This window comes from Cryptomeria japonica, chromosome 9 (genome assembly GCF_030272615.1).
Source record: "Cryptomeria japonica chromosome 9, Sugi_1.0, whole genome shotgun sequence".
In the NCBI taxonomy this organism is placed as follows: domain Eukaryota; kingdom Viridiplantae; phylum Streptophyta; class Pinopsida; order Cupressales; family Cupressaceae; genus Cryptomeria; species Cryptomeria japonica.
The window spans coordinates 546,311,511-546,383,599 of NC_081413.1; the positions used below are offsets into that span (position 1 = coordinate 546,311,511).

Here is a 72,089-nt window from a genome sequence, read left to right on the forward strand (position 1 = left end):
ATAAAACAAATTCAATTACATTTGTATTAGATATCACTCCATCCTAAACAAATTGTATGATTTCTTATTATCCTCAATATTTTTTCTTAAATCCATAAAGATCTTCCATCCAAAGTGTTTGACCTAGGACAACATAAACTTTGTGGTCTAAAAAATTCTTCATAAATTGTTATAAACACTACATATCATTATATCAACTTAAATAATCAAGGCGAGTGTATAAAATCAAGTCAAAATTCGTTTAGATTAGATCTTGCACACTAGATAAGTCCACATGCATAGAGGTTAGACCTATATGTGCAAAAGTGAATTGAAATAAAAAAAATTAATTGTTACAATATGATATATTTGTTATATATAGAGCCCTATAAATATGGAACCATCATATCATTTCTCCATTATCGATTATTGAAATAAAGTATTGCATTCAACTATTTTAATCTCTAAATTTAATTTACATGAAGTCAATTATATTATATGAGAAATGTAGGGTGATTATTATGTTACAAAGATTAATTATGACAAGACAAATACATGTATAAACACATTTTTAGAAATTAATTAATATGATTAAATTTTTAAAAAATTTAAAATACAAGTAAAATAAATCTGTATAAAAACTTCATAAATAATTAGTTTGTAGTGTCTAATATTTTTATCGTTTCTTTATTATGATTAATAGAATATGATGATTCTTTTTAAATGTGTTTTATTGTAAGGGTCCGAAATTTGGACAAATGATTGTGTTGTTCAATCTAATTATGTAATAATGATCTATGATTTAAATGTTTGAAGATTCTTTTCTTTTATATAATACTTTAATAATCAAATTTGAATATCTTACATAGAATTTGGGCATCAACTAATTATAATTTTACATACATGGTTCGGGTCTCATCCCAATTTAATCTAATCAAAATGAAATTGAATAGTAAAAAAATAAAAAAATTGAATTGTGGTTCCCGCCTGCTTCCCTGTTGCTCCTAGCCTGTGATGGATGTTGTAGAGGGGGCCCCTTAGTGGGCTTCTCCATCTCATGGGACCCGTGACCATGTGGTTTCTATTATTCTTTCCATGTTATCAGACCCTTAGGTTGAGGATTATGCCCAACGTCCCTCCTCACCCTAGTACCATCTTATTCCTTTATTGTTGATGAGGAACCTACTAGATTTGTGGAAAAAATTATTTGCAAGAGCCTCACTAAGATGGGTAAATCACCTGATTGTGCATCTCCCTAGGTGAAATGTGTGGTCAAAGAACATCAAGTGGAGATTCTAGATGTGCTATTTAATATGACAATTGTTGAGTTCAGCCTTTCGCTCGTGCGCAAGTTTCTGGCCTTCTGTCCTATTGTTGCTTAGGTTAGGAAAAGGACTATGGTTAAATGGAAATTGAAAGGCAGTGTGACCATTAATTCCATGGTAAATGGTTTGTTTCTCTTCAACTTTGTCAACCAAGAGGACTTGGTTAATACTCTAACTATGGGCCTTGGTCTTATGGTAGTAATAATTTCATGTCTTTGTGCAAATGGAAGCCTAGTCTGGACCCTTGGAAGGATTTAGGAGCAGTTGCTCCCACTTGGATTCGACTCCTTGGCTTACCCTTGGAATTTTGGAATATGGGAGTTTTTAAGGGGATTGTGAACTCCTTTGGAAAATTCTTAGCTATTGGCCGTATTACACAACATAAGTCTAGACTACTCTTTGCAAGTATTTGTGTTAGTGTGGCCATAAACACAGTATTGTCAACTAAAGTGACACTCCTATCAAGGCTAGGAGCTTGGGTCCAACCCATTGAGTATGAAAATGCTAAAGCCTTATGTCAAAATTGTAGAAAATATGGGCATCTTAGCTCAACTTGTAAGAAATAGCTAGGAAAAAATCAACAACCTCCCATTACTCCTACTATCCCACTTGAGGAGAATCAAACAACTCACTTTGATTGTTAGGTTGCCAACCCTCCCTCTAATCCTATCATGTCTGCCTTGGAGATTGAGAACAAATTAGCTAGGGACAAGAAAAATCAAGTTGATGATCTGATGGCCTTGTCCTCTAATGGTACTCAGATACTAGATGTGAATCACTTATCTCATCCGTGAAAAAAAATGGGTTGCAAGGAAGGCAATGATTCTTTGGGTGTGGATATGGTAGTTGACCTGGGGCAAAACCTTGTTCAAATTGGGGGTTCGGCTTTGGTTGGTGATGCTAAGATAACTTCTAGTAAGGACTCGAGTAGCTTCATCCCAAATAAATAAAACGTCAACACGGAGAATATGACTCTGACCCTGAAGGAGAAAAGGGGTGCAGGCTTTGTGAATCTAAAGGAGAATTTGCAGATTTTGGGGTTTTTGTCCATAACCCTACCCTATAAGTCAAGGAATTTTTTATTTATGAGGAAAGTGAGGATTTAAACTGGACTCAAGTGACTACCAAGAACAAAAAGAAGAATAAAACGGATGTTGGTGGGGACAATAAAGTTGGAAGACCTCCACAAAAGGATTCAAGGATCAAGAAAGCAAAATGTGAAAATGCTAATGGAAGACAAAGGACCTTAGATTGCCTCTCTGAGAATAAGAAAAAGAAGATTTAATTCCATCCCGTTCTTTGGGATGTTCATTCTACTCAAGGTTGAGTAGACCCTTTTCTTTATTTTTGATGAAGATTCTCTCCTGGAATGTGAGGGGCAAGAATACCCTGTGAAGCAACACATGTTAAAATGCACTCTGATGGAACAAAAACTTGATATCCTCCTGATACAAGAAACGAAAATGAAGTTTGATATTTTACTCAAGGCTGCAAATTATTTCTGACCATCTGCTACCTTCTTGACTTGTGATGCAGCTCGGGCGTCTAGAGGTATTGCTACTCTTTGGAACCTAACCTCCTTTGATGGAACCCTAATCCATTTGAATTGGAGGGAATAGACATGGGTATGGATTATTGGGAGGAATTGCTTCTTTCTGCTGAAACTAACGAATCCTTGAGCTTGTTAAATCCGCTAATGTCTATTCCACTAGGATGCATTAATGCATAAGTTACCTTCTAATATTTTGGAAAATGGATAACCATTTCCATTAAATTTCTATATTAGAGATGGATTATTGTAAACCTTTATAGATATATGAAAACTAATTTCAAAATAATTCATTTTGTGTTGATTAAAATTAACTTGATGTTAGTAGTCTTTTTTATTATAACAAAAGAGAAGAGAAAGCTAGTGGTTAACACATTTATCATATTTTTCGCTTACCTTTGTCAATGGATTAGGTTTGTTATTATCAAAACAATCAATTTAGCATCTTAGCATCTTCATTCACCTAAATACATTATAATATCATATCACATATTACCATATTCATACACCTAAATACATTATAATATCATATTCCTATGTACATAGCATTACATCCCTCCTTGACATGGTTTTTCCTTGAAACATGAGAAGAAGAAAAATAGTATGATTGTCACTAGTTATTACAAATATGATTCCATGACCAATTATCCAACCATCCATAGTTGATCATTGCCATGGATTTTACTTGATGGTGCTTGGGCCCCATACTTGAACCATATTTTGTTGCACTCTTTTTATTACATCCCTTATCATAGTATCTATTATTTCAATGATACCACTAATTATTATAATTATTCATTTAATTCAATGTAGGTCTATAATGATTGGCTATTTGATTCTCTATACTATCAATCTATCATGATGATTTCATCTATGATTCTTACCTCTTATAATGATACCAATGGCTACCTATATATTTCACCCTTTGTTATCATTCAAAACTTCTCTCATTCTTCATTTTTTGCCATGTATTTTACCAACTCTTGAATAGAATTGCTTGTCTCCTCTTTTTTTGTTAATATCTTGCTCCTCTTTTTTTTTCTCTAATTCACCATTACAATCTTCATGAGATTCCTAATCTTTCTCTTCCTTGACTTTCATATGGACTTCATTTTGTGTAGCATCCTATAATATAATTATTTCACTTGTATAACAAATATTCATGAACTTCTTTTGCATATTAATGTTTATTACTATAATAGAATCTACCAAAGGATAACCAAGAACAATATTGAACCCATCCATATCCAATGGATGAATGTTTAAATGCAGAACATATTTATCTGTAGAGATATTTAAATCTATAAAAAGAAATTACTTGATACTTTATACTTGATACTTTATATTTCTTGATGTTGTTTACCTATAAATGTATCTTCTTGGCTAATTTCACACTAATGAAATTATACTTGTTGCAAGAATTTATATAGATAATAAAAATTTACTTTTGAATACATCCATTAAATTGAAGGGTTGAATCTTCCTTTCTTAGAGATATTATGCTTGTATATATGTTATGGCCTCCTTAGTATTCTTCTCTTCCTTCTTCTCCTCATCCTCCTCCTCCTCCTAAGTGTCTCCTCCTCCTTTTAAGTCCTCACCTTTTCCATCTTTTTTTTCTTCTTCCTCCACCTTCTCCACTTCTTTTTTTTTTGTTCTTCCTACCGCTCTTCTTTATTTTCTTCTTCATCTTTTTTATCCCATTTTCCTAAGAAAGCTTGTTCTAATTCATCCACTAGAGAAATATCCTCAAACATTGATGTAATCCATCACTTAGCTTTACCACTAAATGAAAATGAAAAATATATCTCCCTATAAGATATTCTATATTTATGCTACCATTCCTACTCCTCTCCTTTTCATAAAAAATATGAACCTCTATTGAAACCAGGGTATAAAAAAAATACTTTTAATAGATTACTATTCTATAAAAAATAGTTGACCCAACTTTGATCTAGCTGATTCATGATTTAGTTGACCTCAAATTAGATAATAAAATTAAGATATTTCTTTAAAAAAAATATCAGATTTCTATAAATGTAAGAATATAAAAAAAAAATCCTTCATTTACATCTTACAAATAAAATTTATCAAAATATTAAAATTAAAATAACTCAAACATTGATGATTAAGACCCATGATTTAACTATGGATTCCTTATCTGACTCTCCAACTTCATAAAAACTATGACAAGAAAAATTCAGGAATTTGGTTCTATTTGTAAAATTAGATAGGAAGTCAATAATTTATTAAAAATAAAAAAGAAAACTTAAATAAATATTAAAAATTTCAATTAAAATTTAAATAAATTTTAAAGAAGCTAAAAATTAGGCTGAATTTTTTTGGGCTAAAAATATTAAGAGGTATACTAGTTTATTTTTTTGGATTCGATTGTGTGTATTTTTTGTATATTAAGAGGTGTTCATTTATAAAAAGGGACACAATACTCATTCATCTCTTATGATGTCTGGACCTTACATTCAACAAGACTTGAACTTTAAGCCCTAGTGGACTTATCGAGAATACATAATAGACAAAAACCGTTGACTTAATATTTTAAAAAATAAAAAATAAAACATATTTTTATAAAAATAACTGAACCAATTGTCTCATAAATTATACTATTTTTTTCCAACCCCATAAAAACAATTTTAACCGAGCCAACTGTCTCATGAATTATCTTCTCACCTTCAAGAGTTCAAAACATTATTTTTTATTGTTGTATTCTTACATTAAAATAATTAATGGTCATTTGATAATGCTGATATATGCTCGCTCTGCGGGATTTGTGATCTATATATTTATATTGCACATCAAATACATGGCCCTCCAACTGGAATTTTTATGTTAGGTTATGCTCCATACTTTCTACCAAAGCAACCGCCAAATAATCTTTTTTAACTAACTCATCAAAATAGGTAAGAGGAGTGAAGCGCAGATCATTTGCTGTCACATAACAGAAAACTTTTTTCATTTAATAGAGACAAAAATCCAATGCCAGGGTGCGGCTATGTTATAAATTGAATAAATGGAGTCAAGCTCAGATCGTCTGATGTCATTTAACAGAAAACAACCGAGCGCATTGAAGAATCTTGTCATAATTGTATGTAGACAACAAGAGTCCTTTAATGATACATATATATTTTATATTGACTTAACTCTTGTATTTCTAATATAAAATCTTCCATGGCACTATATGAATGACCAGATAATTCCGAGTTTTCAAGTAGAAATGAAGGTGAGCAAACTGTGGAAGTGTTTTCGTTGGGTTATCTCTTGTGCATTAGTTAATCATTGCCAACTATCGCCCACCATTAGAGACCTTTTTAATTTATCAAAGGTTGGTTAGGTCAACTGGTTAACTTAGTGTGAGTTCTTTAATAGAATTGAACACCGTGATTCAGGTGACCTAACTGATAAGAATCCCACAATTTAAACGAATTTTTTTATTACTTTTAAAAAAATTCCAAGTTAAAAAGTTCTTATTTTTATTGTTGTAATCGTAATTCTAATCGATTGTTTGTTTGCTCTTCTTAAACTCTCAAAACGGGAGTAGCAAGTGTTATTCTTGATCTAATTTACTATAGTTCACTATAGAATTGATCTTTTGTATTTTTTATCATATTATTAGGCTTCACATTGACTTAGAGTTAAGTGAAATCCCTTTCTTTGTAATGGAGTCATATTCTTCCTTCTTTCAAATAAAAGAACTTGGTTCCTCTTCTAAAAACACTCCTCCACATGGATTGAACATAGTAGCCATGGAATTACGCTTTACTTAGACAATTCCAATGAGAATCAAAGGAAGACCATTGATAGACAATTTGATCTTCAAACGGACAATAGAAGCAAGGATTTTGAATGTCATGTTCATTATGAGATCTTACACATCATTGTGGAATACAAACAAAGAACACATTTTTTTTATAAATGAGCTAATCTAAACTGGTAAAATAAAGGATGAAGAATTGCATTTATTAAGGGATTGGGTAAATATCATATTTCATTTAAGTTTAAGTATCTAAAACATGTAGAAGTGGCATTCGGTAAATATTATATCTCATGCACGTTTAAGTATCTAAAACATGCTTTAGTCATCCTCCAATATGAAAATTGAGAATTTGTTAGATAAGGATGTTATTTTTAGGCCTAAATCTTTGAGTTTCACCATAGAGATTATTTTCACTCAATATACTCAATGTGGAAGTAGAATATCCCTTCCTCAAACTTGTATTCCATCCATTTATTAGGAAAAATGAAAGATAACTAAAAAATTATTATACAGTACAAACGCAATGAAAAAAATCATTACTCTAAGGTTTCAACCTCATGCATGCATTAAGCTAAAGCTCACCCAAGAACATTCTAATAACTTGGGGATCATTACTCTAAGGTTTCAACCTCATGCATGTATTAAGCTAAATCTCACAAAAGAACATTCTAATAAAGGGGATAACCCATACCCTGATCCTAAGATCTCCTTGATTCTTTCTCTCTTATTATATTCTTTTATGTCTCCTTGTAGTAGACTTGAGGTGTTTTTTTAAATAAAACTTTAAATTTATATAAAAATAAATAAAATGAACCTAAGTTTTCTTATATATATTAGAATATAATATCTTTGTTACATAGAGAGCCCTGCAAATATGGAACTCGGAAAATTACCAACATTTCTTATATCATTTCTCCTTCATCGATTATCAAACCATCCCAATTTTCCACCACCCCAGATAATCTTATCATCACCCTCCTCAAGTCTGATAGGCTGATTCGCCAAAATTTGAGATAATTTGTCCTTGATGTCTCTTGGTGTTGCCACATCATCCAATGATCTTTATCTGCATACCATATGGCCTCCAATGTTGGCTTGTTTCACATGTACCCTAACCTTGTTGCCCAATTTGTCTATCAACTCCTATTTGAGCACCCCCGAGTCCTCTAATCTGTGAATTACTTCAAAGCCATCCCACAAGTCCAACCAAAAACCAACCATGCATCAGTTTTCTAGGTTCTAAGTAAGATTCCTTATGATGATCTCCCTACATGAGACACTAAAATTCCAAATGGTTGAGCCCCTAGGGGATCCAATGGTTAGTTTTAAATGTGTTTCAATGGTTCCTAAAGGTTAGGAATTTGGACAAATTATTGCGTTGTTCAATCTTATTGTGTAATAATAATCTATAATATAAATGGCTTAAGATTTTTTCCTTTTATACAAATACTTTAATAATCAAATGTGAATATTTTACATATAAATTGGGGAACAACTAAATAGAATATAGTCAACTTAAACTCATAATAAAATTTAAATTTAAATTTTGAAGCTTGATGAATAGTTATATTGTCTCCTAATAATGTTGAATGGTTATGAATAAATTCACTAAAGATCAAATCTTATTGAATGGAAGACCTAATGAAGGACTTCAATATTTTATAAAATAAGCCTTCGTTAATATTTAGAATATACTACCCTAATAAACTTAATAAAAATCTAAGACCATCCCAACTCTAATCTAAAATTAAATCATGAAAAATAAATACTCAAATATAATTTAAAACATACAAAATGTCAACTCTATTCCTAATTTAAATGAACCAAAATATTACCTACAAAGAATAGATACCGAAAACTCCAACAGAAAAAATCACGTTTTCTTCCTCGGGGTCGAAATCTTTCTTGTTTCCACGAATTTATATAAAACCACTTCACGTGTAACGCACCATATTAATGAGGTATCTGCAGAGCTTCATTATTGAGAAAAAAGTTAGCTTGTTGTCAGCAATGAATTATTTGAACCTTTGAAGTTATAAAGTGGTTTCCTTTTGCAATGGAAAGTAATAAATCAAATCTTGATAACATGCCCACACAAAATTATGAAGTTCAAATTTCAATTTTTAATGTTCAAGTTTATCAAAAGGTTTCAGTTTTATTGGTTGAATACAATTGATGGTGATAACATGAGAATTGATTATCATTAAGATTCAAACTTCTGAATTTATAAGAATGAAATTAAAATTGTCTTTATAACTTTGATCTCAATCAAAAATATCAATATAAGTCTCATGTTATCATTAAGATTCAAACTTCTGAATTTATAAGAATGAAATTAAAATTGTCTTTATAACTTTGATCTCAATCAAAAATATCAATATAAGTTTATGTATCGAAATTGAATGACACAACAAATTCATAGATGCTATAAAATCTTTCCTCAAAAAAAATAAGAGGTATGTTCCTTGATTATATGAATCATTATAATCATAGCTAAATCATTATGATAATATCTTAGTATGCAAAAAAATAATAATAATAATAATAATTAATTAAACATAAAATATATGCCGAGGATAGGAGGGGTAGATTGTGGGGGAGAGGACCCAATAGCTGAGTGTGTTCTAATGGCTACCAAGGATTTTTGTATCACTTTTTTGGGTTTTGAACAATTTGAAACATCCTTTATTAAAGTTCCATCTAAATTTTTTATCCTTATAGATTTGTTTGCAAATTTCTCTAATTTTGAATGGTCCTAGCCAAATGACTTTAAACTTACACATTTTAATTTTGTTACAACCATTCAATATTAATACAAATTGCTTGGGATTGAAATTCAAGTGAAGGAGTCATCCTTTAAGACTTTCATTACTGGTCAATCTATTTTCTATAGTGATCCTTAAATTGGGAACCATATATACCATAAGTACCATGCCTCTTGATTGTATGTTAGTAGTAAAGGGGTATATCCATTAGTTACCCTAAATGTTGTTTGATAGGATCATAATATTGTAGGTAGCCTTTCTTCCCAATTTATACTTTTTATTCCACAAGATTTATGGATAATTTATAAGTAATTTATTTTTTTACTCCACTTGGGTTTCTGATCTTGAGTATTATGGGGTAGAGAGGGTATGGACAATATGAAATTCACTTATCATTAGTCAAATTCACATTCATTAGTCTAAAGACCAAAATTAAAACTTGATAAATATGTCAAATAACCTAATAGAGATGGTTGCATATGAAATATGAAATTAAAAAATAATCATATTGTTGAAGAAAAATTTGTACTTCCCTCTTTATTGCTACACAAGTGATACGACACTTGAGATTTATAATCTTATACAAATATGGATACAAAGAAAAATAAATAAGTATAATTAAAATTATATGTAATTAAAACAATATTGTGAAATGTAAGACTTGAATTACCTTCCTTCAAATGTGATCAAACCATTAAAATTTTTGCATAAAATTAAACACTAATGTCTTCACTTATGGAGGAACATTCTCTTCCCTAAATAATTATACATATAATCAATATATCTTTAGCACATAACAATCCTCAAGTAGATACACTTTATAATGATGAATCTTTAGTAGATTATATAGATTTGTATATTAGTATTACATTATCTTATCATGATGAAGGATTATTATTTGCATTAAATATATTTTCTTACTCTAAGGGAACTATTCCTACACTTCATGAATATAAACATATGCAAGATATCTAAGATTTTTATAATAATGAGAGTATTTATTGATGATAAGGGTACTCTTTTAGTTGGTGAATTTTTTTACATTTCAAAGTATTAAATGACAAAGATATATTTTACAATTGTTATATTTTTAATCCTGACAAAATTTCAAAATTCAAATTAAAGCCTCACATGAACTTAGTAATTTATCTGGATGCTTATATAAGAACATGCTTGGTATTTATTTTGATAAATTCCAAGTTGTGGTCATGTGAAGAAATTCTTAGTATTTATCATGTAATATTATTTTTAGACCCTATGGGCAAACATAATCACGAGGACTTCACTTAGTGAACCTGGGTTCTATTATGTGCATTCATGACATACTAAAGAATCCCCCTATTTTAAAAAAATATTGCCCTAAACATCTTTTTTGTCACCCCTTCCCAATACACAACCTCAATTAAGAATTCCCCTATATTCACCAAACATTGTATTTTTTCATAGCCTGAATTAAAAACCCCCTATTTTCACCAGATAGGCAATATATTGTTTTCAATTTTTGGGATATTAAACCCCCCAATTGAACGAACATGATATAATCTCTAGATATATTATATGTAGTTAATCTTGTCAAGCTAAATGACTTTATAAGATTTGGCATAGAATTTTGGCTTGAACAAAGAAACACCATATGATTGACTTTTTTCACAAACTAAAGTTCTTATCATACCTAAAACCAACACAAGGCAATTTTAATGCCCTATATTGTTAAGAATCTTAGAGCCACTTATCAAAGTGTGGTAAACTTATGCATGACATTAGAAGCCTATTTTGATGAAAATTTTGAGAAATATAAAATTAGAGTGGATCATGCTAGAAATTACTAATGAGGACCTAGTTTCACTTATGTGTGAATCTTTTATTTGAGAATTCAATGAATGTGTGGAGTTAAGTGGGATACAAAGATTAAGTAAAATTTGAAGATCAACATTATGCACTTTAGTATTAAGATATACTTAAGTTTGATCTATTTTAATTTGAGGTGCATGAAGATATTTTTTTTGTTTTCCAAGTTTAAAATATAGTTAGGTATTTTTTTTTAATTCTTGTGAATTTGAGGCTTTTATTTTTAGTCTTATATCACTTGATAGATAAGACAAAATTAAAAAATTAAAAAATTAAAAATTAAAGAAGAAAGGCATCACTTTATGACCAAAAAGTGGTTTAAACTTATTACATTAATCTATATATTTATGTATGTCAAAATAATTTGAAATGATTTGTATTGAATTGATATAAACATATATGAAAATGAATGTATAACTATCCCCAAAATGACTTAAATATATTTGTGCTACATATCCATAAAAATTGGAATATATGTAAATATTCATGTGAATATTATATACTTTATTTCGATAGTGTAAGTGATGTTTAAATATGTTTTTATTACATCAGTGTATCCATGTCAAAACACTTGAGAAATATCCATTCAAATAGTTATAATATGAAAAAAAGGTTGAAAGATATATATCTAAAATGTTTGGATATTTTATTAATTTAAAATATTATAAAAAAGATTATGGGAGGTATTTCACAATTAAAGATTTGAAAATCATAAAAAAGTTAAAATCATAGATTCAAGTTAAAATTGTAGATGTGAACATCAAAACCACTAACGTAGATTTGATCCAAATTCATATACAATTATAAAATTTCTACAACATAATTATTATACTTAATTTGTCTCAAATATTTTTTCAAATATTCAATAAAGATAATTTATTATATATTTTCTTTCAATATTCTCTTATTCATTTCCAAAATATATATTTACTTTTAATTTTTTATTACTATATCAAATACATTTTCAAATTTAATTTATATATTTAGACTAAATAAATTATTAACATGAAATATTTATATAACAAATTTTATATAATAAACTTTTAGTTGGAATAAAAACTTACCCCTCCCAGATTCAAGTTTGAAATTAAAACTTTACCCCGCGTTTTATTAATAATTTTTGGAAATGATAAAGCTCATCCCATATCTCCAGCGCGGGACATTGATTTAAATTTGATATTGTTTATGTAACCGTGCTACTAACTCCAACTAACCGCTGACTCTAACGGCAAATGTTTACCGAAACGGATGTTGATGGGAACGGAACAGGTTCAGCGGGCCCCACGTGCACTGCAGTGATTTAAGGGTGGCCGAAAGTTCAGGATGTGACAATGAGATCACAAAATAATTTTTTTACAGAAATTTTGACTTGACATTCAATCGTGGTTATCCAGACCTGAAAGCATCGATGACCAAGGAACAGGAAATTTGGCTCTTCCTTCCTTCATTCTCCACATTTTATTAAACGTGTTCCCAGTTCGAAGTGACGAATTCTATCGTAATCCCGCAATAATAAATTAGGATTTCTACAAACGTCAACCATCATATTTATTGAGAGTTACTTGCTCTGCAACCAACGAATTTCCTTCCATTACCTATCTCCTCATCTCCATAAAATACCTGCACTTGCTCGTCAATTGTGTCTTCAGCGCTTTCCTCATCTCATAGAAGAAATACCAATTCAAAAACAGTTCAAGATCAGTGTTTTAGGGTTTGAAACAAAGAAGAAATACCTACTCAAGATCGGTGTTTTAGGGTTTGGAACAAAGTAGACAGCTTAGCAGAAAACGATGGATGGCGTTGGATTTGGAGGCATGCAATCAGCTACTTGCGAAGCCGAAGAAAAAGACGGGCTTCTGGAGAACATATGGATTCGATTTCTTGCCGGAGGCTCTGAAAGATCCTGTATTACCTCAAATGGGCTAACTCCGGCTTCAGGCCTTGCAAAGGAGGAGGGAGTAATCATCAGCTCTTTTAAAAATAATCAAATCTCTGTGGAAAGAAACAGGGGAGATCAATTTGAGTTGCCATTACAGCAGCAATCGGAATTCAATTATGGTGGATTGTCATCAGTAGAAGATTTCGGAAGCCTCCTATACCTTGAAGAACTTACAAGATTGCCATCAGTTGGAAATCTGGAACAATTGATGCCTACTCATATGGCGGCAAAGGTAAGGAATTCAAAAATTGAAGAATCCGCGCATTTAAATGTAAGTTCCGCCATTCCTGATAAGAAAGCTGCAATTTTGCCGAAGCAGGGTGGAATAGAAAAGCATTACAGAGGGGTGCGGAGGCGTCCATGGGGGAAATTTGCAGCGGAAATAAGGGATTCGACGAGGCAAGGGACGAGGCTTTGGCTGGGCACATTCTCGACTGCAGAAGCGGTAGCCATGGCGTACGACAAAGCTGCTTTCAAAATGAGGGGGCCTCGCACATTCCTCAACTTTCCAGTTGAAATTGTGTCCAGGGCACTGGCGCATGACCTCAATAAGGGAACCACCGTCTCTCACGTCAGTTCTGTAACATTCCATGATATTTTGTGTAGAAAAAGAGCATCTTTGGAAGAGGAGCAGCAGCCACAGATGAAAATATTCAAAACCCAACCACAAATTTGGACTTGTGATGGCGTTGGTGATGATATTTTGGGCTCATTCGAATTGGAGGGAACAGATTTGGGTACGGATTATTGGGAAGAATTGCTTCTTTCTGCTCAGGCTAACGAATCCCTGAGCTTGTTAAATCCGCTAATGGCTATTCCGCTAGGATGTATCAATGTATAAGCTGGCTTCACACTTCATAAATATATCAATATGTAAGCTATCTTCAGACACTATACTTTTTTAGATTGGTGCAGTCTGGAGACTGAATGGCCATTTTCAAATAATCTTCGTGTTAGAGATGGATTATTGTAAATCTTTATAAATATATCAAAATTAATTTCAAAACTACTCATTTCATATTGATAATAGAGTCTTTTTTATCATGTCTTTGTCAATGGATAAAATAATCTACCTAAATACATTATAAATTATAATATTATATATGTATTATAATAGCATATACCTAGATACATAGCATAACATCCCTCCTTAACATGTTTTTCCCTTGAAAAATGAGAAGAAGAAAGATAGCATGATTGTCACCAGTTATTACAGAATGAATTTTACTTGATGGTGCTTAGATCCCATCTTTGAGCCATATTTTGTTGCACTCCTTTTATTGCATCCATTATCATAATAAACCCTCCTTTGCTTCCATTAGTATCCATTAGTATCTAGAAGCAAAGTATCTATTACTTTTATGATACCACTAATTATTGTAATTATTTATTTGTTTCAAGTTCTATAGTGATTGGCTATTTGATTCTCTATACTATCAGTCCTCCATGATGATTTCTTTTATGATTCTTACCTCTTAAAAGATGACAATGCCCACCTATATATTTCTTATTCTTCGTTTTTGCCACTTGTTTTATCAACTCTTGAATAGAATTACATGTCTCCTATTTTTTCTTAATATCTTGTTGTTCTTTCTTTTTCTTTAATTCATTAATGCAACCTTCATGAGATTCCTTATCTTTCTTTTCCTTGACTTTCCTTTGGACTTCTTTATGTGTTATATCCTTCGATATAATTGTTTCCCTTCCATGCCAAAGATTCATGAACTTCTTTTGCATATTAATTTTTGTTGTTCTAATAGATTCTACCCAAAGATAACTAAAACAATATCTAATTCATCCATATCCAAAGCTTGAAAGTTTAAATGCAAAGCATATTTATCTATAGAAATAATTAAATCTATAAAAAGAATTGTACTTAATATTTGATGTTTCTTGATGTTGTTTACTTGTGTATTTTCTTGGCTAAGTTCACATTGAAGAACTTATGCTTGTAAGTTTTTATAGACAAAAAAAAATTACTTTAAATGTGTCCATTAAATTGAAGGATTGTTCCTTAGAGGGAACTACATGTACCTATTTCATCACCTCCTCCTCCTCCTCCTCCTCCTAGCTCCTCTCCTTTTCCATTTTATTTTTCTTCCTCCTCCTTTTTCTTCATTTTTCATCTTCTTCCTATTCTTCTTCATTTTCTTCTTCTTCTTTATCTCATTTTCTTAAGAAAGCTTGTCCTAGTTCATTCAATGAAGAAATGCTCTCAAACATTGGTATAATCCATAGCTAGCTTCACCACAAGTAAAGACAACAAAAACCATATTTTACTATGAGATATTTTATATTTATTCTACCATTCCACTACATCTTTATTTCCATCAAAACTAAGAACCCCTATTGAAACTAGGGAATAATAAAAATATTTTAAAAAATATTACCATTCTATCAAAAATACTTGACCCAAATTTGATCTTACCTATTCACAATATAATTGACCTTAAATTTAAAAATAAAATTAAGTTATCTCTAATAAATTTTGACCTTAATATAAAAAAATTCCTTCATTTACATCTTAAAAAGAAAATTTAGAAAATCCTCAAAATTAAAATAACTCATTTAATATTGATGATTAAAACTTTTTTTAAACTATAGATTCCTTATCCAATCTTCTAACTTCATAAAAAATATTTCAAAAAACTTCTAATTATTTGATAATATTGATACAATTAGATAGGAAGTTAATAATTTATTAAAATTTTAACAAAATGCCTTAAATACAAGATATTTCCACTTGACTTTTAAATATGATATCTATATTAGTTAGACTTTACAAATATTTATTTTATTTTATTTATATTAAAAACAAAGTAAATAATATAAATTAAAAATTAGTAAATATGTTTTTTTATGTGTTTATCTAAAAAATGTGGAGTTATTTACTTAAGGGTTCTTTTATTTTAGCTTATAAATATTTATTTCATTTTATCTATATTCTAAATAATATTTTTGCAAATAAAAACAAAATGAACATAGAAAAATAAATAAAACTTGTATAAATATCTTAAATATATCTATATAAAATATCAATTTCAAACTATTTTATTTAATTAAAAATTAAATTTGTTTCTATTATGACAATATGTATATTGTGAGAGAGAGAGAGAGGGGGAGATTTATTTTATTTTTTACGTAGAGTTTGATGCCTCTAGACAATTATATTTTATTAAAGCTAAAAAATGTATTTTTAAATTTAAGCAATTTTTTGTATTTAATAAAATTATTTTTATAAATAGATATAATTTTTGTTTTTTTAATAAAAAATGAATTAAAATTAAAAAAAAATAATTAAAATAAACTAAAAATTATGTTGAAATTTTTTAGGTTAAAAGTAAAGTACTAAGAGGTGTTCATTTTATTAAAAAGGAGACAATATTTTATTAAAAACCCATTGATTTAATATTTTGAAAAACAAACAAAAAAAACAATTTAATAAAAATAACTCAATCAATTATCTCATAAATTATTATAATATTTTTTTTCCTACTCCATAAAATCAAAAACTACTGAACCGTCTCCCTCTCATGAATTATATTGTTAACTTCAAAAGATCAAAACATTATTTTGATATTGTTGTATTCTTATATTTAATGTTTGATAATTCTTATCTTTGTTTGCTCTTCTTTAATGATACATATATTTACCATTGACTTCACTCCTGTATTTCTAATATAAAACCTTCTATTGCTATATTTATACGAATGACCTTCCGTAAGCACAGAAATGGAGGTGAGAAAACGTTGGAAGGGTTATCCTTGGGTTATCTTTCTTTAATCGATTACGCCATCGTTTATCTCTTGTGTATTTTTGGTATTACTTTATCATTGCCAACTATTGCCTACCATTAGAGAAATTTTTTATTTTTTAATTGATCAAGGTTGGTGAGGTTGACTTAGTGTGAGTTCTTTAATAGAATTCAACACCGTAATTTAGCTCACCAAACTGATAAGAACCCCCCTAGCAATTTGAAAAAAAAAAAATTATTATTTTTTAAAAAATTCTTAGTTAAAAAGTTCTTATGTTACTGCTTTAGTCTTAATCAACTGTTTGTTGGTTCTTCATAAACTTTCAAAATAGGAGAACTAATTGTTATTCTTTTGTTTTTTCTTCTTTATATTAGGGGAAGAACACCAATAGATAATATAGTTCTAATAACCGTCACCTTATTGTCATGTTGACCCCCCAATAGCCGTCATAGTGAAAACACCATTAATAAATGTGTTTTGTACCAATAGCGGATCATTTTTTTAAATTAATTGGCTCATGCACAAGTATTGGAACATTTGTCCCATTTGTGTACCACTATTGGAACATTTGTGCACCACTATTGGGACATTTGTCAAAGAGTACTAGCGATTTTGAGTTGACGGTTAGTGGAACATCTTTAGTTAAGTATCAGGCGACACTTTGAAATGTGTACTTTTTGACCTTTGTGTGCATAATTGATTCCATGGTGTGCATCGTTACTACCTAGAAGCCAGATTAATAGCTATAAGCAAAATCCGATGTACTGTTTAGGATCTGTGGGTGCGTGGAGTTAGCTATGATGGCTACTGGTGCTCTTCCCCTATGTTTTAGTAATGTATATTGAATATGAATAAACATTGCATAAGTGATATCTTTGCACTTATTTAGTTATATTGGTCTAGAAAAGAACAAATAGAAAATAAAGAATGTTAGGGTTTTAATATTGATTATTTTTATCTAATATACAAACTCTGATTGCCTTAATTTAATTTCTTATATTTCACTACAAATCACTCATTTGTACTTTTGACCACATTATTGGGGTTCCCATTGACTTAAGGCTAAGTGAAACCCCTTTCTTTGTAATGGAGTCATTTTCTTCCTTCCTTCAAATAAAAGACCTTAGCTCCTCTTCTAAAAACACTCCACATGGATTGAACATAGTAGTCACAGAATTAGGCTCTACTTAGACAATTCCCATGTGAATCAAAGGAAGACCATTCCATTTTTTATAAATGAACTAATCTAAACTACTAAAATAAAGGATGGAGAATAGCATTTATTAAGGGATTGGGTAAATACAATATTTCATGTAAGTTTAAGTATCTAAAACATGCAGAAATAGTCTTGGGTAAATATTATATCTCATAATAAAATTTAAACTTAAAATTTGAAACTTAATGAATAGATATATGATCTGTTAGTAATGTTGAATGGTTATAAATAAGTTAACTAAAGATCAAGTTTTATTGAATGCAAGGCCTCAACATCTTAAATAATGAAAGACCCCAATCTTTTATAAATTGAGACTTCATTAAATTTAGAATATACTGCGCTAATAACCTTAATAAAAATCCAAGACCATCCCAATTTTAATCTAAAATTAAATCGTGAAAAATAAGTACTCAAATCTAATTAAAAACAAACAAAATGTCAACTCTATTCCTAATATTAAAATGAACCAAAATATTATCTATAAAGAATAGATATCGAAAACTCCGACAGATAAAATCACGTTTTGATCCTCGTGGTCGAAATCTTTCGTGTTTCCACAAATTCTAAGTAAAACTACTTCACGTGTAACGTACCACATTAATGAGGTATCTGCAAATCTTCATTATTGAGAAAAAAGTTACCTTATTGTCGTGGTAATATTGAACTTTTATAGAAAAGCTAACTATAAGTTGCATTCCCATTATTTAGTTAGATAATATCAGCAATTCAGTTTTTTGAATATTTGAAGGAAAAATGTGTTTTTCTTTTACAATGGTAAGTAACGCCATTTCTACGTGATAAATCAAATCTTCATAACATATGCAGGCAAAATTATGAAGTTTAAATTTCAATCCATTTTTATTTTAAGGGGTAATTTTAATTTTAATTTTAATGTTCAGGTTTATCAATAAGTTTTATTTTTATTAGTTGAATATAATTGATGTTGGGAGTGCATAGAATACCAACATCTTTTTCACTTCTGCATGTTCTTTATTCTCATCCTATGATGGATCACTGAGTGTGATCCAAAATGTTGATACAAAAAATTCACACACAATCTCATCCTAAAACAGTTGATTATTATCTCATGATTTGTGGAAACTTGATGTCCGTTAATAATACTAACTGATATAATATATGTTCAATAAAAATTTCAAATTTTAATGTTTGATTTATCAAAAAAAATTTTAATTAATCAATTAATATAAAAAAAAGCTAAAATCGTGTCTTAGCAACTTATGTCTCAGCAAAAGAAGTATCAACTGATATGCCCAAATATTAACATAGATCATATACCTATATAAGATGGCAAAACAAGTTCATAAATGATATAGTCTTCCATTAAAAAAAATATCATATAAGTAGAGGTTTTAGAGGTTTTAGGATGCACAAACCGTAAAATATGAGATCTGGAACGTTAAAAACCCTAAAAATAAATAGCCTGAACTTTGTTTGTTACTTTGAATGCCAAACAACGTGTTGGTTGTTCCATATTAACCATCTGGAAAGTTAACGATGTGAAAATGAGATCACAAACATTCAATCGTGGTTATTCAGACCTGAAAGCACCGATATCTAAGGAACAGGAAAGTTGACTCTTCCTTCATTCTCCACATTTTAGATAACGTGTTCACTGTTCGAAGTAACGAATTCTATCGTAATCTCAAACTAATAAATTAGGGTTTCTACAAACGTCAACGATCATATTTAATCACAATAAATTCTTACAAGCGCTCGGTTGGAATTCATCCGCGTCAAGCAACGAATTTCCTTCCATTACTTATCTCCTCATCTCCTTAAAATACCTGAACTCATATGCCAACTTCTCGTCAATTGTGTTGTCAGCGCTTTCCTGGTCTGATAGAAGAAATACCTACTCTAAAATAGCTCAAGATCGGTGTTTTTAGGGTTTGAAACAAAGTGGAAAGCTACTCAAAAACAGCTCAAGATCGCTATTTTAGGGTTTGGAAGAAAGGAGAAAGCGTAGCAGATAACGATGGGTGGCGGTGGCTTTGGAGGGATGCAATCAGCTTCTTGCGAAGCTGAAGACAAAGATGGGCTTCTGGAGAACATATGGATTCGATTTCTTGCGGGGGTCTCTGAAAGATCCTGCATAACCTCAGATGGGCAAACTCGGGCTACAGACCTTGCAGAGGAGGAAGGAGTAATCATCAGCTCTTTTAAAGAAAATCAAATCTCTGTGAAAGGAAACAGGGGAAATCAGATTGAGTTGCCATTACAGCAGCAATCAGAATTTAATTATGGTGGATTGTCATCAGTAGAAGATTTCGAAACCCTCCCTTACCTTGAAGAACAGAGTAGATTGCCATCAGTTGGAAACATGCCTATTCCCATGGCGGCTAAGGTAAGAACCTGTTCTCCAATTGAAGAATCTGAGCATTTAAATGTGAGTGCCGCCATTCCTGATAAGAAAGCTGGGATTTTGCCGAAACAGGGGGGAATAGAAAAGCGTTACAGAGGGGTTCGGAGGCGTCCATGGGGGAAATTTGCAGCGGAAATAAGGGATTCGACGAGGCGAGGCACGAGGCTTTGGCTGGGCACATTCTCAACTGCAGAAGCGGCAGCCATGGCGTACGACAAAGCTGCTTTCAAAATGAGGGGGCCTCGCACATTCCTCAACTTTCCAGTTGAAGTTGTGTGTAGGGCATTGGCGCATGACCTCAATTCGGGAACAACCGTCTCTCACCCCAGTTCTGATATTTTGTGCAGAAAAAGAGGATCTTTGGAAGAGGAGCAGCAGCCACAGATGAAACGATTCAAAAGCCAGCCGCAAATTTGGACTTGTGATGGCGTTGCTGATGATATTTTCGGCTCATTCGAATTGGAGACAGACATGAGTACGGATTATTGGGAGGAATTGCTTCTTTCTGCTGAAACTAACGAACCCCAGGCCTTGTTAAATCCACTAATGACTATCCCACTAGGATGTATCAATGCATAACCTATTTTCATACATCATAATTTTTGTATTAAATTATTGTAAATCTTTATAGATATATGAAAATTAATTTCAAGATAATTGGTTTGTTTTGATTAAAATTAACCAAATAATAGTAGAATCTTTTTTATCATAAAAAAAAGAAGAGAAAGCTAGTCGTTAATTCATTTATCATAGTTTTTGTTTACCTTTGTCAATAATTTGGATTTGTTACTATCCAAATAATTATTTTAGCATATTGACATCTTCATCCACCTAAATACATTACAATATCATCACATATTAGCATTGACTTTAATACATTATAATATCATATCCCTTGATACATAATATAACATGTTTTTTCCTTGAAACATGAGAAGAAGAAAAAATGTATGATTGTCACCAATTACTACAAATATGATTCCATGACTAATCATCCAACCATCCTTAGTTGATCCTTGCCATGGATTTTACTTGATGGTGTTTGGATCTCATCCTTCAGCCATATTTTGTTGCACTCACTTATTACATCCCTTGTCATAGTAAGCCCTCCTTTGCTTCCATTAATATCTATTACTGATTTGGCTATTTGATTCTCTATACTATCAGTCCTCCATCATGATTTCCTCCATGACTCTTACCTCTTATAATGATTTCAATTCCCTACCTATATATTTCACCCTTTGTTATCACTCAAACATACTCTAATTTTTCCCCTTTGGTCATGTGTTTTACCAAATCTTGAATATATTTACATGTCTCATCTTTTATCTTAATACCTTGCTCTTCCATTTATTTTTTATCCAATTCACTAGATCAATCTTCATGAGATTCATGATCTTTCTCTTCCCTGACTTTCTTTTGAACTTCATTATGTATAATGTTCAATGATACAAGTGTTTCCCTTTTATACCAAAGATTCGTGAACTTCTTTTGCATATTTATTATTCTAATAGATTTTACTCAAGGATAACCAAGGACAATATTTGACCCATCCATGTTCAAAGCATGAAAGGTTAAATGCAAAACATGTTTTCCATAGATATATTTAAATCTACCAAAACAATTGTACTTAATATTTGATATTTGTTGATGTTGTTTACATGTACATGTATCTTCTTGGCTAATTTTACATGGGTGAAATAATACTTGTTGCAAGAGTTTATATAGACAATAAAAATTTACTTTTGAATACATCCACTAAATCAAAGGATTCAATCTTCCTTCCTTTGAGAGAAATTGCATGTAGCGATGTCACTACCTCCTTATTCTCCTCCTCCTCCTCCTCCTTTTCCTTCTCTGTCTAAGTCCTCTCCTTTTCCATCTTCTTTTTCTTCTTCTTCCTTCTCCCCTTCTTCATTTTTCTTCTTGATCTTGCTTTTCCTCATTTTCTTCTTCATCTTTTTCTTTTGTATTCCATTTGTGAAAGAAAGTGTGTTCTAGTTCATCCAATGAATAAAATCCTCAAAAATTGATGTAACCATCACTTCAAAAATCATATTTTACTATGAAATATTTTATATTTATGCTGCCATTCCAATACATCTCTATTTCCATCAAAATTAGGAACTTCTAAGAGTATAAGGAAAATAATTTTAAAAGAGTACTATTTTATCAATTATTGTTGATCCAAATTTGATCTAACTTATTAATAATATAGTTGGCCTCAAATTAGAAAATAAAATTAAAATGAGATACAATCCTAGTTTCATTTCTTATAATGTTAAGATCTTACATTCAATAAAACTTGATCTTTAATAAACTTATTAAGAACTACTCAAAATTAAAAAAATCCATTGACTTAATATTTTTTTTTAAAAACTAAACTTTTTTTTTTTTAATACAAATAACTAAATCAATTGTCTGTTAAATTATTATACTATTTTTTCCACCTCTGTTAAAAAGAAAACTAAACTCAGCCAACTGTCATAAATTATCCTTATATCAAGACCTCCTTTTCTATCGTTGTGCGCATTTGATAATGTTTATCTTTGCTTGCTCAGCTGGATTTGTGAGGGATATTTTTATATTGCACATCAAACACATGGCCTTCCAACTGGAATATTATGTTAAATATTATGCTCCATTCTTTCAACCAAAGCAACCTACAAATAATCTTTTTATCTGCTGTCACATAACAGAAACTAATTCTCATTTAATAGAGACAAAATTCCAATGCCAGGGTGCGTCTATGTCGTGAAAACAGTATTATTCTCTGGAAATGGAATAAAACTATGCAAGCTCAGATCATCTGATGTTATTTAACAGAAAACAATCGATGACATTGAAGAATCCTGATAATGCCAGGGCACATCTAAGCTGTGAAAATCTTGTAAGAATTGTATATAAACAACAACGAGAGTCCATTGCGATCTTTAATAATACATATATTTTATATTGACTTGACTCTTGTAATTCCATGGTTATATTTATATGAATGCCTTTGCGTAAGCACAGATAGTATCGAATTGTTTCAAGTATAAATGGAAGTTATCCTGGTTCTAAAACAGATTTTTCGTACAGTGTGATAGCCACGTGTTAGTCAATCGCAATCGTTTATTGCAAAATCGGCAGTGTAAAACACACAACTAATATGTGTGTTAGTCAATCCATACTACCATTTTGAACCAGAATAGACACATCATATCTTTGGTTAATCGATTACACCATTGTTGTCTAGTGTATTTTTCATATTACTAAATCATTGCCCACCATTAAAGACTTCTTTTATTGATCAAGGTTCGTGAGAATTCATGTGCTATAATGTAGTTGAAGTAATGCCTATGTTGGATCTGTCCCTGCATTTATTCATGTGCTCGTGGTCGAAATCTTTCTTGTTTTCACAAATTCCAAGTAAAAATATATAAAACCAATTCACGTGTAACATACCATATTCATCAAGGATCTGCGAATCTTCATTATTCAGAAAAAATTCCCTCAGTGTCCGCAGTTGAAGAACCTGGTAGGTCAGCGAAAAGTAGATACTAATATTCAAGTTTAATGGAAAACCTAAATGTCGGTTGCATTCCCAATATTGAAGTATTGTATTTGACAAACATTGATAGTATATAAAAATAAAATATGTATAAAACTAGAAATTCAAAGGTTTTAGGCTTGAAAACATAATTCAGAGACCGTAGAATATGAGATCTGGACTGTTGAAAACCTAGAAAATAAACAGGCGTGCACATTGTTTGTTACTTTGAACGTCAAACAACATGTGAGTTGTTCCAGATTAACCATCTAGAAAGTTCAGGATGTGAAAATGAGATCACAGAATAATTTTTTTACAGGAAGATTTTGACTTTACATCGAATCGTGGTTATCCAGACCACCGATAACTAAGATATAGGAAATTGGGTTCTTCATTCTCCACATTTTTTATAACGTGTTCAGAGTTCGAAGTAACTAACGACTTAATAAATTAGGGTTTCTACAAACTTCAACCATTATATTTTATCACAATAAATTCTTGCAAGCGGTCGGTTGGAATTCATCCGCGTCAGTTATTTGCTCTGCAAGCAACCAATTTTCTTCCATTACTTATCTCCTCATCTCCTTAAAATACCTGGACTCATATGCCAACTGCTCGTCAATTGTGTTGTCAGCGCTTTCCTCATCTCATAGAAGAAACACCTACTCAAAAACAGCTCAAGATCGGTGTTTTAGGGTTTGAATTAAAGTAGGAAGCTTAGCAGATAACAATGGGTGGCGGTGGCTTTGGAGGCATGCAATCAGCTACTTGCGAAGCTGAAGGAAAAGACGGGCTTCTGGAGAACATATGGATTCGATTTCTCGCCGGGGGCTCTGAAAAATCCTGTATAACCTCAGAAGGGCAAACTCCCGCTTCAGAGCTTGCAGAGGGGGAGGGAGTAATCATCAGCTATTTTAAACTAAATCAAATCTCTGTGCAAAGAAACAGGGGAGACCAGATGAAATTGCCATTACAGCAGCAGCCAGAATTCAATTATTGTGGATTCTCATCAGTAGAAGATGTTGAAAGCCTCTTATACCTTGAAGAACAGAGTGGATTGCCATCAGTTGGAAATCTGGAACAATTGTTGCCTATTCCTATTGCGGCTAAGGTAAGGACTCACTCTCAAATTGAAGAATCCGAGCATTTAAATGCGAGTTCCGCCATTCCTGATAAGAAAGCTGCAATTTTGCCGAAGCAGGGTAGAATAGAAAAGCATTACAGAGGGGTGCGGAGGCGTCCGTGGGGGAAATTTGCAGCGGAAATAAGGGATTCGACAAGGCAAGGGACGAGGCTTTGGCTGGGGACATTCTCTACTGCAGAAGCGGCAGCCATGGCGTACGACAAAGCTGCTTTCAAAATGAGGGGTCCTCAAACATTCCTCAACTTTCCAGTTGAAATTGTGTCTAGGGCATTGGCGCATGACCTCAATTCGGGAACCACCGTCTCTCACCCCACTTCTGCAAGTTTCCATGATATTCTATGCAGAAAAAGGGCTTCTTTGGAAGATGAGCAGCAACCACAGATGAAGCGATCCAAAACCCAGCGGCAAATGTGGACTTGTAATGGCGTTGGTGATGATATTTTGGGCTCATTCGATTTGGAGGGAACAGATTTGGGCACAAATTATTGGGAGGAATTGCTTCTTTCAGCTGAAAATAACGAATCCCTGAGCTTGTTAAATCCGCTAATGGCTATCCCATGAGAATGTACCAATGTATAAGCTATTGTCAGACACCAAAACTTTTATATTGGTGTAGTTTGAGAATGGATAATCATTTCCATTAAATATTCATATCAGTCATGGATTTCACATCATGGTGCTTGGATCCCATTTTGAGCCATATTTTGTTTTATTATTCATTCTATGCCAAAGATTCATAAGCTTGTTTTTTCATATTAATGTTTATTATTCCAATAGATTCTATCCAAAGATAACTAAGAACAATATTGAATGCATCCTTATCAAAAGCATGAAAGTTTAAATGCAAAATATATTTTTTTATAGAAATATTTAAATCTATTTTTAAAAAAAATTTACTTGATATTTTATATATTTCTTGATGTTGTTTACTTGTATACATATCTTTTTGGTTAATTTCATATTGATAAAATTATACTTTTGCAAAAGTTTATATAGACAATAAAAATTTACTTTTGAATACATTCATTAAATTGAAGGGTTGAATTGCTCTTCCTTAACAATAAACTGCTTGTACATATGTCATCACCTCCTTATTTTTCTTCTCCTCCTCCTTCTAAGTCCTTTCCTTTTCTATCTTCTTTTTCTTCTTCTTCCTCCTTATTTTCTTCTTCCTTGTGCTCCCATTTACCTAAGAAAGCTTGTTCTAATTCATCTAATGAAAAAATATCCTCAAACATTGATATAATCCATCACTTAACTTCACCGATTAAAGACAAAAAAAAAACTATATCTTACTATAAAGATATTTTATATTTATATAAACATTAACAATAGTCCATTACAAACATTTTATATTGGCTTCACTCTTGTATTTTTCTAATATCTTTTGTGCTTTTTTAGTTATATTGGTTTAAAAAAAACAAATAGAAAGTAAAGAATTTCAGTGTTTTTATATTGATTATTTTATCTTGTATAGAGATTTTCGTTGCACTCGATTCATCTTATAATATTTCACATATTTCACTACAAGTTACTCCTTTGTACTTTTGACCTTATTATTGGGCTTATCATTGACTTAGGGCTAAGTGCAACCCCTTGTTTTTGTAATGGAATCATCTTCATCCTTTCTTCAAATAAAAGAACTTTACTTCTCTCCTAAAAACACTCAACATGGTTTGAACATGGTAGCCATGGAAGTAGGCTCCACTTAGACAATTCCAATGTGAATCGAAGGAAGGCCATTGATAGACAAATTGATCTAGGAAGTAACAATAGAGGTAAGGATTTTCAATGGCATCTTCATTGTGAGATCTTGCACATTGTTGTGGAATACAAATAAGGAACACATTTTTTATAAATGGGCTAATCTAAAATAGAGGATGGAGAATAGAATTTATTAAGGGATTGGGCAGATATTATGTTTCATGCATATTTAAGTATCGAAAACATGCCTAAGTGGTATGAGGTAAATATTATATCTCTAAAACATGCATAACTAGTCCTCTAATATGGCATTGGGATCTTTTTAGATAAAGATGTTATTTTCAAGCCTTAAATTTTGAGTTTTCTCACTCAAGATACCCAATGTGAAAGTAAAAAATTATCTTCCTTAAAGCTTGCATTCCATCCATTTTCTAGGAAAAATAAAAGATAACTATAAATTATTTAGTTCAAAAGAAAAGAAAAATCCTATTTTGGTTTCATTTTTCTTTTTTGCCAATTCATTGAAAAATTCTCATGTATATTTCTATAAATCCATTTAAAATTATTATTTGCATTTTCTTTCTATAATTTTATTTTTTTATGAATAAATATGTCAACATTCTATTAATTGGAAAATTTAATACACATTAAAAAAAGATAGATAAATATTTTAATTTCATTTTTTATCTTTAAAATAAATAAATAAATATTAGAAAAATATAAACATGTTAAAATAATAGAAAATATAAACATTGAATTACTGTTTTTCAATATTTAGCCATAGTAAAAAAAGGGTAAATTTGAAACTAAACAAAATCTATATGGACAAGGCTAAACCTAGAATAAAATGATGCCTAAAACATTAGAAAAAGGGGGCTCTTTAGTTTGGAAAACTCCAACATGTCATTCAAGAAATAGCATTATTAGAATCCTAATATGATTTTATAGTTAAGTATCAAAGACAAATGGTATACTACAAGGGATTAGATATATTACATTGATGTGACAAAAAGGAATCTTAATAAACTTTAAATTGAAATCATTTAAGATTCAAATTACAAGTTTTATGGTTAGATAATTTGATCTTAGAGAAAAAAAGATGAAAATAAATTTAAATAGAGATTTTTTAATATTTTTAATGCATTATTAATAAAATACTAAAATGAATAAATTGCATCCTATTTTGTTATAAAGCCAATATCCTTATTATACTACTTTAAATATAAAAAACAATCCAATATAAATTTATCTATGAAATGAATACGAAACAAATTCTCATTAATCGAGTTAAGACATTTGATAGATATCTCATTAATAAGAATTCATGTGCTATGTTGGATCCATCATGTTCTTTTTTACTCGTGGTCGAAATATATCTTATTGTTTTCACAAATTCCAAGGAAAAATATATAAAACCACTTCACGTGTAACATACCAGACTAATGAGGTATCTGCGAATGTTCATTTTACAGAAAAAAGTTCGCTTATCGTCCGCAGTTGAAGAGGGTGGTAGGTCAGCGAAAAGGAGATACATATCATAAGTGGTGACTTCTATCGTACTCCCAAAATAATAAATTAGGGTTTCAACAAACTTCAACGATCATATTTAATCACAATAAATACTTATAAGCGCTCGGTTGGAATTCATCCGCGTCAGAGTTATTTGCTCTGCAAGCAACGGATTTCCTTCCAATACTTGGGCTCGTATGCCAACTGTTCGTCAGTTGTGTTTTCAGCGCTTTCCTGATCTGATAAAAGAAATACCTACTCTAAAACAGCTCAAGATCGGTGTTTTAGGGTTTGAAACAAAGTAGAAAGCTTAGCAGATAACAATGGGTGGCGGTGGCTTTGGAGGCATGCAATCAGCTGCTTGCGAAACTGAAGAAAAAGACGGGCTTCTGGAGAACATATGGATTCGATTTCTTGCCGGAGGCTCTGAAAGATCCTGTATAACCTCAGATGGGCAAACTCCCGCTTCAGACCTTGCAGAGGAGGAGGGAGTAATCATCAGCTCTTTTAAAGATAATCAAATCTTTGTGGAATGAAACGGGGGAAATCGGATTGAATTGCCATTACAGCAGCAATCAGAATTCAATTATTGTGGTGGATTATCATCAGTAGAAGATGTTGAAAGCCTCCAATACCTTGAAGAACAGAGTAGATTGCCATCAGCTGGAAATCTGGAACAATCGATGCCTATTCCAATGGCGGCTAATGTAAGAACCCGTTCTCAAATAGAAGAATCTAAGCATTTAAATGTGAGTTCCGCCATTCCTGATAAGAAAGCTGGGGTTTTGCCGAAGCAGGGTGGAATAGAAAAGCGTTACAGAGGGGTGCGGAGGCGTCCATGGGGGAAATTTGCAGCGGAAATAAGGGATTCGATGAGGCAAGGGACAAGGCTTTGGCTGGGCACATTTTCTACTGCACAAGCGGCAGCCATGGCGTACGACAAAGCTGCTTTCAAAATGAGGGGGCCTCGCACATTCCTCAACTTTCCAGTTGAAATTGTGTCTAGGGCATTGGCACATGACCTCGGTTCGGGAACCAATTTCTCTCACCCCAGTCCTGCAAATTTCCATGATATTTTGTGCAGAAAAAGAGGATCTTTGCAAGAAGAGCAACAGACACAGATGAAAAGATTCAAAACCCAGCCGCAAATTTGGACTTGTGATGGCTTTGGTGATGATATTTTGGGGTCATTAGAATTGGAGGGAACAGATTTTGGTACGGATTATTGGGAAGAATTGCTTCTTTCTTCTGAAACTAACGAATTCCTGAGCTTGTTAAATCCGGAAATGGCTATCCCCTTAGGATGCACCAATGCATAAGTTAGGGGGTAGATAGTCATTTTTCTTAATATTATTAGAGATGGATTATTGTAAATTGTGCAGAAATTAATTACAAAATATTTCACTTTAATTTAAATAAAATTGCTTAGAGGTTAGTGCGTGGTGTCTTTTTTATCCTAACAAGTAACAAAGGAGAAGACAAAGCTAGTAATTATTGTTATTTGAATGTGTAAATAAAGAATAGTCAAATATTAATCAAATTTATTCAATTTATTTATATGTGTAATCGGATTAAATATTAACATTAAAAAAATATGTTGTGAAGATGTGTCTTTTTTATTTTTTAATATGTTAGAAAATAGAGTATAGTCTAGATGTATACCTCAAAATTTGTAAATTAATTGTAGTTTACTTTATGTAGATTTAATTTGTAGTTTTTAATTTTTTAAAGAATTATGTTAATTAATTTTATTTTTTAATTACTTTTCATAATATACATTTTGTCATATAATTTTCACTCAAAAAAATACTTATAATTTTTTAGAATTAAATCATTAATTTGAATATTTAGAATATAATTTTTTGAAGTTTTTTTATTGAATATATTGTTGACTATTTTATTTTATTTTTATGGAGGACTTTTCATCCGCAAAGTCATTTTAGTTATCTAACAAGGGAACATGATATGGGAGCATGAGCCCTAGACATAAACCTCTTGAGCTAAGAGCCAATTCATTCCACCAAATTCACCCCAGGCACAAATCCATTAGCATCCCTTATAGTGTTAGAGCCTTACACTCAGGAATACCTAATCCTTGGTGGGTCCTTTGAGAACCATTTGACGACATCAACAGACCAAGGCCCCATTGATACTAACAAAAAGTTTAATCATATATTTTGTTATCTCACATTTCTATTAACATATATATTGAAATTAAATTTTTCATTTTCAATTGAAACAAGAACATCCATGTAGAGGGTAGTGTTATTTTTCATATATTTTTCTAATTTTATTTATTTTACATATTGTCTTCAACAAATGTCATTTTTTCACAATGAACACGAATTTATTATAAAATTAAAAATAGACAGCACACTTGCAAAATGCTATTTTCAATTAACTACATTTGATCTCCAAAAGATGAAATGAATTTACTTTTTGTTAGCATTTTGATAACCACAAAAAGAGAATTTATGAGAGGTTTTGATTTAAAACTAAAGAGGTTTTGTCCAAAAGGGTTCAATCTAAGAGGATTTGGTCTAACCCCCTTCAATTGAACTCCCTTAAATGGAACCTCTCTAAACTTAAATTGTGCATTTTTTAAAAGATTTTTAATTTCAAAAAAAATTAAGATGTCTCACAAGTGGGATAAAATTTTATGCTTAAGCCATCTTGAATTAGGAGATATCAAGCTAGTTGAATTTGAGGGGAAGTGTATGTGAGATATTATCAAACTTATATTGAAATGAGTGTTTCTAGGAAATCCATGTCTATTAAAGTGATTAATTAAGGTTAATAAGACACAAACATGCCAAATATTGGAAATGTCATAGATATTTAGAATATGCTCTACTGTAACATGTTATTAAGGAAAACTTTCTTAATTACTGTCTTGGTAGGAAAAATGATCCTCCACTTGAGTCTAGCTAGGACGAATGGGATACTATCAAGCGGTGACAGATATGTTGGAATATATCTATCCCTGTCTATAAAATTAAACATACAAGAGAGAATGTTTCTTGGAATTCGCTCCTTCTAGGGTGGATCAAAATAAATATCAATTGAGCGGCCAAAGGAAATCCTGGGCCGGTTGGCTGTGGGGGAGTGGCGAGGAACCATTTGGGTTTGTTGGTCTCTACGGTGGCGCTCCCTTCGGGCACCCAGACTAACCATTTCATGGAGGCCAGCACCACCTACACAAGACTACACATGGTGATCAAGGAGGGGTTCAGACGAGTCTGGCTGGAAAGTGACTCGCATAACATTGTCAAATGCATTAAGGGATGTACGGTGCCTAGCTGGACTATTTCAAACTTAATCAAGGATTGCTTTGAAATGATTGTCGACCTAGAGGATTTCAAGATCTCGCATGTTTTCGGGGAAGGAAACAAACCGACGGATCATTTGGCCAACTTGGTAGTTGATAACATGGCAATTAAATGGTGGAGAGCAAGGGAACCTTTCCCGAAAACTCTGTGCGACCTGGCAAGAAATGATGTCGAGATCTTCAGCCTTTCCAATGAATTTAATGATGAAATATTATAATGGGATGGGAGCCGTTGGGGTGGTATTTTGAATTATTACCACTTTCAGAAATTCTAGAACTTTTAGTCTACCCTGTTTCTGGTTTTGTTTCCTCCTAGTTTTTCTAGAGTATTGTTCCTCGAGCTACAGAATGGGAGGTGAAAAGAATAGGTTTGAACCCGTGACCTATGATAAGTGGTAGAAGAATAAGGAGGTTTGGGAGGAAATTTTTGACGGTGGGATGGTGCCCTTTTTGGAGAGACTGCATGGTCATTTTGCCATTGTTACGGAAAGCTTTGTCAAAGGTTGGAATAAGGGTGTGCTAACTGCCTTCTGTGTGGAGTTTCAAATTGATGAAACCCTGGTTGCCATTGTTATTGGTCAGGATATGAAAGGCAGGAAATTCTATGGAGACAAGAAGTCGGGTGAGGAGGCTATCGCTTCCTTTTATGATAAGGAAAAGGAACAACAGAAGGTTACAAAAATGGCAGACAGTGGCTATAACAAGAAAGAGTTTATTTCCCTCTGGGCTGATATGGCGGAATTCATCATGAGGTACATCACCTTGGATGGTAGATATGCTAGCATTTTCTCGCATCATTTTACTATCTTAAATCATTTTAGGTATGGTAGAATTATTTCCATCCCCTTCTACTTGGTTTCGTCTTTAGAGAATAGTTTAGTTAAACATTTTGAAAACTAGGATAATCCTATGATTCATGAAGGGCTTATCTTGTTGATTATGGAATACGCCCAAGCTCATGAAGCGAAACCCTCCCCCAAAGACAAAACCCACATTTCTTCCTCTAACCCTGATGTGCAATTTATTTTTGACACGGAGATAGATGAGGATGACAATGGTACTGCCATGGATTGGCGTGACATCAAGGATACAGAGGACCCTGAGTATAGACCAAAGAAAGAACGGGAGCTTATGGTGACCCCTGGAACTAACAGTAGCAGGAAAACCAATCCTTCAAGGTGGGTGACAAGTAAGTTCAAATCTAGCAGTAGGAAAACGCAAAACCTAGAGCCCCCCACTAAAAAAAAAAAAATTAACCAAATCTGGTGGGTCCAAAGTCCTGGACCACGAGATTAGGTTGGACATCGCCATCAATGTGGATATTGGGAAACAGGGGTTTGTGAATAAGGAAAATAAAGGCGAGAAAAAGGAGGAGAAGGTGCTGGGAAACCTGTTTCAGGAGGTTAATAGAAGTCAGGAGAACTATTGGAAGTGGGTGGATAAGGAAATTGGATCCCTGAAAGATGGGATTAAGGGAATTATTGAAACTTTCATGGAATCCCCTAGGCCTAGTAAAACTGAGAAGATCATGAGCATGATCTAGAAGATATCTCGGGATGTTGAAACTATGAATGTCATCCATGAGCGCAAAATTGAGAAGTTGGAAGAGTATGTGATTGATATCAAGGAAAGCCTGAACAATTTAGTGGAAATCAATAGGGAGGCGATGAACAATAATGTTGATGGTTTGGAGAAAATGAATTTCATTGTGGTTGATTATAGAACCAGATACATCGCCAGTGATCCTCCCTTGGGGGAAAAACATAAAAAGAATGCCTCAGAGGGTGGACAAAGTGTTGTTGGTGGGAAGACTAGCTCAGGTCCTTGCACTAGAACCAGGAGTCGGAGCCAGGACTAGGGAACCTCTAAATTCGTCATGGAGGACTTGCAGAAAATTAACAAGAAGATTATTTAGAAAAATATTGAATTGGTGCACTCTCTTAGTTGAGTGCTTTGCCCTGTTTTTTGGCTCTGTTGGTTTTTTTTGGCATTCGGTCTGTGTGGGGTTTGTCCCCTATTTTGCTTAGGTTTTTTAATCTGGTTGGCTGTTGGCCTTGGTTTGTAAAACTCTAGGTTTTAGGTCCCTATAAAACCTGTTTATCTTTATAAAAAACATGATAGTAAATGGCATCAACTCAATATCTCCAGTGGTTTTATCCAACTCATTGACACATAGATTATCAAGTTCATTGCTCTATTCATTAGAAGAAAAAAAGACATTTGTAATATGTGGAACCACTCGAATAATATTTCCAAAATAGTTTTATTCTTGTTCTTTGTCCATAAATATTGATATTTTTCACTAATAGTATTTTTTCTCAATTCAAATTCAAACTAAAAAACTTTTATGATCAAGTCAAAATCCAAATCAATCTCACCTATAGCATCTAACAAAAATACTTATGCATGCTCATCTGATGTCATTATTGCTATATCTCTATTCATATAAATTTCTATTTCATTGAAAATTACATAAAGTAATAAGCCTTCAAAACCACCCCAATGCTAGTAAAAATCACTCTGTTCCCAAGCCCACTCACTAATCTACCAAACTCTAAAAAAAAATTCATCATTTTCCTACATAATTAATGATACTTCACAACTAAAAAAAAATATTGATAATTATGTTAAGCAATAAGCAAGAGAATGATTAAATTCCTAGAAGTTAATTTGAATCCTTTAATTTAGAATCCATAATTTTTCAATAATAATTCGGTATTATGACATGTATAGAATGTGGTTTCATTACTAACAAGCTTATCCACAACTACACTAATGCATTTTGAGATGATGAAACTTGAGCTACATGAAAATTAGCTAGATGATGGACCTAGATCTGATTATAGTTTGGCCTCTAAAAATTGATTCTAGTTTAAAATTACTTTGAGCCATTATGGACCCAAAAAATATATTACACCATGCTTTTGAGTGACTCGCATTTAGGTTGTTGTAAGAAGTGCCTTAAGAAAATTTGTGAGTCCATGATTCCTTATAAATACTAACCTAAAAAGGTTTTAGTTCCATATTTTATTTATTGTCTTAGTTGAAACATTCTCATGTATCTCTTTTATTTCATTTTAAATTATTTTGTCATTTTATTTTTTCGATGAATAAATGTATCAACACTCTGTCAATTAAAAAAGGGATGTAGTTAGTGTTGATAGAAGAAGAGAGAGAAAGAGGGAAAACATATAGAAGGAAAGATGTTGAAAGGGGAGAGTCAAAGGAAGGTAGAAAAATACATAAAAATTTGTATCATTTGTTTAAATTAGTTGTAAAACAAAATAGATTAAATAGATCAAAAACTTATTTACTTAATATTTAAAAAAAAAATTATTAAAAACTGAATTAATAATAATTTGTTTCTAGGCCATAGAAACAAAAATAACTAAACCGTCTCATAAATTATCTATATATAAACCTTATTTTTTTTCTACTGTTGTATTCTTACATTTAATAAATTAACGTGCATTTCATAATGTTTATCTTCGCTCGCTCTGCTGGATTTGTCAACGATATATTTATATTGCATATGAAACACATGCCATTCCAACTGGAATATTATTTTATGCTGCATACTTTCAACCAAAGCAACGGCTAAAAAATCTTTTTATCTACCTCGCCAAAATCTGCTTAAAAAAGCTGAAATAAGAAGAGTCGAGCGCAGATCATCTGCTGTCACATAACAGAAAACAATTTTCATTTAATAGACACAAAAATCAAATTCCAAGGTGCGTCTATGTTGTGAAAACATCATTATTCTCTGGAAATGGAATAAAAGGAGTCAAGCTCAGATCATCTGATGTCACTTAACAGAAAACAAATTGAAGAATCCTCATGATAATGCCAGGGTGCATCTAAGATGTGAAAATCTTATAAGAATTGTATGTAGACAACAAGAGTCCTTTAATGATACATATATTTTATATTTTATCTTAACTATATTTAATGATGTGTATCTCTTGTGATATTTTTGGTATTACTTAATCATTGCCCACCATTAAAGACTCTTTTTTTTAATTGATGAAGGTTGGTGAGGTTACCTGGTTGACTAAGTGTGAGTTCTTTAACAGAATTCAACACGCAATTCAGGTGCCCAAACTGATCATTACCCCAACAATTTGAAAGAAAATTTAGTTTTTGGTTACCTCTTCCTTGACTTCCAGAGTGCTAAAAGTGACTAATTCCTTTTAAATTGCTTATTTCTTATTATAGTGTTTGTAGCTTCTTTCTTATTATAGTGTTTGTAGTAAAAAAAAAGAAACATTGGATAAGTGATATCTTTTGCATTTTTTTTCACATTGATTATTTTTATCTTGTATACAAATTCTTATTATATTTTGTTCATCTTATAATATTTCATTACAAATTAATTATTCATTTGTACTTTCGGTCATACTATTGGGATTATCATTGACTTAGGACTAGGTGCAACCTCTTTCTTTGTGATGGAGTCATCTTTTTCATTTCGTCAAATAAAAGATTTTTGTTTCTCTTCTAAAATACTCAACATGGATTTAACATAATAGCCATGCAATTAGATTTTACTTAGACAATTCTAATGTAAATCAAAGGAAGGTGATTGATATAGACAAATTGATACAGGAAGCAACAATAGAGGTAAGAATTTTCAATGGCATCTCCTTTATGAGATCTTACACATTGTTGTGGAATACAAACAAAGAACACATTTTTTTATCAATTGACTAATCTAAATTGAGAAAATAGAGGATGGAGAATATAATTTATTAAGGGATTGGGTAAATATTCTATTCCATGCATGTTTAAGTATCTAAAACATGCATAAGTGGCATTGAGTAAATATTATATTTCATGCATGTTTAAGTATCTAACATGTATAAGTGGTCCTCCAATATAACAATTGAATTTTTTTAAAATAAAGATGTTATTTTCATGCCCAAAATTTTGAGTTTTCATCTTAAAGATGCTTCTCACTCAAGATACTCAATATGAAAGTAGAATTTCTCTTCCTTAAAACTTGTATTCTATCTATTTCCTAAAAAAAAAGAAAATTATTATCTAATCCAAAATCACTGAAAATAATCACTCATGTCTATTAAGCTATCTAAGGTCTTATAGTCTACTTAAAGACATTTGATAAATATCTCATTTATGAAAATTCATGTGCTATAATATGTAGCTGAAGTAATATTTATTGTCCGCAGTTGAAGGACCTGGTAGGCTATGGAAAACCTAACTGTCAGTTGCATATTCCCATTATTTAAGTATTATATGTTGACAAAAATTGATAATATATTAAAAAATATAAGTATTATATGTTGACAAAAATTGATAATATATTAAAAAATATAAGTATTATATGTTGACAAACATTGATAATATATTAAATATATATGTATAAAACTGGAAATGCAAGTTAGCTTAGAAAAAATAATGCACAGATATGAGATCTGCATTGATAATATATTAAAAATATATGTATAAAACTGGAAATGCAAAGGTTTTAGCTTTGAAAAACTAATGCACGGATATGAGATTTGGACTGTAAAAAACCTATAAGATAAACAGCGTGCACGTTGTTTGTTACTTTGAACGTCAAACATGTGAAAAGTTCAGGATGTGAAAAAGAGATCACAAAATAGTTTTTTTCCAGAAAGATTTTGACTAGACATTCAATCATGGCTATCCAGACCTGAAAGCACCGATAACTAAGGAACGGGAAAGTTGGCTCTTCCTTCCTTCATTCTCCACATTTTAGATAACGTGTGCAGAGTTCGAAGTAACGACTTCTATCGTACTCCCAAAATAATAAATTAGGGTTTCTACAAACTTCAACGATCATTTTTAATCACACTAAATTCATGCAAGCGCTCGGTTGGAATTCATCCGCGTCAGAGTTATTTGCTCTTCAAGCAACGGATTTCCTTCCATTACCTATCTCCTCATCTCCATTAAATACTTAGGCTCGTATGCCAACTATTCGTCAATTGTGCTTTCAGCGCTTTCCTGATCTGATAGAAGAAATACCTACTCAATAACAGCTCAAGATCGGTATTTTAGGGTTTGAAACAAAGTAAAAGCTTAGCAGATAACTATGGATGGCGTTGGCTTTGGAGGCATGCAATCAGCTACTTGCGAAGCTGAAGAAAAAGACGGGCTTCTGGAGAACATATGGATTCGATTTCTTGTCGGAGGCTCTAAGAAATCCTGTATAACCTCTGATGAGCTAACTACGGCTTCAGACCTTGCAGAGGACGAGGGAGTAATCATCAGCTCTTTGAAAGATAATCAAATCTCTGTGGAAAGAAACAGGGGAGAGAAGATTGTATTGCCATTACAGCAGCAGCCAGAATTGAGTTATTATGGATTAGCATCAGTTGGAAATCTGGAACAATCGATGCCTATTCCAATGGCGGCTAATGTAAGAACCCGTTCTCAAATAGTAGAATACAACCATTTCAATGTAAGTGCCGCCATTCCTGATAAGAAAGCTGGGGTTTTGCCGAAGGATGATGGAATAGAAAAGCGTTACAGAGGGGTGCGGAGGCGTCCATGGGGGAAATTTGCAGCGGAAATAAGGGATTCGACGAGGCGAGGCACGAGGCTTTGGCTGGGCACATTCTCTACTGCAGAAGCGGCAGCCATGGCGTACGACAAAGCTGCTTTCAGAATGAGGGGGCCTCGCACATTCCTCAACTTTCCAGTTGAAATTGTGTGTAGGGCATTGGCGCATGACCTCAATTCGGAAACCGCCAACTCTCACACCAGTTCTCCAGCTTTCCATGATATTTTTTGCAGAAAAAGGGGGTCTTTGGAAGAGGAGCAGCAGTCACAGATGAAAAGATTCAAAACCCAGCCACAAATTTGGACTTTTGATGCCGTTGGTGGTGATATTTTGGGCTCCTTCGAATTGGAGGGAACAGATTTGGGTACGGATTATTGGGAAGAACTGCTTCTTTCAGCCGAGACTAACGAATTCCTGAGCTTGTTAAATCCGGAAATGGCGATCCCCGTAGGACGCACCAATGCATAAATTAGGGGGTGGATTGCCATTTCTGTTAAATCCCAATATTAGAGATGGGTTACTGTAATCGTTATAGATCTGCAGATATTAATTTCAAAATGAATTAATTTATTTTGTGCTGATTAAAATTATTTAGATGCTAGTAGAGTGGTTTTTATCATAATTACTAATAAAAGATAATTCTTGTTATCTTGTAATTATAGTTATTTGAATGTGTAAATTAAAAATAATTAAATATTTGATTTTTATTTTTCTTTTAGAGGGCATCTATCTTTAATATCATTACCAATCTTATAGATATTTTCAGTTTTCTATGTTCTATATAAAAGTTTATCAACAATCATGGCATTCCAATGGGTGGTTTGCAATGGAACTTTTTTTTGCCTCTGCAACAACGAATCTTGTTGAGCAGAAGAGAACAGATGCCAATAGGCAGCAAAGGGTAAACTTTTGTGGGGATCAATGATCTCGTGCCCAGAAGGAGCAGAGTGCACTTTTCTTAGGAACCCAAGGATCCAATGGTTAAAAACACAAAATAAGGGTTTCAAATGGTATGATCAACAGAGGAAGCAAAGGTTAGAGGGTTTTAAGGGGAAGAGAGAGAGTAAGAAAGGAGATGTGGTGGACTATCATGGCAAGAGAAATATATTGGCTTGGTCTCCCCGAGCTACAGGGGAAAAAAAAAACAATTGGAAAAATGGAAGAGAAAGGAAAACGGAGCTTTGGAATGCACTCAAAACAACAGATTGTTTGATTCCAAAATGACCATAGGAATAATGCTTGACTTTTTGGGTATCCCAGGGAAGCGAAGATGTGGACTAGAAATGGACAAAGATTTGTGATCTAAGGTGATCCAATTAGGGTTTTTAAAAAGGAAAATAGAAGGGGGGGTGGGATGCAGAGAATGCAACATGGAATGAAAGGAATATGGAAGAAAAAAAGCCTTGGTAGTAAACTCTTTGTAATGTCATCAAAGTTAATGGCCTCGATAGTTAATCGTTTGAAGGATGGAAAATGGTGTGGGGATGATGGAAATAAGCTAGAGATAATGGAATGGTGGAGGAAGGCTTAACTAAGAAAGGTATGCATTCGTCCTTTATAGAATGTCTTTCTTTCTCCTAGAATGCATAGATATGGATTTGAAATTGGAAATCCTCTATGGGAGGCTAAGTTTTTTTTAGAGGGTCTATCTTCCACAAAACAAATTGGATCCCAAATTTTGACCTGTTTGAATATAGGATAAATAAGACAGTTAAGTGGCTTAGTTTGGTAGGATTACTAGCAAAATACTAGAGTAGGGAGGCCATAACATAGATTGGTGATTCCCTTGGTTCCTCCCTAGTAGTTGAGAAAGATTTCTTGATTGGCAAATCAGGGGATGTTGCAAATATTCATATGTAAATAGATCTAGATGTAGGAATCTATAAGGAACTATAAATTATCTATGATATGGGAAGATGGAAACAAAAGGTCTACCTCTTGCACGATAAACAACCAGGAAAGTGCCTCTTAAGAGGGAATATGAATGTGATTAGTTCTAAGATTCCACAAATGGAATACCTCCTCATAATATCACCCCCAAAGAATAATCATAATGTTTCAATTGATCCCCTCAAAACAACACAATAAAAAGAGATTGATAATGATTTAAATTTTTCAAGGAAAGAGGTAAAATAATTCCAACTAGGTGAAAATAGAGGAGTCCCTTAAAGAAAAGGAAACAATCATCAACTGGGAAAGCAATGGATAAGGATGTCAATAGTACTACTCAAAAGAGAGAAAATGTTATGAACCTTTCCCTAAGCAATGAAAGGGACAAAGAGGTGGAGTTAGTGGTGCTTCTAAATGATACCAAGGACTTAAAAGGGAAACTATAAATCAACAACTAGAGGGAATAAGAAATGAAATTATGATAAAAGGTAAGGAGTTTTCAGAGGCAAAGTCAACAAAATTGAAGAAAGTGGGTTTAGGGAATGAAGGAACGAGGTGTAAGGAAAACTTGCGGGAAAAACAATCAATCATCAATGAAGGAGAAGTTAGGGTTGTTCATTCTATCATGGAAGACCCGGTAACAAGGAAGGGAAGAAGAGGCATTAGAGATGCAGAAAAAGATAAACCTGTAATAAAAGAATGCATCAATGAAGGATAAGTAAACGGTGAGAGAAAGTTTTTTTTAAAAAGACAAATTGGAGAGAGGATATAGAAGGCATAAAAAACATAGACTAAAAATTATCTCACCTTTGTGGCAAACAGAGGAGAACTCTAGAGAAACAAAGGAGGGATTCAGTTAGGAGAGCTTGCATGGAATCATTTGAAGAGGTAACAACATCAGAAGATGAAGTGGAGACTTTGGGAGAGTTAGAATTTGACAAATCTATGATCCTAGAAGAAAGAATGTTAGAACAGATTCAGTCTAGAATTAAGGCTCCTAGAATCAAGGAAAAAAGGAAAAAAGGAGCAAACTCATATAAATCTAAAATGATAATAGCATCTATGGTAGATCTATTTGTGAGGATGTAAAAATTAGGGAAGGAGCTCAACCCTTCCCACATCCAATGAAGGTCATAATATGGAATGTTAGGGCCATCAATTCCCCTAACAAATGGTGCTTACCCAAGTGGCAAATTGATCAAGAAAAAGAAAACATATGCCTTTTACAAAAAATAAAATTAAATATAGATGAAAGTAATAAGCATTTAAACAACTAGAAGCAATGGAGACGGTATTTTGTAGGATCTGATGGAGCATCAGGTGGGTTATGAGTTATATGGAACCCACTCAAAGTAGAAGGAATTGTATTGGAAGACAATAAGTGGTGGAATTTAATGAAATACAGATTGTTGTATGCCAATGAAAAGTTCTTCTTCATTAATGTATATGAACCAATACCAACGATATAGCAAAGAGAGTTGTGGCTGCAACTTATTGAGAAAATTGAGAATCTTAGAGGTGAAAAAGGCATTATAGAAGGTAACTTTAATTGTGCCCTGAATAACCAAGAAAAGATGGGTGGTCTAAGGAAAATAACAATGTCGTAGCATGAGTTCCTCATAGATAATTATCAGCTAAAATATTTTCAAGCAACAAATGGTACTTTCACGTGGACAAATTGAAGGAAGGGGTTTGCCAACATAGCAAAAAGGCTAGACATATTTTTGAGTGTGGGATGTTGAGACAATCAAATGCAATACTATGAAGTCTCAATCTTGCCATTTATAGGATCACACCATTATCTAGTCTAATTAATCATTAACCAAGAAGATCATGTAGCAAGAAACCCCTTTAAATTTGAAAACATGTGGTTAAGAGACTCAGGGATGAATGATTTGGTAGCAGTATGGTGGAAGGAGATAAAGTATGGAGACCAGTCCTAGATGTATCAACTTAGTAAAAAATTAAATTATACTAAAACTAATTTAAAAGATTGGAATAAAGCCATTTGAAAAATATTTTTTAAGAAAAACAATGAGTGGAGAATGAGGTATCAAAGCTTAATGAATTCATTATTTATAAAGGCATGAAATTAGATGAATTCGAAAGAGATAAGACATCGAAAGTAGAGAAAAATGAATTATTGGCAAGGGAGGAGTGTTACAGGAGACAGAAATCCTAGGAAATATGGCTCAAACAAGGAGATAGAAATACTAATTTTTTTTTCATAAAATGACAATTGCCAATAAGTAGAGAAACAACTTCATAGACATTAGAAGAGAAGATGGGACATTTAGTAAAAATTTGGAAGGGGTCATTAAAGAAGCGGTCTTATATTTTCAATCAGGATTAAATGGAGAGGAGATAATTAATACTGAGGATAGAGAGGATTTTTTGGGGGATATTCCTTCCATTATCACAAATGAACAGAACAAGGATATATACAAAACCATTTCTAAGGATGAAGTCAAAGAGGGAGTTTTTCAAATGAACCCAAACAAAGCCGTAGACCCAGATTAATTTCCAAATAGGATTTTTTAATATTTTTGAGAAATGGTAGGAGATTGTGTATTTAAGGCAATAGAAGAATCAAGAAAGAAGAAAAATGTCCTAAGGGCCTTAAACCATACATTTTTAGCATTTATCCTGAAAAAGAGAAAAGTTTGTTCAATGGATGAATTTAGGTCGATTTCATTATGCAACATAGCTTATAAGATAATATCTAAAATCATTGAAAATGAATTGAAGATAGTATTGAGTTTAGTTATTTCAGAAGAGCAGATTTCTTTTGCCCCAAGGAGATCAATTATTGAAGGCACCATATTAGCCCATGAAGAAAATCACTCGACAAGGAAAACCAGGCAAGCAAGTATAATTTTGAAACTTGATATCCTTAAAGCATATGATTCAATGGACAAGTGTTTTCTTTGTAATGTGTTACCAAAATTTGGATTTAGTGGTGAATAAATTGAATGGATTAATAGCTATATCTCAAGCCCCAAATTTCCAATCCTAATGAATGGAGTTGCCCATGATTTATTTAGCAAGAAAAAAGGTTTCAAATAAGGTGATCCAATATCTCCCTTTCTTTTCATTATTATGGTAGAAACTTTGGGAGATATATTAACAAGATAAAGAGGTTTTAAAAATGGTTTGGGATAATAGTGGTGGTTGCAATGGAACCTATGTCACACCAACAATTTGTAGACATGATACAATGTTATTTGGTGAGTCTAGCAGGGGGGAAGCAAAAACTATTAAAAACCTTCTTAATAGATATTGCAAAGCTTCAGCCCAACAAAATAATTGGAGCAAATCAAAAAAAAAAATCTTAACACCTAGCCTATCATTTCAACAGTTATTGCTAAAATTTTAAACTTGAAAATGGCAAACTTCCCAGGAAATTTTTTGGGAACACTATTATTTGTTGGAATTTAACAAAAAAGGTTATTGTGAAAATCTAATAAGTGGGTGTTCTAATAAAATGGGATCCTGGAAAGAGAAATGGTTGTCTTCAGTTGGGGAGTTACTAATGACGAAGGTAGTTTTATCATCCATACAAGTAGATATGTGATGTCTTGTCTAAAAATTTTGATGGTAGTAGAAGAGGAATTAAACAAGATTATGACAAGATTCCTTTGGAATGGATTGAGTGGGGAGAATAATATTTTTTAATTATATAAGCAAGGAGAAGGCCTTGAACCTATGAAACAACAAGATTACCACACAACGACATTAATGCCAACTGACTAATACTACTGAAGATAAGGTTCTAACTCTTGAAGGGGGGACTATTGGTCATAGCAAAATAACTCAAGCTAGTACTAGAGGAAGATGACCCAACATGCCAAGGAGTTGGAGGAATTGAAGAGTGCTACTACCTCTATGGTCCAACTAGAGCAAGAAGCAGCAGAGCTTATCATAAATGTTTCTTAGGGTCTATTTCTCATGGTTGTCCCTTAGTTATCTTCATGTTGTCCCTTTGCCTCTATTGGCTTCTTGTTGGCTTTTTGTCTTTGCCAACTGTCTTTTTTTTGTGTTTTGCTCTGTCTAGCTGGTCTTTAATGTCTTATCTTTTGATTATATTTCTGTAAAAAGGTTTCAGGGCCCCTTCAAAACCTACTTTTCACTTAATCGAAAACATTAATCCTAGCTGAGAATAGCCATCCCACAAAACATAGAATTAGAGCCCCACATATCAAAAGCAATAAAAAATCTTCATATCCTTGTAGCATAACCTGCTAAGTCTAAAAAGTTTCCATCTACCTATCTCACAAATATCATAATATATATCCATACCAAACATAACATTATTAGAGTTTAGCATAAAGTCCAAATATAATGGCACGCAGGCCCAGCATATAAACCACTTTAAAATAATTACAAAACATGGCAAAGAACCTAAGCAAGAAAACCAAAGAGAAGTTAATCATTCTTTATTAGGTTCCAGTTCCTCTGTAGCCTGTCAATTTGAGTTTCCCAGGCGTCCATCTGCCAGTCTCCATCCTTATCTTCTTTCACCTCCTTACCCTATTTTTCCAGCTTCTTGCTTTTCATCTTGATTTTACCATATCCCGACATCATACCCATAACAACATTATTCATGATTCCATCCGTGATGTTGCAAATTGTACTAAAGGAATTATTGAGATTGTCAAAATCCTTTTTGTATTCCTCATTCTTCTCCTCCAGGTTAACAATTCTTCCTTTTAACTCCTTCAAATGCTCAAGCATATCCTTATTATGTTCATTTTGAGGAGGGGGTTCCTGAGAACAGAGGATCATTTTCTCATCATCCAGATAGTTGGGAGCCAATGGGCTTTGGTCAGGGTTATCTAAATCCTCTTCATTTTCACTGTCCTCTTCCTTTACGCTTTCTTCCTCCATCTCATCTTCAAAATTTTCTTCTAGGTCTTCATCTTCCACTTGAAAATCCTCATCCTCTGAATTCTCCCTGGAGGTTTCCTCATCATCTTTGAGGTTGTAGACTTCCTCCTTATTTTTCCCCATTTCCCTATTTTCCCCTTTACATTTTTTTCTTTTTGGCTCTAAGTCTGGTTGATCTCCTCTCCCCTAAGCTGATTTTTTTTCTCTCTTGTTCAGGACTATTTTTTTTTCATCTTTTGAGTCATGCATATCAAGGCCTATAATAATAATCTTTTCGGTCGACTCTTTATCATTTTTTTTGGCTTTGACAGGGGTATTAATAGGGGTTTGCATTTTTATTTTATCCAAATTAAAACTCAGAAGGGCCACTTCTAGGGGGACAATTTCTTGAAGCATTTTCTTACCCTCTGGCTTACCCAGAGGAGTAGAATCGGGTGAGCAGTAGGGTTTGGAGTCAATTAGCTCAATCTTAGCCAGAGGCCCTTATTTCTTATTTTTCTTAGGAGTTTCTATATTGTCCCTCAAGGGCAACAAACAACTATGGCTTGGGATATTCTCAAAGATGTATTTATAAATCAGGTAAATAAGACCTTGATGGAGCAAAGGGTTAGCTCCATTCTGGATGCATGACTCCAAGGACGAGTACAAAAAAAAGGGGAGGTTAATTTTCTCACCATGTCTTATATGGTTGAGAATGGGGAAATGATATCCAAGCACTGTAGTATACCTCCCTTCTAAAGTAATATACCTCATCACAAAACAACTGATAATAGGAAAAGGTTTAGGAAGAGAAGAACGGTCATTCCCATTTTGAATCATAACAAGATTCTCCCCCTCTTCGAAGAATTTCCTCATATACTCTTTGTAGTCCCCACTGTTCCATTCCTCCGCGTTTTCTCCTTCATTTTGCAAGCTCGTAACCTCTGCAATGTACCCTGGCAACACCACAAAGGATATGCTTCCCATCGTAACCACTCCGTTCTGCCAAGAGTTGCAGAACCTAGCATAGAGAGAGAGCTATTGTATCCTTTCATGGCGAGGAAATAGGGAGTGAGCCCTACATCTTGAAAAGGATCCCAAATTTCCTCATTACTCTGTAACCCCTCACAATTTTTTGGTTTAGTTCTTTTAAGAGGGCCCCCCATTTTAGTAACAAAATTTGCAGGGCACTATTTATCTTTGTGAAAGCAACCCTGGAAGCAACTCAGATTTTTTACATTCACATTACTTTTTAAAATATTCCTTCTAAAAAGGTATTTTTTTATCTGTATGTCTTTGTTGTCCACACATCTGTGATTTTTTTCTCATTATTAAACATAAAGGCGTTGTGGGGATTAAAGTCATCGCCTTTCCATCTAATGATGTCCAAATCTTTATGAAACCTTTTGAGGCAGTGAGGATTAAATATTGTACCACCCTCTAGATATTTATCTTTCCTGACTTCCATGTCATACATCTTCCATCTAGGTAGGGTCCACGTCAAGCCAATAAGCCAGGTCACCATAATCCTACGCAGCATATTATAGGAAGGCACGTGCTTTTTTTGAATTTTAATATTATTGGCGGTCATTTTCTAATTTAAAACAAGTCTTCATCAGTCCAACTAGAATAATTGAACGTTTTTGCCTAAGGAGCTTTGAGTCTTTCTTTTGCAAGAATCTATTTAAGTCCCATTGAACTTTCCTCAAAATTGAAAAATCACCACCCATTTCTACTTAACCCTTGATTTGCAATGTCATCAGTAGCCACATTACCCTCCCTGAAGATATGTTGAACTTAAATATTTTCGGAAGACTTGCATGGGCATATAGATTTTTTAATCCCTCTAATCTCCCAAGGGGTTGTGGTGGTCTCATTCAAGCAGTCAATTATCAATTTGGAATCACCTTTGAAAACCACATTCTCACTTGTATGATGTTGAAGCCTAGAAATACCCATCTAGGCTGCCAAAGCTTCAGCTCTGTTATTTTATCATGTCCCTAGATTTGCACCATATCCTTCTATCATCCATCCATGGTGGTCTCTATTTAAACCCCCTACTCCAGATAGGCTCGGATTCCCTTTAGAGCAGCCGTCAATGTTGCATTTAATCCAACCATCCTTAGGAAGGGACCAGTAGCATCTTCTTCTTAGAGCCAAAGTTTTTCCAATTTAGCCTCAAAAAAAATTGATTGATGCCCCATCTTTGCCTTAGGCGGAGGTCCAGCATAGTGGGGAGGACTTTATAAGTGCCTAGGGAGCCCGCATTCATGTTTTATTTGATTTTTTATTTGATGTTCTGGAAGAGGACTTTGCTATTTATTTCTTCATCCCTAAAAATTTTGTTGTTCCTCTCCTTCCATATATTCTAGGCCTTTATTAGTGGAGTTTGAAGCCAAAGGTTTCTCACCACCGGGTGACAGTAAGGAGACAAAGGCCAAATTTTCATGAAGTCTCTATGGGAATAATTATGCACTCCAAAAGAAGTGAAGGTCTAGCATAGTGGGGAGCATAATGTTCCTTTAGTAGCATGGGAAAAATTATGCACTCCAAAAGAAGTGGGCAAATCTGGTGTAAGACAGCTTGCGATTTTGAATCTAACAATGGAGGCTAAATTGGTTTGGAATATGTATTATAACAAATGTGATTATAAATGGGTTAGCTATTTACAAAGGAAGTATTTAGATATGGATCTCTCAACATGAATTTTGACGATAGAGGATCCCCCAAGAGGCTCGGTCATTTAGAACTATATCTTGGAATGCAAATATGTAATAATTAGGCATGTAACATGAGAGATTGATAATGGTTAGAAATATTCATTCTAGACTAATTCGTGGAATGGCTATGAGACTTTAGCTGACATCCCTAATTTGGAGGAGATTAAAAAAGAGACTATTTGAGTTTAGGGGACAAAAGTGAATAATTATGGATCAATATTCTTAAAGGATGGAATAAGACAATGACAGTGGAGATCACTGGAGGAACTAAAAGTACCAAGGGAAAAAATAAAGACTTGAAATAGGTCACTAAGGCAGAGGATTGTTGTCCCAACCAATAAAATGGACATAGTAAGTTGGTGCAAATCTAAGAATAGAACATATAAACTTAGTTTAGGTTATAAAAACAAAGAAGCTACAATATCCATGGAAGGATGGCCATATAAATTATTTTGGAAGAAGCATTGTCTCCCAAAGGTAGGGGTGTTTGCATGGTTGGAAATTCAAGGAAAAATAACTACAGAAGATAGAATGAAAAAAATGGGTATCCATGGGGTAGGTAGATGCATTCTATGCAAGAAGTAGATCAAAATAGTGGATCACTTATTGCTTGGTTGCTCCTATGCTATCAAGTGTTGGAACCACTATTTGGCTAAACTAAATTTTCAATGTCCTCTGCCACAACAATTAATTGACTAGTTTAAGATTTTGGAAAACATGAGAAAGAAGGGTTTGTTTGAAAGTTTAAATGGAAAATTATTCCCTCTACAGTAATATGGGAAATATGAAAAAAGTGAAATCGTAGAATTTTTCAGGATAAAGAGATGATAGAGGATATTTATGGAATTAACAAATACAACAACAAAAAATAGAATGGCTAAGAAAAATTTGTTTACCAAATGGGATGAGGTAATGTCAAATGGATGAGGTCAAATGGAAGCCTCCATAGAAAGGGTGGACTAAAATAAACTTTGATGAAGCGGCTAAAGGGGACCTGGGACAAGGTGGAATGGGACGTGTTGCTCATGATGAAGATGGAAAAATCATTGTGGAGGAGTCAATAGAATTAGGTGAAACCACTAATAACATGGTGGAAATTATAGTAGCTATGATTGGATTGTGAATTGGGATTAAAATTGGAGCTATAAAAATTCACCTTCAAGGTGATTCTATGATAATCATCAATACCATTAGGAATAATAAGTCTCCTAACTAGATTATTTCTTTATCCAATATGGGAATTGATTTATAAATTAAAAGACTTTAGAATAAGCCATATTTATAGAGAGGGGAATGACCTGGCAGATAGTTTATCAAAGAATGCTATCAGGTAGAAGATAACAAAATAACCTTCAAAGGGGTGACAGTTTTTCAAGCAGAAATAGATAGAATAACATTTATAAAGGTTTCAAGGCAAGTTTGGTAGTCTAGAAAGGAAGCTTTTCTCAATTAGTGAAGCCCATAATTCAAGGTGATAAGACTACTAGTTTCAAATTTGAAAGTAAAATTACGAGTAACATTAAAAAAGATATGACAAAAAGGGTTGTTTCTAACAAGATTAGATATCAAGAGATAGCCAAGGAGGTTTTAAGATTTCAAAATTAGTACTTTTCCAGGCTCACTAATGGCATTCCCTCATCTCCTAGGAATGTGGTTTAAATAAAAAAGATAGTGACTAGTGGAAATATCGATGTAGATGACATGGCCTAACATATAGCAAAGGAAAGAAAATATAGGTGGTTAAGGTCGCCGAGATAAGTTCTTTAGATAAAACATTAAAGGAATATGAGAAAAGGGATTACTAAATGTGTTATGAAATTTATCATAAAGAGATGGTTGTTGGACCCTCTGGGTTATGATGAAAAATGTATTCATTGGAAGGTGAAGTGAGTTAGAGGTGTCATTTGCATCAAATTTATGATGCAATGTCATTTTTCCTAAATGGAGGTAGACTCAAAAAATGTATTTGAAGTAACTTTTAAATTTCCTATTTTTTTAGAAGAATCCAGATTTATTTTGATAATAAAATCTGAGGGGACATTTATTTCTTATAGCAACAGGATTATGGGTGAGTTGGTTGGGAGCAAAGAGATGGAGACTCTAATCCACCTAACAAGTTCCAAAACACAAATGACTTTCTTAAACAAAATTGGGGAGAAGCATCTAAGATCTATTATGAGACATAACCATCTGATAGTCCTGCATGTGATTATGTCTATCCTGGGGGACGAATTCCTAGATACAAACCATAGATATCATGTCAATACTGATATCTCCTCTTTGTTTTTGGCTATTGCGCTAGACTATGGGATGAGTAAAGAAAAAATAAAGTTGTTATGTGAAAAAGTATTCAAAAGGCAATTTTTGGGAGGTGTAGATGATGTGTTGATGAACTTGGACAATTTTGGGATCCCCCTTCCCAAGGATTACTATAGTATAGGTGCAGAGGTGTCAAAGATACCAATAATTCTCTTGGATGTGGAGGAGGAGTATCATGACCACAAGCCTTTGGCAACCAGATGACTAGAATTCTTGCAAAATTGGATGAAAAGTGAAGAAAATGAAGATCCAGATTGGATCAAAACCTACATTTGACTTGAACGGATTCAAGGGAAAATGTAGGTGGATGCCCCAGACACAGTGGAGCACTCAAAGAATGAAGACATGAAAGAGTCTTCTTGAGGTTAGGATGATTGGTGTTTGGCTAGTATTTTAGTTTAGTTCTATTTGTTTTCATGCTCTGCATTAGGATTAATGGATCTTTTTGGGGTTTTTTTGGTATTGGGCCATAAGATAGTAGATAACTAGATGGGAGATATTATTAATAGAATTATAAGATAAATGGGAGGCATGTTTTCTGTAAATTCAACTAGGTTGTATGACATTATGGACGCAAGGTTTTTTTTTTGGTATTTCAATTTATAGTTTAATATAAATGGGTGTTGGCCCTTGCATCTAATTATTATAAAAAAAAATCGATAAAAAATTATGTTGTGAAAATGTGACTTTAATATGTTACAAAATAGGATCTTGTCTATGTATATCTTAGAATTTGTAAATTAATTATAGTTTTCTTTATATTTACAAAATTGATTTAGCAAATAGAATCAAACATGGATATAGAGAAGAAAACATGTTAACTTTATATGAAAGAACATTTTTTATAGATATAGCTCTTGCTCTCCACTTGCACATTTGTAATTAATAGTATACAAGATTTAATTTAATCTTTCATTTAAAAATTGTAAAGTGAAAAATTGAACCCTAGTGACTCCCCACCTAGGAGAGAGAAAGGAAGTCACTAGGATGATTTTCACTTGGGAGAAACTTTACATTCAAAAGAGGGACTTGAATCTACTAGATCCAAATCCAAGGGAAACAACATGATATGAATTCCAAGTGGATTGCAAGGGTTGGAAAGTGATTTGCCCTCTTTTGTAAATAAAAATGTTGACTTGTTGACTATGTAGAAAAGGGAGATAAAATGAATGAAATGAGGAGCTACCGGTTCAGGATCACGCTGTAATTTTGGATTTGAGATACTTAGACTGATACAGATCTACCCTGCAAATTTGGAGAAAAGTCATCGGGACCGTGTTGAAAGTACACATGGTCCTCTGAAAAATCTGCACGACGAAAAGGGTTTTTTCATCCATGTAAATGGAGTCCAACCATGCAATTACAGCTGTACACCTGCAACCTACACACAGAAAAGAAGGGAAGAAAGGTTGTGGATAGGGGTTTGCCTCAGTCAAACCCCGGTTGAGGAATCAACCATGAACGAAAGTAACTGCAAATATTTAAATGTAAATGTAGGAAATGTATACCTTGTAGATCTGCAATTGATGATGATGATTTCTTTGCTTCTTGAATGTAATCACAGATTTTTGTATGAAATGGCATGTAGCAAGACAAAACCCTAACACACACACACATGCTTGCAAATGAATGTTGTAATGTTGCTCCAATGGATGAATGAAGGTGCATGAAGAAGAGAACTTGGTGGATGCTTTAAGACTTGAACACTCGATAAAGACCCTTCGCTTGAGTATATCTTATGTATTTCACCTATTCGTGTATTTTTTCCTTATATCGAATGAGGGAATTGGATCTCCTTTTATACATGCCTAAGAGGATTAATTTTCATCCATCGAAGGCCGACAAAGAAAGATTGAAATCCCCAAAGAGAAATTAGGCTTAAGGGGTCAGACAGACCCATGTTAGGGCCACCCTAAGAGGGGGGGGATAGGGGCACCATGCCCCTTTCCTTCCCTAACTAGGGGTCTGGACAGGGTCTTGAGGAAGCATAAGGGCCACAATAAGAGGAGACTCGGGATGAAAGCACAAAGAGGGGTCTTAGTCAAGTAGAAAGATGTTGTCGCAAAGGTGAGGGCTTAAGATGTGGTTGAAATTGTGGGGGTCACAATTTTAGGACACTACATTTAGCCCCCACTTTAGCGGGAGTATGGCAAGTACAAGAAAGAGAGAGATAAAGATAAGAGATACGGAGCAATACCACAAGGAGTATATGACATCACTAATCTTGAGGAACAAAGCCCCCATTCTTAGGGTCTTAACTCACTCAAACATATGCAAGAGCATACAAGACCAAAAGAACAAGACCAACCAAAACAAGACAAAGCACAAAAGGGTCAGTGCAAGAAGCTAAGTCCACTTTTTGGTCAAAAACTAGAAGTGGTTTCCCTGATTTTCAGATTTTGCCTCATTTGAGCTTAAATTTTGAAACACTTGGAGATTGAATCTTGGAAAAAGTCAGTAATATAAAAGATAGCCCTTTGAGTTTACTTTCCAAATATGTAATTTATTTTAATACCCACATAATAAAAAATAACTTTTGGAATGTAGTTCTAAAAACTATGTTTTAAAAATGCATGTTTCAGGTCCATACCATGCATGTGTATGACCCACACTTTTTGACACAATTAAAATTATTTTCTCAAACCATTTGGGAAATGGTTTGTAACTCACTGAAGATTAATGAGCATATTTTTCTATATTTTTTTTTAAATATTTTAGTTTTAATTAATTTTTTAATGACCGTAATTATGTTTTTAAAAATTTGATGTGTACGGCCCACATAATTTGACGTAAACTTAACATTAAAAAAAAAAAAAATCAAATAGAAAAGAATTTTGTGTAGATTGATGACATAATTTTTTTTCAAAATTCATTAAAATAAAAAAAAGTTATTAAATTAACAAAATTAGTTAATATTTCAAGTTTATGAACCCGATTTAGTATAAATTAAATGAAAAATAGTTAGAATAATCAATTTTTAAATAAATTTATATATTTAGAATCTAGACAGTATAATCTGAAATGGGTTTTAATTTCGTATAAAAATTCTCTAATTACAGGCACGTAAATTATTTCAAAAGATCATATTTGTGCTTTTATTCATGGAGATTTGAATTTGCAAGTCCATGTCTTACGTGTGGCCGTCCCAGGCCTATCCCGAGCCTAATCCCGAGCCAATTGGCAGGTTGTAGAATCAACTTCCACAAAATGAGCCCCCATTTTCAAACAAGGGTGGCTTGTGGAAAAAAAAGGAAAAATATGATTTAGAAACGGGGGCCCTTTTTTAAAAAACGAGCCCTCGTTTCTAAAAATCGGGCCCCCATTTTGTTTGAAAGCGGGCCCCCGTTACCTTTCGGCTCGGTAGTCCGAAGCATAAACGGGCCCCCGTTTATAAGAGCGTGTTTTTCAACATGTGGACTTCCGTGAATTTGGGACTCATTACCTTGTACTTGCTCAAAAGACACGTGACAAAGACAAAAAACACACAGCACCACACATCAACTAGCCGAAGAAACCTCGATACAAATGTCTCAACCAACTAATTGAAACACAAAGACCAATGCCATAACATAAACACCAATAACCACATAAAAGAGAAAAGCTTACATCATCCATAAACCATCAATAGTAAAAGTATGGGTTCATGAGAGGAAGGAGAGAGAGGACATGAATACACACTTTGGTGATCCATGAGAAGAAAAGCGAACAAGAGGAAACCATGGACATCTCGCCCCTAGAATTAGGTGATCCATGGAGAAAAGGGACATGGAAAACTAGCCCGTAGAGTATGTCTAGGTGATCCATGTAAGGGAGGAAAGTGAGAATGTCGTTAGCTCCACTCAACCTCATGCACGTGTGTGCAAGTGAGGTTCGAAGCACCTCATAGGATTTTATGTCGGGGTATGCTACAACCTGTATAAGATGTATAGTACAAATATCAAGAAATGTGTGGCATCTCGCTCTAAGGGGTCGTGCTCTGGTTCCAAGAATAATCACCCTATATAAAAGAAAAAGTGGTGACATCTCACTCTAAGAGGTTGTGCTCTGGTTCTAAGAATGACTCACTGTACATGGGAAAAGTTGTGACATCTCACTCTAAGAGGCTATGCTTTGGTTCTGAGAATGACCCACTATACAAAGAAAAAGTGGCGACATCTCACTCTAAGAGGTTGTGCTCTGGTTCTGAGAATGTCCCACTATACAAGAGACACGATGCACGAGAGAAATAAAAGGAGTAGTGCAGGTGCCCCCCTTAAGATGTCAACATAGTTTTATGTCGATATCTTAAGGAAAGTAGAATAAGGATACCTACCTTCAACACAAAGAAGATATCCATTATGTAACAATGTCATAAATCCAAAAAAGAGAGGGAATAATCTTCAAGCGAAGGTAAGATAGTTGAAAAGAGATATCTTGTTGTTAGTGTAAAGGAGATCCTTGGAAGAGAAGAGATCTTTGTTCAAAATACATATACCCCTAAGAGGAGTTGTCTTAGACAGATATAATATCTTCTAGAATGAAGCATGGAAGAGAACAAGAACTCAATTCTTCCTCCTATTGCTAGGTGAAAGGGATTCTTGATAAAGGATGACTCACTTTTATCCCAATGGGGATGTGTGAATTTATTATAGATGTACATTACCAAGTGTGAAAGAGGTTATAGTCAAGGACTTACACGTCTTGTATAAGAGAGAATCCCATGAGAAAACAACAAAAATTTCACACAAGGAATGACATCAAGTAATAAAACTCACACCATCCACAAAATAGGAAAGAGTGGATCCTTAGAGAGAGAGAGAGAGAGAGATCATTGCCCCCCAAGTGTAGGGACAATGAGAAGAGCTTAATCTTCTAGAGAGAGATTAAACATAAGCAAATGCACTATGTACTTACTCATGCAAGAAAAGACATTAGTATATGTAAAATACACGTCTCAAGAAGTGGTAATCTTCTTAAGAGAAGAGAGAAAGAGCATCACATATTCCTCAAAGAGGGATTAGTCATAAGAACATACCATTGTAAGAAATGATAATCACATATGAAAAATGCATCACCTAAAGGAAATAATGATAAATGAGATAAAAAGGAAGAGAAATGAGTAAAATCCTTTCCCCCCAAGTGAGAAGAACAACGAGAAATATTGCACATCTTCCAATGGTGATTATTTTCAAGCAATATGTCTTCCTTAATGGAACAAGTCCTCTCAAGGAAGAGGCATGTACTTCACAAGAGATCATTCCATACTAGGGGCATATCATATTTGTAAATAATCAAAACCATAGAAGAGGTAAGTTTTCCAATAGAATTAAGAGAAGAAGAAGAATTGTATTACTCATTAAAGATGCTCCTCTTCAATAAAAGAGAAAAATGAAAGAATAATTATATGCTCACATACTTTATGCAAGAAAGGAGATCTAATAATGAATAATGCATGAAGATAAATTAATGGGAAAAAAGAAGAAGTGAGCCTCATGTTGCTACCCCAAAGTATTTAAAATGGAAACAATACTACCACAAATGATAAAGAGCCCCCAGTTAAACTGGCTAGTTATGTCATAGGGTGAAGAGAAACATAAGAAGAAAAGAAGTGCTAAGGCACTATGTTCATGTCAAGGAAGACAACTAGATCTATTGTAAGAGAAATTCGTGCATGATCATATTGCTTTTGAAAAAAACTCTTAAATGTGTGACATTTCCCAAGAGTGTGAGTATGAATCATGAAAAATGCAATATTCATCACCTTTCACTTGCTTAAGATTCTTGTTTGGATTTTAAGGAGGAAATGAAATATTCTTATCATGTTTTAGTCTCCAATAGATTCTCATAGCTAGTCTATCATGATGATAAATGTGTTTTAAGTCATTTTCTTGACATGGAAGAGGATAATTATTAGAAGAAGAAGGTTTATCATCCACAATTCTAATTTTGCCACTATCGATGCCATCTTGAATAGATTTTTGAAAATCGGGGCAATCATCAGCATTATGATCATGGGTTTGATGAAATGAGCAAAAAGGACGTTTTGAAGAAGAAGCATTCTTGCGAGATCTTTTGATTTTTTGCTTTTGAAGATAGTTCTTAAAATTTTCAAGCCTAAGGAGTTAATCCTTAGAGAGAGGAGTTTCGCTTCCTAGGCCTTTTGTAGTAGCTTGTGTAAGAGGGTTTATAGGGACATGAATTCCTTGTTCAAATTTCCCAATTCCTTTTCCTCTAAAACCTTGTTTTTTTATTATATTAAATCCACAACTAGAAGAATGTTGCAAATGGGAAGTTGGGGGAATAAGATCATGAATCTCTTTGAAACCTGATGTGTAAGGGGGAATAAAAGGTTTTATAAATGAAGAAGGAATATCATGGGAAAGGATAACCTTCTTTCCTTTGTCAGGCTTATCCTTTTGGGGAGATTTGGGATGAACATCTTCATCATCTAAAGGTTCATCTTTACTCATTTCTATGCGAGGGGAGAGATCGTCAATAAAATGCATAACATCATCCTCTCTACATATACTTTGGTGTTGAAGATAGGTCTTAGGAGAATAAGGAGGGTCTAAAGAGGTAATAATATTAATAATTTGATGTTGCCCTTCTTTCTCAAGGGTATGTGTATGAGAAAAAGATGGATCTATATCACTGTCCAATGCTTGCTCTTTTGTAAAGAGATCATTGTTTAGAATATTAGCTTTCATCTTATTCACACAAGATACCCTAGGAGAGGTATAAGGATTAGAGTCTCTCAGGTTGTGATCTACAAAAGCCTTAAGGTGATTAATACATGAAATGTATTTTGTTAATAGCATCACCATAATGCAACAAAAATGATACATGAAAGCTTTGAGATCAACTTGAAAAGGAAATGACTTTGAAATCTGAGCAACAAGGTATGACCAAGTGCTATGAATGAAAAGAAGCAACATGAAATAAATAAAACCATTATCCAACATATGATTATAATAAATATATGTTAAAAACAATGTAATCATATGTGAAATACCAAATAAATCTGATCCATTGATTTCCATTGAAAATCAATTAATTAAAATCTTAATTTTCTTGAAAAGAAGATGTAAAATTAGGACCTTTTTATGAAAATTAATTTAAAAGTTAAAAGTGTAGAAATTTGAATTTGTATTCGACCTTAAGAGGTACAAAAATTGATAAAGTGCGCCAATTTTCTAGATTTAAGCAGAAAAATACAATCAATTCCAACTCCCGAAATTTTGGGAAAAAAGCTAGGGACCATGTGCAAAGTGCACTCGGTCTGACCAACTTTTGTCAAAATTTTCAGGGATGATAGAAATTATGATTTTATTGTGGAATCCAAAAAAACAGCTGATTTGGAGATGTCTAGATCGGTCAAATTAGTAGTTAAATGTCGAAATAGGAGATTCTTAAAAATTAGGGTTTTGCTTTCTAACCACTTAATTTTCAGAATGAAAAGATAGATTTGAATTGTAATATTGAAATAGAAATCAGATCTGAAACAAGAAATTAAAATGCTACACTTCACAAGCTTAATTTTGCCAGAATGAAAAATTAGGGTTTTTATGCAATTAACCTCTAAATTTTGTTAAAAGATTAAACTTGGAAATGAAATTTTGAAATTCAAATTGCAATTATTTAGATCAAAAAATAAGAAATCAGAATTAGAGTGTAAGACGTCGGGTTCACCAAAATGTAAAGTGGAAAATTGAACCCTAGTGACTCCCCACCTAGGAAAGAGAAAGGAAGTCACTAAGATGATTTTCACTTGGGAGAAACTTTACATTCAAAAGAGGGACTTGAATCCACTAGATCCAAATCCAAGGGGAACAAGGATATGAATTCTGAGTGGATTGCAAGGGTTGGAAAGTGATTTGCCCTCTTTTGTAAATAGATATGTTGACTTGTTGACTATGTAGAAAGGGAGATAAAATGAATGAAATGAGGAGCTACCAGTTCGTTCGCGCTGTAATTTCAAATCTGTGATACTCAGACTGATACGGATCTGCCCTACAAATTTGGAGAAAAGTCATCGGGACCATGTTGAAAGTGTACACGGTCCTCCAAAAAATTCACGTGCCAAAAAGGGTTTTTTTGTCTCTGTAAATGGAGTCCAATCCTACAATTACAGTTGCGCACCTGCAACCTACACATTGAAAAGAAGGGAAGAAGGTTTGTGGATAGGGGTTTGCCTTAGTCAAACCCCGATTGAGGAATAAACCTTGAAAGAAAGTAATTGCAAATACTTAAATGTAAATGTAGGAAATGTATACCTTGTACAGATCTGCGATTAATGATGATGATTTCTTTGCTTTTTGAATGTAATCACAAATGTTTGTATGAAATGGCATGTAACATGACAAAACCCTAACACACACGCATGCTTGCAAATGAAAGTTGCAATGTTGCTCCAATGGATGAATGAAGAAGACACATGAAGAAGAGATCTCAGTGGATGCTTGAAGACTTGAACGCTTGACGAAGACCATTCACTTGAGTATATCTTATGTATTTCGCCTATTTGTGTATTTCATCCTTATATCGAATGAGGAATTGGATCTCCTTTTATACATGCCTAAGAGGATTAATTTTCATCCATCGAAGGTCGATAAAGAAAGATTGAAATCCCCAAAGAGCAAATTAAGCTTAAGGGGCCAGACAAACCCATCTTAGGGCCACCCTAAGAGGGGGGACAATGGCACAACGACCTTGTCTCGTCCTATCTTGGGGCCTGGACAGGGTCTTGAGGCAGAATAAGGGCCACAATAGGAGGAGACTCGGGATGAAAGCACAGAGAGGGGTCTTAGTCAGGTAGAAATATGTTGTCACAAAGGTGAGGGCTTAAGATCTGGTCGAAATTTCGAGGGTCGCAATTTTAGGACACTACAAAAATATACTATGTTGGAAACCTATTATTAATGCTCAAATTGTTATGTGTCTGTTGCAAGTTGTTTCAACAACTTGCTAAGCCTAGATTTGGTTAGAGCTATACAAGGATTTGTTAGTCCTTTATATGTGTACTATCCCAAATTGTTTCAAGAGAAATACAATATGATGCTTATTTGAAAAGCTAATATGTTATCAAAGAAAGAAATGTTTATGTGCCTGTGGTGTGTATTCCTTTCATCCATAGAGTTCATATGCTAGGTGGTAGTAAAAATTTTGAAATTACCCAATTGTGAATTTTACTTTTGCAACTTCTGCAACGTCTTTTTTTATTCTCATAATTTGCATTTTGTTGTTTTTTAGAGGGTGAACATTGTTGGCCTGTGTATTTCTGTTAGCTGATACAGATCGATCTTCTACTTTATATGCATGTTGTTTCTATCAAGATACAAAGCTCGTGATCTTTTTATGTGTATTGGATTCTAGCTTTATGCTCTCATGCGCTCATGTTGCAGTTTGAAGTGTGGTGGAATCTGTGGGAAGATACTTCTCGTTGAATGTGAAGGTTGATCGCTACTCACAAAATTGATTCACCAAAATGATAAATGTGAAAGAATTGTGTACAAAAAATCTAGCGTAAGAGTGTGAAGTGAATGTACCTATGATCGAGACTGCAACTTAGAAGACTTACTCCATTGTAGTATCAGAATGAGATCATGTCATATGTTATAGCTAAGTCACCGCATTCTGTGTTCGAGTTCAAATTCGCCAACAATGAAATTCGGATGAAATTCAGTGGGAGGAAAAAATTCGAAAAAAAAATCGTCATTAAATTTGCTTTATATAAATTTAATTTTTTTTAAATATAATAATATATCCGAAAAATATCATAATAAATAATATTAAATTTGTTCAATTATATTTATATATTTTAATTTTAATTTGTCAAATTTTAAATATAAATAATTAAAAATATTTAATTTATAATATATTAATGTTAAATCGAACAACTTTTATAAGAAATGTTAATATATTAGTTAACATTTATATTATATCACGCAACAACATTATACTAAAAAAATTTCGTTATGGGTCAATCTTATCAAGCATTTTAGTTCGCATTGTATCGGACATTATATCGAGCAAGATTATAAAATTATATCCTCTGTCTTCCGATGTCGCTACAAACCCTACCGACGGTCGGGCATACTATCGATCTATGGCCCTTTCGTGGCCTCCATACCTACCGATTGCATTAGTGAAGTGGTCATCCGCCAACGGAAAAAAACTTTGCCTTATCTTGCGAATTTTTAACGAATTTTAGTGAATTTCATATGGTTTTTATAAGTTCATCGGATATCGAACTCGAAGCCAAAAATTCGGCGAACGCAGTGACATAGTGTTATAGTGAGGAATGCTTCAAAGACCTTGAAGCAATAGTATTTGGTAATTGAGATTACAATTTTGGTATCCATTTAATCGTTGATCAGTATTTTTGTGTCTTCTTCAAAAAGCACATTCTTTATTTCACTAAAGATTTAAAATAATTTTCATGGATAAAATAATTTTCATAGAGAAATTTGAAGGTCGATACTTTCATACATGGAAAATACAGTTGCGATTACATCTCATAGAAAAAGATCTTTGGGATTTTGTCAAATCAAAATTAGTCCCTCTAACTGATGCAAATGAACTTGTGCAATGGACTATCCAAAATCAAAAAGCGTTGGAGACTGTTGGCCTTGGCTTATCAAAATAATACTTACAGGTATGTGAATTTTAGGAAGTCAGAAAAGAAAATTTGGGAGTCATTAAACAAGCTCTTTGGATCTAAAGTATAAAGTTCCAAGACAAGATTGAAGCAAAGATTGTATGGATTGAAAATGGAAAAAGGTACAAAAATGGTAAATCATATCAATAAGTTTCACTCTTTCCTAAATCAGCTAACTGGGATTAATGAGAATGTATGAGATGATGATGCCAAAGAAATACTTTTGAATAGTTTTTTTTAAGAATATATTTGGAATGGTGTTCACATTAAGCAAGGTAAACATTAGTCTTGAAGGAGTAATATCTACTCTACTTGGTCATAATGAAGACTCAAAATCTAAAGAGGTCTTATGTGTATATAACAAAGCAAGAAAAAAAATACAAATCCAAGTATATTTCTTGAAAAGGAAAAATTAAATTCTTCTATTGTAATGAAATAGGACATGTAATTTTGAATTGTAAAAAGACAGCACAATATCTATTAGATGATAATCTAGATCATCGTGCCTCTTTCATTGAAGAAACAGATTGGAAAGAATATGCCAATTATGAAGAGTTATCCTATCCTAGTGATGAGGAATGTATGTTTTAAATCATTCAATATTGGAGGTAGGAGGCAACGGGGGAAGGAGGACACTCGGTGTCCTTTTGTTAGTTACCAACAACGGGGTCGCTTATCAGCTTTGGCAGCATTTCATTTTCTATTGTAATGTGTGCTTATATTTTTTATATTGTTAATAAATGGAAATTTCATATTATGGAGGGAATATAATTTCATATCCATTGGTATTGACAATTTCCTATGTTGTTGGAGATTGAGTGGTATGATCAACAATAGTGGTTATTTCTATTCATGAGTATGTCATTTCCTTATTTAAGCCCCTAGTGTAAAATATTGTAATGAACAAAAGCACTAGTGTAATGTAGTTCATGGATCTTGAAAAGGTTAGTGTTAATACAAAAAACCATATGAGTTGAATAGATGAGTGGGTTCCTGTTCATGTCCAGGTTTGTGGTAAACCTAAAAACCATGAAAGGGTGAAGGGAGGTGCCTTTCATTTGAATCAAGATTATGAGCCTTATCTCTCCTTCCCTGCTCTTGTTATAAATTTGTGTTCTCCATATGCCGTCATGTGTTTATTGTGCTCTCTCGTTATAGTCATGGCAACACATATTTATATTATGATCTTATTAATCTCTAGATAAGTGTTGTAATGTTAATATTAATCAAATTTGAATTAGTTAAATCATGTATGTGTAAGGTGGTATAAAATATTCCATACCATTCAATATTTAGCTATGGAGATTGAAACCCAAGATTTAAGAGCTTCAATGAAAGCGCAAGAGAAAAAATGCAAGAGAACGATTAAATTTTATTAAAATATTCAAATGCACAATATGTGTACATGAATTTATAAAGCATTGATTATAATGAGAACCCTTTGAACATTATATATGATGAGAAATGTGTCTTAACCTTTCTTCTAATGTTAATATTATAGAAGGTGTAATAGTTGGGTATAAAATGCAAAAACTCAATTTCTAGGCTATAGGCTTAGTTTTTGCCAAAATAAAAATTTATTAATTGCTTAACACCACCTTTGGGGGTTCCTGTTACATAAATCTCTTTGAGTTCTTCAAAAAAAATTAAAGGGGTCCCAATTAATCTGCTAGATCAAAAGTTATGGCCACAAAAGTTTGTGTAAAAAATATTTTAAAAAATGTTGGACACCTAAAAGAGTTGTAAAAGGAAGTTATATTTGTCGACCGACCTATGATGCATATTATGACACATCATAAGGAATATTTAATTGGGGAACAATGTGGGCACCACTTTTAGTGGTTTTACCTCATGGGTTGTTAATTACCATGTTATGGTTTCAGGTTTTGTATCACCATTATATTAGATGCTTGAGATGGAGAATGTATGTAATATTTTATAAATATTGTTTAAGTTGTAAGAATTCCTCCACATCTTTGGTTCGTAGTACTCTTGTGAAAGATTTACCTACAAGTGTATTATAATCATTATTTATTAAATTACAAATTGAGTTTCTTTGAAGTATAGCATTTCTCTCCTAAGAGAGTTTCTTTGTATACACTTTTGTTATGGTATTTATTATTTATTTTCTATGAAATACACTTAAATTATTTTCTCTAATTGTTAAAGTATTAAAATTTATAAACCAATCTCTATATTAGTATAAGTACCATGCTTCCTTTTCTTTGGTATTAGAGATTGATCACCTTAGATACTAGGTGTTGGGTAGAGGATTTTTGTACTAAAATTCATTTTAGTGGGAACTTCTAGTTAGAGAAATATTCCTCTTAGTTATATTTTACTTTTTTGATAATAAACACGGTTAGTTTCTTGTATTTAAGTTTTTGTTCTTGGTAGTTGTCGAATCTCTCAATAGTCATCAATTAATTTATATACTTATATTGTACTTGAGAAAGAGGGTTGTATATTATGAGCATTCTCTAAACTAAAATTATAAGAGATTATGAATAAAACACACTATGACATCTTTATGAAATTACATGTATGATTTACATATAATTATTGGTATATATCTATTTAATTTACTTGGTTATGTTCAAAGTGCATTAAATTAGATAGTAAACATATGGTGTCATTACTTATAAGAAGTTGGGTTGAGTATGAAGTAAGGCTAGTGAAAATGAAAATTTAAATGGGGTCTCCAATGGAGGAATCATTGCAGACTAATAAAGAAAGAGAATGTGGTGTTAGAGTAATTGGGTCTTTACTTGATTAATTAAACAATATTTTTTTAATTCTTTAAGTTCCCTATTATCTCTTTGTACACTTAAGCTAACATTAGGTGCATAATAATTAATTCTTTTATTAATTATTATGTGCAAGCCTAGGGTTTTCCCTTTTAGGGTTTCTTGACCTATTAAAGGTTAATTTTATTTTCTTTGTATCATTATCTCATTACACGTTTGGTGAATATTGAGCTCTCCTCTTTTGAGCATATTTTCCTGTGTTTTTGTTCTTCAGATTATTTTGCTTCATTGCTTCTCCTTGTAACAGATTGTTTAGCTTGCAGAAGATCTTTAGGCTCCTGTGGTGTTGTGTTTATCAACTCTCACATGGTATCAAAGCTTACGATCTGTAGCTATTTGTTCGTGTTTTGATAATTTTTGCATTGGAAGCAGATCTGAGGTTTCAGGAAGTTTTGTTTTGTACTTAGGGATAGGCCTCTTTTCTGAGCACTTTGGGCCTAAACGAACCTCACCATCATGCTCAGAAGGCCCAAAAACCCCTATGGTCATATAAAACTTGCCTAGTTTTGACTCCTAAGCATCTGGGGGTGATTTTTTCTCCAACACCAGGTTGTGCGGCTCTAGCACGCAAATCAAGAAAAATTTCAAAAAAATGGATTTGCCTTTTTATGGCATGCAGGCCGGGTTCTTTTTTTTTTTTAAATCTTCAAAAAAAAACAAAAAAGGCATTGGAAAAGCAAAGTTTTTTGTAAAAAGTTGGGGTTTTGGGTTTGCGCAGGGTACCAGTCCGACCGATGTACGGCAACCAGCCCTATCAGTCTGGCCTTGCATGTAGGCTCCCGCCAGCTCGGCCCCTGCCAGCACTAGCCCTCGGTGGCACCCACTTCATCCCTTGTCGACACCAGCCCCTTGTCGGCCCCGCCTTCTGGCCCCCGCTGGCCTCGCCCTGGCGGCCCCCCGCCAACCCTCCGGTCACCGCCACCAACACAGCCCTCCACCACCACCGCCCAGAAATAACCACCTCCGCCCGAAACTCTTTGCTTCCGCCCGGCCTGGCCACCACCACCGCCATCGTCCTACTACCTCCTATTGGCTCCACCACCGGACCACCACCCTCTAGCCCTTTTGAGGGGGGGTTCATTTTTTGGTCATATCTTGGGCATCCGGAGTCATTTTTTGGAAAAAAAATAGGCGTCGGAAATATGTGTCCGAGTTGGATGTTGTGGTGTTGGAATTTTTTCTAAATCTGTTGTTTGACTATACTTTCTTCCAGTCAAAGTCGAGCCTCTTTTTTGCACTTCCGGGGTCGTAGGTTGTGCAAACGGACTCCATTTTTCGCTATTAATATTTGTGAACTTTTTTCTCATAATTTTCATCAAGTACATGAGATATCAGTTTGAAGGTTTTTTTCTTATGCACTACTTCCTTCTCATCAGTATGTACTAGTGTTTGGGTTTATCTATTATGGGGGGTGTTTTTTTCTCGCTTTCTGTCATTTATATCAGAAATCAAGAACACAAAAACTATCAAAACAAACAAACCCTTATGCATCTTCTGTCTATTTTGAAAGATCACATAATAAGAAAAACCAACAAGCAGGTGCAAATGTAGAGTTTTGTTTTCATGGCAGATCCTTCAGTTGAGTTGTTGACTTGACACAACCATCACACCTAGAAGCCCCGCATCATGAGGCTTCTTCAGGCACGAGGTTTGTGGTCTTGTTTGGATGAGGTTTAGCTTGTCTTGCAGTGTCCTTATGAGCTTCTTCAGCACAGGAACAAGATGGATGAGGCCATGGGTTTTCTCTCTTTGCATGTCTCTGACAGTCTTCTATTTCACCTTGATGAGTTGCTCACTCCTCGGGCTATGTGGTTGAAGTTTTATTCTCTCTTCGGGAGGGTTAATGAGATTCAGACATTACATATTGAGGTAGAGTTGGTTTCTTTGTCACCTGATTCCTTTCCCACCATTGAGGATTTTTGAAAAAGTTCAAGACTACAAGATCTGTTCTTCAGGGATGTGGAAAGATCAAGATAGACACAGAGTGCATTCACTTGATTCTTTATAAGCTTCAGGGTCACATTTAGTTTTTTGCCTCTGCTTCCTACTCCACCATGGATGGCTTGGGTGCTTGTTTCAACATGCCTACCTTTGATGTCTTTTGTGAGTGTTTGTCTCATGAGCACTCTCATCTTTCTCAGCTGGATAAGCTCTCAGGCTCCAAGAACAAAGCATTGGTTGCTCAGTCCTCTAAGGAGAAGGAGAAGCAAAAGCAAAAACCAAAGCCCAAGAAGAATTCTGTCGATAGTGAGTCTTCCTCCAAGCCACCTCCTAAGTTTGATTCTAAACCTATATTTCCTCCAAAACAAGGGAAATGTTTGCAGTCTAGTGAGTCATCCTCCAAGACTAAGAAGAAATCAGGAGACGCTTGCAGTTTTTATGGCAAGGAAGGACATCTCGTTTCTAGGTGTTGGAAACGTTTAGAGGCTTTAGAGGAAGCCATGCAACAACATCACATCTCCTCACCTCAGGCATCTTCTCCTTCCACTAGGAAAGGTCATGCTCTTGCTGCTCGAGCTTCGCCCTATGGGTCCTCATGGATACTAGATTCTGGTGCTTCTCACCATATGATGCACACTCAGTAGTTGATTACTTCTCTTGCCTCTTGTGGTATTTCACAGATTGCAGTGGGTGACTCAGTTCAGCTTTCAGTCTTGGGTTCAGGTCATGTCTCTTTGGATGGGAGTACTATGTAGGATGTTCTGGTTGTCCCTGACATCTCGATGAACCTCCTATCCATTTATCAGATTTTCCACTCTAGCTCTAGTAAGATAGTTGATTTCTCACCACATGATGTGGTTATTCCGGACCTCCATGACCTTGATTTGGTTGTGGCTACTGGGAGTGTTGATACTGCATCTCATCTTTACATATTTGATGAATTTGAGCCCCCTTCGGGTACAGGTTCATCTCATATAGCACATGCAAATTCAGTGAGTCAACTTTGGCATGAGCGCTTGGGCCATGTCAATTACAGATATCTTCAGCAGATGAGTACACAAGCACTTGTTTTTGGGCTCCCACGGATTTCCTATATTGATGGTGTTTGTCATGGTTGTGTGCTTGGCAAGCATCAGAGAGATCCCTTTCCGAAGGGAAGAGCCTCTCGTGCATTGGCACCCTTGGAGTTGATTCACAGTAATCTCATGTCATTTCCCACTCCTTTTTTGGGGGCCAAGTATGTACTCACTTTTATCGATGACTTCTCCAGATGCACATGGGTGTACTTTCTTAAGTACAAGTCTGATGTATTTGATTCCTTTCGAATCTTCAAGACATTTGTAGAGAAGTAGTTTAGTTGTTCTATTTGGCGGATACATACAGATAATGGGGGGGAGTATGTGAATCAAGCTTTCAGATATTTTTGCACTGAGCATGGTTTGCAGCATTAGTTTACTGTTCCCTACACCCCTCAGCAGAATGGTGTCGCTGAACGCAAGAACAGAACTTTACGAGAGATGGAAAATTGTATGATTCAGTCCAAGTCCATGGATTCATCCTTTTGGGTTGAGGCTATCAATTGTGCCAACTACATTCAGAATCAGATGCCTCACAAGGCAATTCAACATCTGACTCCTGAGGAGGCTTGGTCTCATGACAAGCCTGATGTTCCTTTTTTTCTGAGTGTTTGGCAGTCAGGCGTGGGCTTTTATTTCTAATGCTCAGTGGAAAGCCATGGAGCGAAAGAGATGACCCCTGATTTTTATTGGCTACTGTGAGGATGTTAAGGCATACCGGTTGTTTGATCCTGATTCCAAAGAGGTCTTGTTTCGATGGGATGTTCATTTTGATGAGCGCCTTCCCACAGTGGATACCCTGACTCCAGTGTCTACTCCTCTGCCTACTCCTTCCACTTCATCTCTTCAGGATCTTTTTTTTTATGATTCTGATGATGGTGTTGATGATCCACCATCCTCACCTCCACCTGCTCCACCTCAGATGTCCAAGTGGGCTCGCCTTACTATTGAGGTGGCAGGTCCTATGGCTGGTGATCCTTCAGATACTTGTCGCACCCATTCTCATACTGTGGATTCTAGTCTTTTGAGTCGTGCTATTTTAGATGATCCTTAGAAGTTTTCAGAGGCTACCGGACACCCTAAGTGGGATTTTTCTATGGAGGAGGAGTATTCTTCTTTGATGAGGAATCATACTTGGGATTTTTGTTCTCTTCCTAAGGGCAGAAATATGGTTAGGTGTTGTTGGTTGTATCGCACTATGTATGTTGTTGATGGTTCCATTGATAAGTACAAAGCACGTCTTGTTGCAAAGGGTTTCTCACAGGTTGAGGGTATTGATTACTCCGACACTTTTGCCCTTGTCACCAAGATGAACTCTATTCTCTTTGTACTATCTCTTGTAGCTTCTAGGGGAAGGTCCGCTTTTCAGATGGATGTGAAGAGTGCCTTCTTGCATGGGGACCTACAGGAGGAAATCTACATGGAGTAGCCTCAGGGATTTATGTAGGACAGTTCATTGGCCTACAGACTTTGGCGTTCATTGTATGGTCTCAAACAGACCCCTCGGGCTTGGTATGAGAAGATGGATTCTTTCTTGCTCTCCACTGGGTTCACCTGCAGTTACTCTGATCACATAGTGTACATTCAGCTTATTGAGGGTGTGAAGTGATTCTTGTGCTATATGTTAATGATCTCCTCCTTAAAGGTAGCTCATCCTCTATGATTCAGCATATTCAGTGTGCCTTGATGGATCAGTTTGAGATGACAAATCTTGGTCTTCTGTACTATTTCCTTTGTCTTCAGGTGATTCAGTCTTCTGATGGGCATTCCATTTACTAGCAGAAGTATGCTCTTGACTTGCTTCAGTGCTTTGGAATGCTTTATTGCAAGCCTTCTCCCACTCCTTTCCAGTCAGAGGTTGTTTTGGTTACTGCTTGTCCCACTGTAATTATTGTATTGGGATGACATTGAATATCTTTTGTATTGTAAGCTGACATAAGGCATATTATTTGCAAGGGTATATAAGTCAGTCTGTTAGGTCATTTTGAAGATGTGATAATAGGACAAGGCATATTACATGGTAGAAAAACTGTGTGATGCGAAGGATATGTATGTAGATCATTTGTATGCGAATGTAATATCATACTATGATCAGTAGATAGTTTGTAAAGCATTATTGGAAGTAGATTCTACACTTTATAGGTAGTTGGTTGGCAGTTTGTTGTACCTGACTCACACCCATCCTGATATTTCCTTTGCAGTTGGCCTTGTCTCTCGATTCTCCCATGATCCTCATGAGAGTCATTGGCAAGCTTCCAAACGTATTTTGAGGTACATTCGAGGCTCTAGTTCTCATGGAATTCACTACACATCAGGGGAACCTCACATTGTTGGCTACACTGACTCAGATTGGGCTTCTGATGTCACTGATCGGAGGTCTACTTCTGGCTTTGTTTTTGTCTTGGCTCTAGTCCTATCACATGGTCTTGCAAGAAGCAGACTTCTCATGCATTATCACCTACAGAGGTTGAGTACCGCGCTATTGTGCTTGCTAGTCAGGAGATCTTATGGCTACGACAGTTGATGACTGAGTTTGGTTTTCCTCCTGATAGTCCCACTGTTCTTTGTGTGACAATCAGAGTGCTATTCATATTTCCAGAAACTCGGTAGAGCATCAGCGGATGAAGCACATTGACCTTCACATGCATTTCACTTGCCAGTTGATTCAGGATGTTGTTCTCATTCTGGAGTACATTCCCACTTCTGAGCAGGTTGCAGACATCTTCATGAAAACTTTTGCATCGTTGCGCTATCTTTAGTTGCGCTCTATGCTTGGGGTGAAGGAAGTTGTCCTTGGGGGGTCTTTATGAGGCCTTCCTTCCTTCTTCTTCTTCTTTTAGCATGTTCTTTTATCTCTTTTTGGAGAGGAGTTTTTTCCCACTGGGTTTTCTCCTTTGTCTCTGTTTCATAAAGATTTCATTGTATTTGGGTACCTGATCAGGCCTTGTTGTCGAGACCCATCTTTCCTGTTTTCAGTAGTTGTTCTAGGTTTTAGCTTCTCCCTAAGTCTAGCTTAAGGAGGTTGTTAGAGTAATTGGGTCTTTACTTGATTAATTAAACAATATTTGTTTAATTCTTTAAGTTCCCTATTATCTCTTTTTACACTTAAGCTAACATTAGGTGCATAATAATTAATTCTTTTATTAATTATTATGTGCAAGCCTAGGGTTTTCCCTTTTAGGGTTTCTTGACCTATTAAAGGTTAATTTTCTTTTCTTTATATCATTATCTCATTACACTTTTGGTGAATATTGAGATCTCCTCTTTTGAGCATATTTTCCTGTGTTTTTGTTCTTCAGATTATTTTGCTTCATTGCTTCTCCTTGTAACAGATTGTTTAGCTTGCAGAAGATCTTTAGGCTCCTGTGGTGTTGTGTTTCTCAACTCTCACATGTGGTCCCTTACACAAGATCTCATTAATTGGTGGGATATATCCATCAAGAAGCATGTATCAAAGGAAGTTGCAAGGAGACAAATACCATAGGATGCAATTTGGGAATTTTCGTAGGTAAACGAAGAAGAAGATCACCTCCTAACCATTTGCCAACATTCTTTGCATGGTATTTTTTAATTTAATAAGATTTCATGTTGAAAAAGAACAAGAAAATATCATTAGAAAATACTCCATTTCTACAAGGAAAGGAAACATTGTGAAGTAGAAGAATGTAGCATTGATTGATGGTGCACCTCTGAAAATTAGTACCCTTATATCTAAATAAGGATCAGAAAAGATCACAAAGAGATTATGGGATTAAAAAAAAAAATTAGATGGTCTTTAAGAATGATGGAACAAAGGGAATGAAGAAGAAGCGTGAAGGGAATAGTGGGTAAATGCACCAAGATGGTGAACAAAAAGGGGGGTATAAGTGGCCACTTTTTTCCTAAAAATAGGTAAAGTTGAACTTTAAAGAGATATTTGAAGGTCATGCACTCAAAACTAGGAGTTGAAAAAAGAATAAGAATTGTATTATTCTTAATATAGTTTCTAAAATACTAATTTTTAAAAAAATTGGATAAGATTAAGAAGGTCAAACCTTTCACACACTAAAAACTGTTCCTGATTTTTTGAGAAAAACATAACATAGTTGTTTTCATGCGCTACACAAAATATATAATTATATTTAGTATTTTACAAAACCCTTTGGTAGAATCATAGGTAAGAGTGAGATCTATAAGTTGTGTATTTTTTTGTAATTTTCCGTTGAGTATTTTTTCTAATGATTTTTTGAAGTGACTGCATCCTGAAACTTTGGTACCTGTTCGTGCGCAGGGCATAACTTGCATCAAAATAACAAAAAATGCAAACTTAATTTTAAAAGTGTATATAATCTAGTGTAGAATAATAATATATAATTTATTTTTAATTTGGTCAAGTATATCAAAAGTTATTAAAAAAATGGTAGACATATGTCTATGAGGACTATCAAGGCACTCATAAAGAAAATTTAAGTTTACTATGCTAATGTTGTCTAAAAATAAAAAAAATTATATGGTCAAAAAACTGAGAAGATGTGTGAGATTATGGTTGTAATTTTAGAGATACCCACTTGATCATTTGTAAACCTGATGACGATGAAGTTGAGAAATCGTGTTGGAGGATGAAAAAACGTGTAAAGGGACAAAAATGGGGGGGAAATGGGCTTGCAAGCCTTAGGGTCATTTTCCAACCCTCTCCTTTTTCCAATCTCCCTCTCCCCCTCTCCTTTTCCAAATCTCCACCCCCCTCTCCTTAACCCCTTCTCTCTTTGTCTCTAACTCTCTCTCCATCCCCCTCTCCTTGTCCTATTCTCTCTCTCTCTCTCTCTCTCTCTCTCTCTCTCTCTCTCTCTCTCTCTCTCTCTCTCTCTCTCTCTCTCTCTCTCTCTCTCTCTCCCAATATCCCTCTCTCTCCCTCTCCCTCTCCCCCTCTCCTTTTCCTAGTTCTACATAACCCGTCCGGGTTATGAGAAATTATGAATGTTCACATTAAATTTTTCCATAACCTGTACGAGTTATGGGAAAATCTTAATATATTTTAGTCCCAGCGGCCTAAAAACCAACATTGCAAGTTGTTTGAAGGCCCAACTACTTTTGTACATGATTTTCTGGGACAGTAACAGTTAGGTTTTCATATTTTTTTGTCACTTTTTCTTTAAAATGATTGATTTGTCTCGTATATTGGATTTTTTTTAATTTATTTTATCATTGTTACTTTAGATTATAACAAAATGATGATCATTTGTTTTTTTGCTTTGATCATGATTGATTTGTCTTGTATTTTGGTTTTTTTAAAGTTATTTTATTATTGTTACTTTAGATTACAACAGAATGATGATCATTTGTTGGTTTTTTTCTATTTGATTATGGATTGTCATCATGATTTTATGTGTAGGACAATGGGAAAGAACAAGAGAGGAACAAATGAACAAAGAGAGGCAGCAAATGAAAGACAAAGGGAGCGTATGTGGAGATTAAGTGAAGGTACATCATCTAATGAACCTAATAAAATTGATATGATGAGTGCATCAAATCAATATGGTCAACATACACCAATTCAAAT

At 33.8% G+C, this 72,089-nt stretch overlaps 4 protein-coding genes across 4 annotated transcripts; all 4 read left to right on the plus strand.

Annotated features, from left to right (window-relative positions):
- Positions 1–20,016: 20,016 nt before the first annotated feature.
- Positions 20,017–21,110, plus strand: LOC131061040 (ethylene-responsive transcription factor 15-like). The gene has a single exon (XM_057994546.1). The coding sequence runs from the start codon at positions 20,145–20,147 to the stop codon at positions 21,108–21,110; it is 966 nt and encodes a 321-aa protein (XP_057850529.1). The 5' UTR covers positions 20,017–20,144.
- A 3,683-nt stretch (positions 21,111–24,793) lies between these two features.
- LOC131061039 (ethylene-responsive transcription factor 2-like) lies at positions 24,794–25,768 on the plus strand. Its single transcript, XM_057994545.1, has one exon. The coding sequence runs from the start codon at positions 24,794–24,796 to the stop codon at positions 25,766–25,768; it is 975 nt and encodes a 324-aa protein (XP_057850528.1).
- Positions 25,769–28,743: 2,975 nt separating this feature from the next.
- LOC131061038 (ethylene-responsive transcription factor 15-like) lies at positions 28,744–29,739 on the plus strand. The gene is made up of 2 exons (XM_057994544.1): positions 28,744–28,911; positions 28,993–29,739. The coding sequence occupies exons 1-2, from the start codon at positions 28,744–28,746 to the stop codon at positions 29,737–29,739; spliced, it is 915 nt and encodes a 304-aa protein (XP_057850527.1).
- Positions 29,740–38,101: 8,362 nt separating this feature from the next.
- Positions 38,102–38,832, plus strand: LOC131061055 (ethylene-response factor C3-like). Its single transcript, XM_057994556.2, has one exon. The coding sequence runs from the start codon at positions 38,128–38,130 to the stop codon at positions 38,761–38,763; it is 636 nt and encodes a 211-aa protein (XP_057850539.2). The 5' UTR covers positions 38,102–38,127; the 3' UTR covers positions 38,764–38,832.
- The last annotated feature ends 33,257 nt before the right edge of the window (positions 38,833–72,089 follow it).

Excerpts from the sequence above, each read along its gene's own strand:
- LOC131061040 (XM_057994546.1), top strand. The coding sequence starts at position 20,145 with ATGGGTGGCGGTGGCTTTGGAGGGATGCAATCAGCTTCTTGCGAAGCT.
- LOC131061039 (XM_057994545.1), top strand. The coding sequence starts at position 24,794 with ATGGGTGGCGGTGGCTTTGGAGGCATGCAATCAGCTACTTGCGAAGCT.
- LOC131061038 (XM_057994544.1), top strand. The coding sequence starts at position 28,744 with ATGGGTGGCGGTGGCTTTGGAGGCATGCAATCAGCTGCTTGCGAAACT. Across the intron at positions 28,912-28,992 it reads ACCTTGCAGAGGAGGAGGGA|CAATCAGAATTCAATTATTG; the intron begins GTAATCATCAGC and ends CCATTACAGCAG.
- LOC131061055 (XM_057994556.2), top strand. The coding sequence starts at position 38,128 with ATGCCTATTCCAATGGCGGCTAATGTAAGAACCCGTTCTCAAATAGTA.